This window comes from Schistosoma mansoni, chromosome W (genome assembly GCF_000237925.1).
Source record: "Schistosoma mansoni strain Puerto Rico chromosome W, complete genome".
In the NCBI taxonomy this organism is placed as follows: domain Eukaryota; kingdom Metazoa; phylum Platyhelminthes; class Trematoda; order Strigeidida; family Schistosomatidae; genus Schistosoma; species Schistosoma mansoni.
In genome coordinates this window covers 49,191,798-49,263,129 of record NC_031502.1, presented here as the reverse complement: position 1 = coordinate 49,263,129, position 71,332 = coordinate 49,191,798, and the positions used below count along the sequence as shown (strand labels likewise).

General features: G+C 34.1%; 3 protein-coding genes and 1 non-coding gene across 4 annotated transcripts in view; 2 read left to right on the top strand and 2 right to left on the bottom strand.

Moving 5' to 3' along the window:
- Nucleotides 1-7,872: 7,872 nt before the first annotated feature.
- Smp_129780 (hypothetical protein) lies at nt 7,873-8,298 on the bottom strand (the record flags this gene model as incomplete). Its single annotated transcript, XM_018790000.1, has 1 exon — nt 7,873-8,298. The coding sequence occupies one exon, from the start codon at nt 8,296-8,298 to the stop codon at nt 7,873-7,875; it is 426 nt and encodes a 141-aa protein (XP_018655387.1).
- Nucleotides 8,299-18,772: 10,474 nt separating this feature from the next.
- Nucleotides 18,773-47,297, top strand: Smp_129770 (putative ankyrin repeat domain). The gene is made up of 11 exons (XM_018789999.1): nt 18,773-19,887; nt 21,307-21,908; nt 24,293-24,355; nt 25,629-25,719; nt 29,948-30,097; nt 34,343-34,423; nt 35,056-35,334; nt 37,628-37,717; nt 43,035-43,072; nt 44,052-44,091; nt 46,449-47,297. The coding sequence occupies exons 1-10, from the start codon at nt 19,114-19,116 to the stop codon at nt 44,056-44,058; spliced, it is 2,175 nt and encodes a 724-aa protein (XP_018655386.1). The 5' UTR covers nt 18,773-19,113; the 3' UTR covers nt 44,059-44,091; nt 46,449-47,297.
- A 14,054-nt stretch (nt 47,298-61,351) lies between these two features.
- Nucleotides 61,352-71,332, top strand: part of Smp_014080 (putative lipopolysaccharide-induced transcription factor regulating tumor necrosis factor alpha) — a gene marked incomplete at its 5' end in the record, with an annotated part of 15,783 nt that continues 5,802 nt past the window's right edge. The window contains one exon of the mRNA XM_018789998.1: nt 61,352-61,355. Within this exon, the coding sequence (XP_018655385.1) occupies nt 61,352-61,355 (4 nt within the window). The remainder of the gene's footprint in view (nt 61,356-71,332) is intronic.
- Smp_tRNA_00928_Pseudo_TTG.1.1 lies at nt 67,607-67,677 on the bottom strand. The gene has a single exon. It is a non-coding gene (tRNA).

The following is a 71,332-nucleotide window of genomic DNA, read 5'->3' as shown; positions in this document are numbered from 1 at the left end:
GATAACGCGATGGCGTTTGAAGCGAAGGGTACTGGGTTCGAGTCTCAGAGTGAACATCAACTCCGAGATGCAGGTACATCCAGCTGACGAGTCCCAAATAGGACGAAACGCGCGTCTTGGATTCCACTGCTAGCCACTATCCATCTTTGCTCACCATGTTTGTGAATTAAGGCTATATCGAGGCAATACGCACAGTATGCACATATGCCAAATAGAGACTGACCAGTTGCAGTCCTAACACATCGATGAGAAGATTCAAACAAACAATACTAAATGAATTTAAAAGTTATCACTGTCGAATCATTGCATAAACTTACTTGCCTTACGTAGATTATTTTGAAGTGGTTTAAACCTTACATCAATTTTTAACGGACTGGTTTCCTTTGTTTCAGTATAATAATTAAACCAATCACCGGTCTTACAGATACATTTCCTGTTATAAGAAAAACCAAAAGAAATTGTACAAAACGTCTACTTTGTTTCATTAAAATATTCATTCAATAATCAGTATAACGTAACCTCAAATGCCTTCTAGCAGCCAAACATATTATCGTTGAACTGAATAAATATATTCATAACATTATCTTTATGACTACCTCATTACAAATTAATAATGTTCAATTTATGATATCATATTACACCATCCACTTCAATTGATAAGTAGCCTGATGGAACTAGAATAGTAATCCCAATGTAGCCTTATAATAAAAACTTGTGAAGTTAATAATTGTAAAAGCAGTCATTGAATGAACGGACGATATTACTTACTTAATGAATACTTAAGTTTATCATTATAAATTTTTTTAAATATGTAGTTCAGTTTTATTTGTAATTAAAAAGCTGATATATATCAAATATATGTATCATTACTCAAACTATTCAATATGTTCCGTTTTAGGCAAACCCCAGGTTGGATATTTAATTCATACAACCCTGGTAATGTATATAATAATTCAAAATATTTTAGAAACAACACTGACTTTATTATAGGTGAATAGTATTTTTTAAAAATCTAAACTGAAATTCAAGTTTATATTTCTAAGACTATTCAAATTGTTACCAAAGGAAATAGATCAACTAAACAAAGACAAACATTTCATAAAACTAATCTCTTAAAATTTATAAACAGTTGTTTACGCAAAATACTCAACATTCACTGGCCGAATACTATCAGCAACAGCGTTTTATGGAAGAGGACAAACCAGCTTCAATCTGAAGAGGAAATTAGGAAAAAACGTTGGAAGTGGATCGGATATACACAAAAGAAATCATCAAACCGCATCATGAGGCAGATCCTAACTTGAAATCGTGAAAGGAAGCAGAAAAGAGAAAGGCCAAAGAACACATTACGCCGGGAGATTGAAGCAGATATGGAAAGGATGAATGTTAACTGGAAAGAACTGGAAAGGATTGCTTGGGACAGGGTTGAATGGAGAATGCTGATGGTCGGCCTATGCTCCTTCACGAGGGGTAACAGGCGTAAGTAAGCAAGTAAGTAATCTCTTAAAATACGATTTAGAAAAATATTTTCAAGTCGTTACTTTCATAAACAAACAGACATTTTGAAAACAGAATAATACGATTCCAATTATGAATTAATTAAGAACTATCAAAAGAACACATAAATAACTTATTGTTATGTTATTGAAATCAAGCTTAGTGATCTTGGTAACTTGTGATTTATTGATTTAAAAACTGAGTACTTTCGACATTTTTTATTATTTGTAACAATATTAAGTGATTGCTCAAAGTTAAATTATTCTTAGATCACTTGAGATTTTAGAAATCTTTACTTTGAAATATGTCAAACAACATAGTTTGCTTAAATCTTTACTATCAATATATAAACTGAACTAATTCTCTTGACAATGTGTTAGTTAAAAAGTTTGTAGATAGAAGTAATTACAGTTCATTGATTATAATACCGTTTATATTTAGGATTATGTAATGCTTCACTTCAATTCAGATAATGTAATAACAATAAAGCTGTAATCATAATATCATCGTCAATCAGTACACTTTATTCAGAAATTATGTACTATGAAGTTGTTTGGGAAAAAAATGTTAGCTTTTCAACATTTCACCATTTTATAGGTTTACTAATTCGTCTTAGTAAAATGTATTGTTATTATGGGCCATTCTGACGGTCGATGAATTTTAGATATACATCATCGACTGATTTTGGTTATATAATAACTAAACACTAGAAATCAATAGAAAACTATTTTGTTCCAGGATGTGACCTCTCAATTCCGCATCCACTACTACATCAGGACTCAGACCCAAAACGTTCAAGTCGGGCAAAAAACACTTGTGTTTTAGGATTGGCATCAAATAGCCTACATTTCTAACTTTAGTTAATCTGTGATATTGAGCTGCCACAATTCAGTGATACTGAATAAACCTATCTCAAACTTGAGATGGTTTCACTTGACTTGTCACATTCCCTCGCTAGAACTCCAGGAATAACCTAAGTCAGTTCATGATGTGAAACCTAAAAAAGTGTCCTTACTATTATCCTATGTATACGACTGTTGATGGAATTTTGGTAATACATGATATATTTTCCCTTAAGAGTACATTTTGACCTGGATTTTTATTACTTAACCATTGGAATAGTTCTATTCCCATATTTGCAAGTCACTTCAATTAAACATAAACGTCCTCCTAACAATCTATTATTGTTTTTAACACAGTATCAGTTTATGTATTGATTTTTTGCTATTGGTTTTAATTTGTTACTGGTTCTTATTTGTCATACTGATAATGAGAAAATATAAAAAAACAAAGAATATTGCACGAGATAAGATGTTCTGGAAACTTTAGATGAAACTTCTAAGATATATTTTTCAATTTCTCGATGTTTTCAACTGCAATTTGATGCTTCAGAACTGAAAATTTAAAATTTGTGTTTATTACACGAAGCATCAATTGAATGTTTTAATACACTTTGAATTTAACAAAGCTGCTCTTGTTTTGAGAATGTTCGATGATATGGTTTAGAGCCATTCACAATGGCTGCAATGAACTAATATCGTGGTGAACGAGAAGACAAATAAGTACAATCTAACGTAATTGAACATAGAAGTACAAAAAATCTAATTGAAATTTCAGAACTATATAGTAAATATTTAATTTGCAAAATGTCAATTAGTTGTCCTAAACTTGATTATTCCTTTTGCAAATGTCAATCAATCGTCTCAGACTTCACTGTTCCTTCATTACCATTTGCTTTCTGTTCATATTCTTTCCTTCTCGATCTTCTCAACCTTCTGCTGTCAGACATTTAATTCCTAACTAGCGTTATATACTACTTATATCGATATAAGTAGCACACCACAATATCACTAAACATCATCACCTGTATCCACAAGCGCCGTTTTCAATTTATGAAATAAATTTTCATGTTTATTTCACGTTAATCGATTTTTGGTGGAACGATACAATCTGTTTTAGTTGTGGGAGTCAAATGCATTAAAGTATTGTATTAAGTTACTACTTAATGCTTCAAAAGTACGGAAGAAAAATGATGATATATTGATCGAAATTATTATGGTTTTCCAAAGTCTTTTGATTAACATGTGATCCATTGGATGATTAATTAGTGAAAATCATTCCTTTTATATTTGTGACACATTATTGTATTTTATTAGTGTATCATCTGATGTTATGAGAATATAATGTAACATTCTATTCAGTCATAATAATTAATACTGCATAGTAATATTTTACTGATGTCACGATATGAACTTCGTTAGACAACCAATGAAAAGCAAGAAGTATATGAAACCTGTTTAGTTCTAGTGAGTGACTCCTGTTCTATGGTTATACAGCTGTCCAATACTTACTGGCTTTCATTGATTTCTAACTATGGACACTTCATGTTGTCGAAAAATGATAATCAACTTCACAAAGTCACCATATTGTTAGATATATTTATTGATTGTTATCTCTCTCGTATTTGCATTTCTTTAAATTTATAACGATCCACAGGTTCAACATATATATGAAGATCGTAGATTCTTCAGTTTGTTATGTGTCATCGCCCTTAGCTGAAAATGTCAGAATATGTATTGATGAATTTTCACATTTCTAAACATTTATAACGACTAAATTTTCCGTTTTAGATGGTTTTGAGTGTTAGTAACTGGTATGAAAACGTATAGAAATCACATTCAAAATTTACAAGAATTATCTTTTGATGTACCTTATTTAATGAATAGAAGAGATGATTGATAAAATATGACTGTTAATATTCGTTTCCGAAGGACAGCGTAACTTAATTAAGAAGGTTAAACATTGAAAATGTTTCTAGGCTGAAATTTTTTTCATTCTTAGTAATGCAGAACTCTGTACATAGAAATTTATTAAAATATTCAGCTCCTGCTTATACAATATCAAAAGAAAGACAAAGTACTCAGACAGTTTCGTTGTTGAAAATCACTTAAATATTGTATGTATTTAGAATTCTATATACTATATATTCATGAAGACTGCTATTAACGATAGACGATTGCGTTTGAACAGTCATACGACTGTGTTGCCTTGTTTGATCCGCTAGGCATGTCAACCAACAGGAGTTGAGACAAGATGCAATAGTTGTGCGGCATGGATTTAAAACAAGTTTATCGTTTCCGGTACTGTTGAACTCTACTGGTGACGACTTATCATTAGAATTCCTGGAATTTCCTCTTGAAGCTGGTCACTAGTAGGCACATGATAATCGTAAGTGTATAGTTTTTGAGATTGTTGAATCTCATTGAAATTTTGAACCTTATACTAACAACTAACATGTACTCGCTAATGAATAGCTCTAAGAGGAAATTTCCGGAGTTCTAATGAGCAGCCGTGACCAATCGAGTTCAACCGTGCCGGGAGTAACGCATTTACCTACCGAAGTAATATATCATTTTAGAAAACGTATTATGAATTTTATAAATATATCCTTCAATATCCTCAATTTGCATAAGAGTTCTAAATTTTGACAGAAGGATGTTAAAATATTTACCATATTTATCTCCAGTTTTTAAAATAAAGATAATACACTTAAAGCATCATCTTTATCTATCAAACCAAATTTTAAAGCGTCCTTTAATTGAGGAAACTAGTTTTATATATGGTGTCATAGTAATCAGTTATAGACTGTCATTCAAATTTATTGTTGACTTTGGTATAGCATATGATAAGTTTATTACATCATAACATCGTTGCGAATTAATCATACTGTTGAAAGTCCATTTATGTTATCTGGGAATATTAATTTTCACATTATGAAATCATGGATTGTCAGTTTTGATTGTGATCATTAAATTAATTCATATCCTTTGAATAGTTTAATTTCATTTTATAATCATATTCATTAATACGACACCTAATCAAACATAACTGACAGAATTGAATAGTCGAGTGAGAACATTTTGTTTGATCACCTAAGGATCTGTCATAGCATGGAAACAAAATCATATTTCTACTTGAAACCATACTACAATTTGAAAATTGTTAATATAGTTTCACAGCACAACATAATTCATATAGAACTTAGTGTAAACACATGTTTAGGTATCCTTTGAATATACTAGCAAATAGAAAGAATTTTTTTGATCGTTTCATATGATTCTTTCTGTTATAAATATTTCAATCAAGTTTATAATGTGATTTGAAAAACGTACACTATGATCACAAGAAAATTTAGTCTTGGTATGTGAGTAAATTAAAAAACCTAACCACACCTAGACAGCAGCACCATCGACCAATAGGGAGGATCTGATGTAAATGTTAAGGCGAGGATTAGCAAAGTAAAGATAACATTCCTGCAGTTGAATAACATACAGAACTCAAAACAACTATCTGTCAATCGATATCAAGGTCAGAATCTTCAATACCAATGTCAATATACTTCTGCTCTACAGAGATGAAAAGTAGAGAACTACCACAAGCATCATCAAAAAGGTACAAGTATTTATACGGGAGAGAACAAACCAGCTTCTATCTGAGGAGAAAATTGGGAAAAGATGTTAGAAGTGGATCGGACATACATTAAAGAAATCATCAAACTGCATCACGAGGCAAGTCCTAACTTGGAATGGTGAAGGGAAGCAGAAAAGAAGAAGGCCGAAGAACACATTGTGTCGAGAATAGAAAGCAGACATGAAAAAGATGAATATGAAGTGGGAATAACTGGAAAGGATTGCTCAGGACAGGGTTAAGTGGAGAATGCTGATGGTCATCCTATGCTGGTGTAAATAAGTAAGTACGTATATTGAAAGAACTAACTCATGTAAGTAAGTGATAAAAATAGTAATGTAAATGCCTCAGAATAGCAAAGTGGAATTAGTAAACATTCGAAGATCTTTGTTGTTTATAAATATCAAACTTCTTGTATATTTATCTATTTATTACTATTTGCAAGCGAAATTTATCAACCATTTATTAAGAACAGATATTTTACATAAGTCCTAAATCTAGTTCATTTAATGTGTCATAAAATGTCATTCATATCTTCGAATGTTTTGAATAACTCATTTACAACATTTTTATCTCATAAAAATGAATAGACGTCGATGATTTGCTTTAGTGCTAAAGACAATATTTTAATTGTCTATATAAATCTTTTCTATCAGCAACATTCTACTGTGAGAGAGAACAAGCCAGATTTCAGTGGAGGAAGAAATCAGGAAGTGGATAGGACACACACTGAGGAAATTACCCAACTGCGTCACAAGACAAACCCTTACATGCAGTCCTGAAGGCCAAAGGAGAAGAGGAAGACCAAAGAACACATTACACCGAGAAATGGAGACAGATATGAGAAGAATGAACAAAAATTGGATAGAACTAGAAAGGAAGGCCCAGGATAGAGTGGGTTGGCGATTGCTGGCCGGCGGCCTATGCTTGATTGGAGGTGACAGGCGTAAGTAAGTAAGTAAGTAGGTGAGTAAGTAAATAATAAAAATCTCTGGCTGGATACAAATCAACTATTTTGGTAAATAACAACTTGAGTACTTTACTTCACTTTTTGAACCAATAACAGATTGTTTGAATAACTGTGACCAGACACCTTTATTGTAACACCTTTGACTTCAGTCCTAAATTTAGTGTTTTCAAGATTGTTAGGATCTTGTTATGGTGATCACTTAGTATAACTTAAATTACTTTATAGTTGAAATCATGAGTCAATTGAAACTATACCACCATGGAAAACTTGGATGTACTGGACGGCATGTCTGTCCTATTGTGGGACTCCTCAGGTTTTTCATGGTGGTCTAGCTTCAATTTACTTATGATTTCAACTATAAAATTACTGAAATCTCCACAAAACCCCTTCTGATAATAATTAACTTTACTTCTTAGCATAGATAGTATTTATCACCACATATTGAATAAAAAGCATTTGCAGATACTTAAACATCTTTACACATCTATATTGAACTCGCTAAATATTTCTCTTTAATCATGCAGCTACATTCATCTGTTTGTACGAGACATATATGACATCTATGTTTCACTGAGTAATAATTATCTACGAGTAGTATCTTAAAGTAATTTATAAAAAATAATAAACACAAAAAGCGCTCGCGTGCGAGACTGATAGGTCCTAGGTTCGAATCTCGCGAGGTGGGGTCGTGGGTGCGCATTGCTGAAGAGTCCCACAATGTGACAAAACGACCGTCCAGTGCTTCCATGTTTTCTATAGCGGTCTAGCTTCAATTGACTCATGATTTTAACTATACAAATATTAATTTAGAAATAAATTTCATTTGAACGGTTAATTATTTTTCTTTTAAAAATCAACTCGAAAAAACAACTGTTTAACTAGCCAATTAATATTTTAAAAAAAGTTAATTATATATATGGTAATAAATGATCAAATACTCACGCAATATCCCAACATTCTTTACATAAAATATTGGAATTTGATAATGATGTTTTGTATGCACAATTTTGACAAACATTACGAATACATTTAATACATCGATATGATTCTGTCAATGAATTAAATTGATGTAAACATGTTGGACATAATTTTGAGAATTTAGATGTAAATTTATGTAACTGCAATGTTGCACATGATCGCCGTTTGTGAATATGTTCTAAATATGACATGGTATCCTCATCTTCAATTGGATTTATATCACTAGGCTGAATAACTGTAGTGTAAGTTGAGACAAAGCCACTGCCAGGAACTGCAAGAATTTTGTTACGTAGTTGGTTCATATTACTGAGTAAGACTTCAGGTTGTAGTTTAGAAGGAAAAGATCCAATTAAGTCACTGAAAATAATGAAGACACTGTTTGTCATACTTTCTAAAGAAAATAAATACTTATTGATCCTGTTAAGGCGATTACTTTTGTAAACATTTTGAAAGTTAATTACAACCGTCATCTACATTAAATAATACCTAACTTCTCATAAAATGTAGCCAATATATATGAACTGGAAACTAGTTAGGGATGCATTTTACGCTAACTGATCAGTGAATGGAAACCAATGTTATCTTTGATTAATCTTTACTGCATATTGAATTCCATTGATCGAGTGGCAACTTACACACCGATCTACGTCACTGAACATTTTATGCACAATTTTTGGATATTGCAACTTCCTGTCTGTCCTGTCCAACTATTAAGCAGTTGTCAGAATCATTGAAATTTTGCACTTTATTCCGAAAATAAACTTCGTAAGCTATGTCTACATCGTTTAATATTTTTAGCTAGTAGATGCATGTCGGTGTTTATCATACTTACAAATGTTGTCGACCACAGTTGTTACATTAAAATAATATTCTGTTTAGTTCCAGACTGATCTAGTTAATATATGTGTTCTCTCTAGTCAACCGTGATACGGAATACGTTTTATCAGAACTAAACAGAACAAAACAAGAATATTCATCCTCAATACTACTAAATTTTATCAAACAATACAAGTAGAGTACTTGGTAAAATGATAAATCCTAATAAACCCTAGAATTTTAAACTTTTGCTATGAAAATCAATGGACAAAACTAAACGAAAAGTGACCTGACCTGAGAAAACCATTCAATAATATTACTGAATACTTCAGAACGTTGTTCTCAAATGACAGCAGATGGACGGACAAAATAATAGTAATTAGAGAAAAAGTATTTTTAATTTTAAGTGTGACTCTTATACCAGGTAAAGACTGGATGGGAGAAATATATTGAAAGAGTAGGACCAGGAAATTTAGCTAAGAAGTAGATAGGCTTTTTTTGTTCAACTTTATAATTTATAGACCTCATGGTATTTGGTGTTTACTCTCCGTCGATTGTACAACTTGTTATTATTCTACTCAGGTACGTTTTGATTATCTGTAGTGTCGGTTTCTATCTTAAGATCACATTACATATCCTAGCTTCTAGACAGACCAATTCATTCATTCTTCTAGAGTCATATTTTGACCTTGTTAATTATTCACCTATCAACCCTGACCGTTTTTATATGAGCGTTTGTGTGTGTACATATTATCCTACCCATCACATGTCCATAGCTTATTTTTGAGTAACTATAAATATTGATTAAAGCTTGATTAAATCGAGTTGGCTCACTCATCATCTCCACTAAACGTCATTTCGCTTGGCTCTCTTCTCTTCGCTTCATTCCTCTAATTGTCTGTTAAAACCAATGAGTGTAAAAAATATGCGCATTCAAAAATCTATTCTTGTATTTGACTTATTTAATTCCGTTATTCACTTATGCGAGTTAAGGTGATGATTATATACGAGGATTGGTGATATATATATTTCGACATGTATATCTCAGTAAGAATCAATCATACGATCTAACTGCATTCAGATCCCAGGACACAAAAGTGGTGAGCTCGTCGACAACATCGTCCATTCTCATTGACGTCAAAGTGAAGAGCCCCTTTAAATGTTTGACTAGTACAATTTGTTGTGGTTACATGTGTTTTCCGTTTTAAGAAGGTTAGGAGGACATAGTACTCTTAAAGACTGAAATATTTTGGTCCATTTATTTCACTGAACTAAGTTTTCCTGAAATTTGAATTATTGTGATACTTTTTATGATGCAATCAAATATTAGGGTTTGACGTTTTCAAAATACGTGATAGAAAGTAAATTAAACGATTCCACTTCTGTGGATCTTTGTTTTTGGTGACATTCATCCTGTCTTGGTTGTAGAAAGCTACAAACCCACTCATAGTTGGATGAATATATATATATATATATATATATATATATATATGAATTTACAGTGTTTTGCTTTTATTATTACAGGTTACGTGAAACGATTCCGATACTTTCGAGATGTAATAACTCAACTGTAAGCCTTACATTTTACGGTTCTGTATTTTTCGTTTTAAGTATCTCTTTATGGAGACAGGACTATAAAACATATTTTGTAAACAATCTTTCATAGTTTTTACATGTATTTTGTGTATTTTCATATTCTGTACATTTAGCATTAAACAATTGTACTTGTTGTTTAAGTGTATTACTTTGAGCACTGATTTTTTGACTTCCTTCCGTTTTGAGTACAACATATCGCGACATTGTTACTGCTCCTCAATAAATACACTCTAACTCACATCTGCATCGTTCCGCCGTGTCTGCTAATATGTTAAATGAAATATTAATTGCATACCATCTACTTTTATAGACAATTGTGATATTCTTATTGAATTCTACGCTTGGTAAATCCACTGGATCCATATCGTCCATATTGGGATTACTAATCTTTTATAATTGTAGATTATCGGGACCAAACTTAACTGAACGCTCAATAGCCTGAAGAATTAAGTAACGTCCCTTACTTTTATCTGTGTGCAATTAACTTATTAACTGTTAATTGTTACATAAACTTTAGACGTAATATTTTTCTTGCTATTTTTTGGTTATCATACTTTTTGGTCCACCACATCACCTTTGTAATCTCAGTTTATTTAATATATAAAAGCTTTATGGTCTTTTGATATGAGGGTTATTATATATCAGTTGTCCTAAGAAAATAAACATAGCAGGTAAAACATTATTGTTTTGCAAGGTACGGACACGTTGAGAGCAACCATCGTAGAGTCAATTAATGTGGAAGGATCTCAATGTGTTTGTTTTTCCCTGTGAGTATTAACCTGTTTTAACCTGTTCACTGTATACATGTACATTTTGCATTTCGTTTGGCCTACATGAAATTATCTTTGCACTGTTTATAACTACTGAGATGTGGTCAAATCTTACAGCCTATTGTTTCCACCAACATTCCGAATCCCAGATACTGTCATGTTAAGCGTTTGTCTTTCTGATAGATTGTGTTTTTATTTGATTGACCAAGTGTATTTCTGGAAGAATAGGTGTTTAGTTTCCTAGTGGTTACCAAGGTTTATTGTTTTAAACAGTTAATGGCTCACTTTCAAGCTATTTAATTGATGATGTTTAGGTGTTTTGGGGTTGAGTCAATAATTTCGCGCTGTCATAAATCTCCTTGCTAAGTAATTATTGCACATTCTTTAAGTTTAACAGCTAACCATATCAATCAGATCTTACATGGTTACTGTTGTATCAATGACTTCACCTAACGGAGATTTGTTCATTCAGCAACCCTCACCTACACTGATCTGTGCAGTTTTCATGGTTATTTTACAGAAGACATCGTCCGTTATCGACTCAACTGGGGTGCATCACTGAAACTACTCCAGTTTAAGCCTTTCTCATATCACCGGGAGTTTCGCATTATACAATCATTCACGTCATTCATATTAGCTTCAATAGGTGGCTGTTCACTCCTACAACCTTTCAAATAAGTCAGAATAAATTTTCGTCAGATTTCATTGTTGGGTAACCTCAAATTTTTTTTTCATTTCTTCTACATGGATGATGACTAAGAAATAAATTTTGTGTACTACACAGAAACTTAACGCAAGAATTGAAAAAAGGCCGCTAAGTTACTGTTCTGACCCCCTTACTCGCAACCTTGAATATCTCATTCCTTCAAAGATAATAATAGCCTTTTCACTACATGATCAGCAAATACCAACAATGTGTAGATGGTTTTAATGGCAAGCTAAAGAAAGTGCTTACATCAGAACATTTAGCAACAGCAATCGAGATATCGAGCAGATGACACAGAGAAGAAAGAACAAACACTAACAGAGAAAAACCAATAAAGATTCAAGAAGTGTGCACAGTAAATAGAAGCAGTTGTGTCATCAACCTGTCAAAACAACTAGTTATAAAGAATACCAGTGGGACCACCAGTATTAAGACTGTTTGCAGAAGCTGTGTTGAAGAGACCGGAAGCCTTGATTTTACCAGTAATCAAGTCAAAAAATGTGGATTCGTTATGAACACGGCATATTTGTTGTCGAAGGGGATGAACTGGAATGCAACCACAATGTGGTCAGCAACGTCTTCAGTGATAAGGATTTTGGAATGAAACAGGGCATGAACAACAAATAATCATTTTCGAATGCCTTGATCACCAAAACCGACACAAGAGAAATACAAGATAACCTGTTGGTCGTATGTGGAGAAAGTTGAATACTCCACTTACAATTAGAGTTTGTGCTGAAGCTGTTCGAAGAGCAATGGAAGCTCCACGATCAAATTATTTTGCTCAGGGGACTAAACTACACCATAATCAACCCGTTGAACTATAAATTTTTGCACAATCATATAACCTAGCAATTATGATTGTAGAAATGTTAAAATCAAATAGATATTCAAGCACTTTAGTCCATATGCATTACCTGATTCAGGTTGAATGAGACCTACAATCCTCATAAGACATGTGGCACTATTGTAACTTTCTTATGGTACTATTTAGAAATGTTTAATTATCCGGAGTGAGCTACCATTTGGTTGAGAAAACAGTATGGTTGTAGATTTCTTTATCAGACTTTTCACTGTATGATAAGACCTCTATATTGTGGTGTGGATTACTTATAACCACACAGGTAGTACTTAATTATGGTCGGGACTTGAATGTATTTCAGTAAAAGATCGATAACGAGAGAACGGAAACGAAAAGCAATTGGTGTGAAAATGCATTCACAATAATAGTCTGAGATTATGGACAGATATTTGCAGAAGGAACAGTCAAGATTGAGACAATGTATTGATAGTTGGCAACTTAATTGTTTACTATATTGTTCTCATATTTTACTTTCATATTCTGTAATTTTGTGCTGAAATACATTCGATGTCTCAACTCGTGTTCCTGTACACTACAATATCACTCAGCACTTCATAATTATCCTCACTCACACTCTGAAGCCTAATGAATCATCATCGATGTTTTTAATGGAAGATCAGATAAGTAGATACTTGTGAACTAAGTTGAAACAGCATTTTACTATTTTCTTGGATCACATTTTATATCAACGTGTTTATCATGCTCTGCTACCCCAAAAATACATTTTTATCGAAGAGTATGATAACCGAAGAGTACTGCCAGTAAGAAAAAGACTATACATGTCGTTTGAAGGTTGTAAGCTTTAGTTTAGCTCGGTAGATACATAGGGAGGTGCATTTTGACATCATGCATCGCTAACAATCCTTCATATTTCATTCTTTATTAATGTGTTTTAATGATGAACTACATCTAGAAGTCTGTGCATATATGAAAACGTCGTCGTCTCAATAGTTTCGAAGTAGTTCCTAATAAAGGAGCGCGCCTCATATCGCATCAGGCTATTTTGGTGGTAGGTAGCTCCTCAAAATTCCAATCGTTGTTTTTAATTGTTACTGCATTTAATATTTTTAAATAATTGATTATTGATACGTAAAACAGGAAAAACTGTCATAAAAACTTAACAGTAAGCTTCACGTTAGATTGATGGACTGTATAATAGAATGATTGGATGTTAAAATTTTTATAATACGTTTCAACAGTCACCAATCTAAATAATGTGTAGGGAAACTACTTGAGAACATTTCGTAGACTTAACAACATTTTCATTGTCAAACAACTTTATAAAGGTTACTCGAAACTCACTGGATTCTTTCGCTATCTGCTTTCTTGAGTGCTTGATCCCTTTGCATAACAGATCTCAGGTGATTAACTTCCGTTTCAGACACTGATGGGTTTGTTACGTAGTTATCTATCCACAGGTTCGGGTCCTCATACTTTGAAGTCATTTGAAGCAGCAAAACATCTTTTATTTTATTAGGTTCTGTGATCATGTTTTTCTGTGCTCTAGTACACTTTTGAATGAAGCGCAAAATTGGCGTTTTTGTAGACTAGATAATTTCAAGGTTGCTGTAGTTTGGTTGACATTTTTTAGGGCTAATAATTAAATAGTGTATATCGACAGATACTTCAATACATTATGCTTCAAGCATTATTACGGAAAATTTGTTTTTCTAAGTCAATATGTGTCTGTTATTTAGCTTCTCGTTAGCGGTCACTTGGGATTCTCGGTCGTTGAATATCCAAGGTTAGGTGCTTATTTAGGATGACAATGTGTTTATCTTTACATGGATTTATCACGTTCTCTCTACTCATAAAGACACTAATTACACTGTGTGTCTAGTTACTGTTTTTATTGGTTGGTAAATCAAAAACACTTGTTTTTCAGCAAATCATGATTTTTAATTGTAATTGGTTTAGTTTTTGGCTTTAACCAAAGTTTGTAGATGTGCCTCATACGTCGCAAAACTTTCTTTTTGAGGTTTTAAGTAGTTTCTGTGTTATATGCGAAATTTTTACTTCTCGTACTGTTAACAGTGCTTTGTCCGTCATTGATAGACCTTGTCCTCACACACCACTGTGAAGATATCGTCGACATTCAACACCTTCCCCCACTGGTGAATAGTGACCATGTCGTACTTTCCTTTAAGTTCCGGATACATGGTATAGAATTTGCATCTGCTCCACCCCGTCCTAATATCTGGAGAGCTAATATTCCGGCAATCAGGGACTATGCTATCTCGATTGACTGGTCGGTCGTTGCTGATGGATCGATTGATGATGCATGGAATAGGTTTAAGTCTACGTTCGAATCCGTAACTCAACCGTTTATCCCATGGTCAGCACGTAAGCTATCATATTGCCCTCCATGGGTTAATAAGGAAACCCGGAAGCTGTTGAAGCGTAGGAAACATTTCTGGGACTTATTCTTGTCAACAGGTCAGGCATCATTTAAGTGCGAATATAAAAAAACCCGGAATATATGTAAAAAGACCATAGCTAAATCCCGCATGGCTTACGAACGACAGTTGGCATACGATAGCCGTACCTGTCCGAAGCGACTGTTTTCGTACGTTAAAAGGCGGACGAAACGTAGTGATGGTATCCCCTCATTACTGTTAAGCAAAAATTCAGCTTTATTGGCTGAATCTGATCTAGCGAAAGCGGAGACATTTACTAACTATTTCAGTGAAGTCTACTCTACGTGTAGTGTTACAACTACTTGTCCCGTTGACAATGAGATACCAGCCATAGAACCTTTACACGTGACAGAGGATATTGTTCTTCCTTTGATAACTAACCTAAAACCTTGTAAGATACCGGGCCCCGATGGGTTACACCCACGTTTGCTGTCGTCGCTTGCGGACATTATCTCAAGACCGCTCACGATGCTCTTCAACATGTCCCTTTCACAGACTCAACTACCTAGAGACTGGAAAGACGCCATAATTAGTCCTATATTTAAGGATGGTCAGAGACGGATCGTATCTAATTACCGGCCTGTTAGCCTGACCAGTATAGTAGTTAAGTTACTTGAAAAATTGATTCGGGCTAAGCTACTGAGTCACATAGATTCGTACAATCTATTAACTCCCGAGCAACATGGGTTTTGTAACAAGCATTCATGCTTGACTAACTTACTCATTGCGAGAGAGGATTGGACAGCTGCCCTAGACAACGGCCTGTCTGTCGACGTGATATTCATAGATTTTAGCGAAGCGTTTGATAAGGTTTCACACTTAGGTCTTATGCAAAAGCTCTCGAGCTTTGGAATAACAGGTGCTATACAGGAATGGATAGGAAGCTTCTTATGTGACCGCGGACAGAGAGTAAGGGTCAATGGAACGCTATCCGAATGGAAACCGGTCAAAAGTGGTGTACCCCAAGGCACCATCTTGGGCCCTTTACTTTTCCTTCTGTATATTAATGAACTACCTTTATTACTTAAGTCGTCGGCGTTATTGTTTGCGGATGATGTTAAAATCTGGAGAACAATAAGAAATGAGACTGATCGTTGTTATCTGCAAGCAGATTTAGACGAATTAGTTAGGTGGGCTCATGATTGGGGCCTGGAAGTTAATTCCAGGAAGAGCGTGTTCATGCACATCGGGCACGATATTAGTTACCATTATACCATTAATGGTACATCTCTGCCACGCGTTCAAGAGCACAAAGACTTAGGAGTAATTATAAGTCACGACTTAATAACTACTACGCACTGCAATGCGGTTGCTTCCAAAGGCTATCGCGCGCTATGGTCGCTTCGCAGAGCATTTAAATGCTTCGATGAGGATATGTTTCGAATTTTATATTCCACCTATGTAAGGCCACACTTAGAATACTGTATCCAAACAGCTAGCCCTTGTCTGATAAAGGATACTAAATCGCTTGAGCGTGTCCAGCGTGTAGGGACAAAATTAGTAAAGGGTCTTTCTAAACTCCCTTACGATGAGCGTTTAAAACGTCTAAACCTTTTCCCCTTATCTTATCGTAGGACGCGAGGTGACCTTATACTGGCATTTCGTATCTTTAATTATGATCTGGGTGTTAATATGTCTTATCTTTTTGCTCCCTCCAGCACTAATAATCTCCGAGGTCATAGCAAGAAGGTTCTGAAACCGCGATCTAATAAACTAAAGGTGGGGTCCCGTTTTTCTCATCGAGTGGTCAATGACTAGAACGCCTTACCAGAACAAGTGGTATCAGCACCATCAGTGAACATTTTCAAAAAGAAGCTGGACCTTCACTGGAAGGAAATCTGTCAGGATTAACACAGGTTCATCAACCTACTATCCTTATTACTGAAGACTGAAGACTAAATCTATAGTACGCTATCATGACTGATTTTCGGTGGTTTTCATGTGTTTTCTAGTTTACTTCTGACTTTAACTAGGATCCTGATGGTATTAACGAATCTACATATTGATAGTTTTTTTTCAGTTAAAATTATGGTAATCATAATCACTTATCAACCTTCTATTATATTATCGTGCAGGCGTTTCGCCATGTTCCACAAATAAGGTAATTATATTTCAAAGATATGCCTAGGAGTTTCAGACAGTTCATAAGAATATAATGGTCTTCTGTCGTCCCAGGTGCTTAGTATTTATCAAAAGTTTGTAGATCTAATGGCTTTTAGCTGCCAGACTGTATTCCAACTTTAGGTCCAGAAATATTCGTTTACTTGTTGGTAATTTCAATAGTAGGCTCTGAAATTTGTTTTGAATGCTTATTGGAATAACTAACATGTGATAGCTTTATCATACCAGTGCAGTATGATAATATCGTAATGAGGTGACTTAATTATTTCAACTTCGTTCAACGTCTTTCTAGGCGACTGATATGATAGCTCAACTCGTAAACCCAAATACATAAAGCAATAATGACTATGATGGGCTTAATGAAAGTGTTAAGGAAGGTCCAAAAATTGTTGAATTCAAATGGCAAAGAGATTATGTAACATATGTGCAAGTTAGAACGCCTGTAGGTTGATGTGGGATATAAAAACTGAGAAAAAGGTGACCATAGAATTTAAGATTTTAAACATGAATCATGGCACTAAATTTAGGAACATAATGAAGATGATTTAGGTTTTTCATGTGAAGTTATTGTAGTTAGCTCAGTGACATGTGGCAATAGTAATTAGAACTAAGAAATGTCGGATTAATGTGAAATGTAATATGCTTTGCTTGAAAACAATATACTTTCCTACAGTAGTATGTTGTCATATACATTTATGTAACAAACGGTTTTGGAAGTAATATATATATATATATATATGAATAGTCTCAGCGAAAATATGCACTTGTTAAGAAGCATCGTAAACATAGTAAATCACCCAGCAAAATGCAGTCAAACTGAAATTTGTGGACGACCTTCTAACGAAGCTGAAGTGATTTTAAAAATACCTACTTATTAGGGTCAAAATGGGGTTATAAGTTGGTATGAAGGGCTACGATTAGGATTAAAAGTTAAATTCAGGATTATTAACTGAAGTATTAGTTTTCATCACAAACTCATATAATCTATAGTGCTTAAATGCTATATGACCATTTAGACAAGTGAATCCAGTGCCAAAATCTAAGATTCCTTATCTTCAATCTGATTGGTTCATCCTCAAATTTTAGTCTTGCCTCATTCAGTAGTCATAGTATTCACAACACGTATTATGCATTGGAGCAGTTTTGTTTAGCATTATTTACTATTAATTACAGTTTTTTTCTAACTTTATTGTGAAACTAGATATTGAAAGTTGTTCTCTCTAATGGAAGACCCTGAACGACATTTCGACTGGGATCATGCGTTTCCTGATATATCCCCTATTTCTAACAACACATCTTATGGCTCATTCAGAGTAAATCAATCTCTAGATAAAAACTTGGGCATGTATACTTTACCTGAATTTAATAATGAAGATAAGGACGAATTTTTTATTTATGGGACGTGTATATCAGTACGTGGAGAGCAATCTGAATCCCGACCTGAGTATATTGATGAAATGGTAAATAATTCTCCAGTTCTTCCAGAATATACATCAACAAACGTTGAAGAAAGTTATAAGTCAAAAATTAATGAATTACACAAACAAATAAGAAACTTAGAGGAGGAGGCTAGTCAAGTTCCTATTCTGCAAGACAATTTACGTTATTTGTACGAAGAAAACGTACGCCTTCATGAGAAAGATGAAATTAAAGAGTCTCATCGACTTCAAAATGGTGGGCATATCGATAGCACTGATGAAGAAGTAGAAGAAATTGTTGAAGAGGAAGTCCGGACATATAAAAAGGCTCCTAAAACTGACCCTGTTGCTAATGATCTTCCTAGTCCAAACCACCTTGGTAACTTGAATAACGGGATTGATAAGAGCCAGTTCCCTTCGGAATATTGGTCTAGATTAGAGTCTTACTTCTACAAACGCTTTTTATTGGAACGACCTTTTAGTCATAATATTGTCATGCAATCATCAGAAGGTAATAAACGCACCACAGCTACTATGGCTTGTCCTATTAAATCGTCCGGATTTAGATGCGTTGGTATTAATGTTTGTCCATCCATTCAGGAAGTTGGAGTTCTCTGTTCACGACCAGAAACACGCGAATTCGGCTGCCTTTTTTATGAAACCGAGTCGATGACTAAAGAATGGTTGAATCGTGTCTTCCCAAAAATGGAAGACAAAAATAAGAAAATTGTACACAAAGTTATACGAAGCTTTTATGAAAGTCGTGAAGAATTTGTTAGCACTTTGTTATCAATTATTAAAAAGTCCGTTTGTCATGTGGGTATTCAATCTCAAATAGTCAGCCAGTCTCGTGGTTGTTCACCGATCCTGAAGGAAATAGAAAAAGTGGCTTCGAACCCGAATTTAATCAATCAATCCCCTCAGTCACAGGTCTCTGAGTTTATCCAGGCGATGCCTGTTTTAAACAGTCGGTGTACTATGACAAAACGTCATCTGGGTGTTAATGTTGGATGTCTAACAGAGTCTCCCGTCTTTCGTAGTCAAGGTACCTCCCCAAAAAAGGATTTAAAAAGTTTTACTACATGTGGTGTACAGTATGAAAGCAATGTGGAATTGGTTCATAGGGGTTGTGATCCAATATGCCCTGAACTAAAACGTATCGCATCATCAACGCAAACACAATTTGAGTGCAGCAAAGTGGTCACTGACGCTCCTTTTCATAAAAAAGATAGCATAGTAAAATCCAACCGATCTACAGAATCCTTTGAGGTTAGTCAATGTTCTCAGGCTTGTTAAATACATAATTCGTATGCGTCTTGCACTATTTCTAATTGTTGCATTGTGTTGTTCAAGTATCAGTTTACACTCATGCTCATCTGGCCACCTAAATTTTAATACAGATGCTGAACCTCTTTTTGAAACTTTCCGAATCTGCCCATTTGTGGCGTCAGCGGAATATCCATGTACATATCGAAGGGCAGTTATCCTGGTTAGTTGTTTTGTTTGCCCCATTATTTTGTTCTGAAACTTCTCGTACAGGTGAATAAAATGAGATTGTAAACATCCACGCAGACAGACCTCTGGATGTGAGGCGTATATCGTACACACTAATATGCCTCATACTATGGACAATAAAAATGTATGACGATTGGGATTTAAATATGTTAAGGTTGACCAGATCAAAAATTTCTCAAGCATATGAAATCGTTGACTATTGTTACAAGGTGTGTAGGTAATTGTAAGCTAATAGACAATATCTCAGTGGAACAAATAAATCTTCTTTTCTTCTGCGCCTGGTCCTACGTTGTAGCTGACTGACTGACTCTGAATCTCCAAGTCTTTACTATCCTATAGCATTTCATTTCTGTTCAGTTTACTATTTTTTTAATCCTTTTGTTAAATCTATTGTTACAAAGCGTGGTAACTTTGACCTCTCTACTTTCTTACAATATTCTTTATCGATGCACTTATCTGAATTCCTATATTCTGTAGAGTTTGTTTTAAGTGTGAACTGCCTCCATACATACATTTCCTGCGTCATTAATTTTGTTGAAGAACCTGCATCACCGTTACATACCGCTACATATATATGACGCTAACCCATTTCCAATATTGGGATCTCGTGGCAAGACTGACAGTAACTGAACTTGTGATATGGTTCAAAGTCTAATGCGGTGGCTCGTATCCATTCATTCCTTATCTTCCTCTATATATTAAGTTTTAAGATTGCTTTTTTGCGTTTTCCTTATTTCATTCTTTTCGAACCGTATTTCCTATGTTTAATCTTGTCATCGATGTTGATACTTTTATTCCGATTTGTCCGTCATTCATCTTGTTAATGTCATGTCGCTCTATTGAAATGATTTATTAACTTGGGGTGATGAACATATGTATCAGTTTGCACATTGTTTATGACTGGTTAGTAAACATTGTAATATTATTTTATATATCTCTATACAATGTAAGAATAATTTGATCGACATCGTTATTCACTCGAACATCTCGAGGGTATGTATGTCAATTTCGATCTAAACCATTATTCATTTAAGCTAGAAGTAATTCGATCACTAGACGTAAAAAAAAATACGCTCAGTAACGTTTCCTATTGCTTAAGAGTCAGTCTCTACCAAAAATCCGTCCCATTTTAACTACTTAACTATTTACAGAACTTTTTCGATCTGTTTGCAGAAGACAGAAAAACGTCAAAGTATTCAAGAGACAAATGATTCGAATTCTGTTTGCATTACTAGACCATCGAGATGTGATTCTCCAAGGTTGAGTCAAACAATGATTCCATTATCGAAACAGCCTTCATGTACATCAAGTTATTCTGAGGGTTATACTGTATCTACTGAACGACGTATGGTTGATGAACTTTCACAACGATATATGCTTTTGGATAAAGTAAACCTAGATGAACTAAGTTCTGGTGGACAGACTGCATTCCAAGATGTTATGTCAAAAAGTGTTGATTTAGGAAGTACTCATGTTATAAAAGAATTTCAACCAACCATCGAAGTTTTTCATCATATTGGTGATGAAACTGAAGAAGTTGATCCTTCTACTATACCAGATGAAATGCTATCCCCATTCCGAGTAAATTCACCTCCTGGGTTTCCTCTCTCACCTGATTTTACTAATTTGAAATCTGATCCCAGAGTGCGTCATAGTTCTGGCTTATCTAATCCGCCAACTTCTGATCCTTCTGCTATGCCGCCAGTATTAATACCTATTATTTATGGACAAACTGCAAAACTCCCTGAGCCAGTTTTAAAACCATTATATTCCAAGTAAGTATCTCCATTAAGTCGTCATACTCTTATCTCTTGTTTTTCTTCATTATTAACATATGTTCTATTCGATAAATGCTACCACCATCGTAATGTAAATAGCACTGTGATCAAAACTAGAGTTCTGTTACAAGTGTTTAGGTGGTTATCTATGTCTGTTATGAGTATTTTTTGAGGGATTTCAAGGCAACTGAAATCAGAAGTGAAAGCTTTTTGACCTGATAGAGCAAACCTAAGATATATTGGCTTAAGACACGTTATAACGACGTTTTTGTAAGTACATTTCAATTAACCAACTCGCTAATTCACAGACCTTACCGCTGGGGCTAGAAACTAATAGAGCGATAGGGAGGTAGGGTCTTTTCATGTCAGTATTTACTGTTCCTTCCTATCTGTGGGTAGGCAGTATCTGAACCTAATAATAAGAGACCTGTATGAAACAACAAAATCGCAAGGATTGTGTTTTCAACCAATGCACATCGATTCAGTTGTCACAATAAGCAATAGCAACCATTTCTTCAGTGTAGCGGCTTTAATAAGATATACGGGATGTACAAACAACTAGCGATTAATCAACAAATATCGTCATAAGGACTACTTATTTTACATTTTTCATACTTTATTCACTCAAACGAAACACAAACTTGAAATGTATTTGAACATGTAACGATCCAGGTTTTTAATAATATTTAGGTTAAGGAAACAGGTTAATTGATAAAAAATGTAAACACAACTGTGTCACATTAAACGGTGGTGTCATAAATTTATGAAGTGTAGACTCGGTGGTTTAAGAACCGAACTTTCAACTATTCAGTAGTTAGTTAGTGAGTTTTGTTTTCTGTTTCGACATTCTGATGAACAACTTTATGCTTCTACATTCGTTTCCTGGGGTAATCATTTTAAGTCTGGCTTTTATGCGTTTATTAGCACCTCATCATCCATTGTCATCACCGAATATTGCAGCACTTTATTACGGGAATACACTAAACTTGATGAATAAAGTCGTTAGGCCTTTTTATGCGTCTAGGTGCTATAGTTACGATTATTTCATTTGTGCAAAGAATCGACTTTAAAAGCAGCTGTTTCATGTTTTCTAAGTCATCATTTCAGCGGGATATAGATTGGAATAGAGCACGTCCCATCCACGATTGTGTTGGTGCACGCTGACTGGCTATTTCTTATCCAATCAGCGCTGGTCGATACTTGGAGAAGACTCTAAAATCTCATGTAAAGAATATGAATATGCTAACATTTCCCTTATTGTGCTTTCTATTTTCATTTCCCTTGTTATTTGGAATATAATATCGTTCCTGTTCAACCGTGTTCTAAGCTGGGGACTTGTCGAGTGAATTGATGGCCAAGAATACTAAGCAAATAGGAATATCTGGGCTGTAATAAGTGAAATTATAACACATTATAAAACTAGTGATCTTACATGAAGACTGATGAGTACACTACATGACTTAATATAACTGCACAATAATGTATGCATCATTCGAGCAGCTAACAGCCTTACTGCAATATTCCGCGAGTGTTATTACAATGACAAAAGTAATCTAGTCCACTGAACCTCATCAGCATGTTTTAAGTAGGTCTCTACATGATGGTTTTGTATGTAATAGCATTCATAGCGAATCGCTATTGGTCATTAAACAACATGAATATAGATAATAGTGAGTTGTTATGTCTTGGTTTTAAAGTCCATAGACATTAGATTTCGCAGCTTCACTACTTAGAGGTTCCGTAATCTGACGAAACAAATGTTTGAGTTTTCTTTCTCCATGTTTTCTGGCTAACTATTTGGTTAAATAAAACCCCTCAAACTATATTTTCATGTAAATAATGTAATTGGCTTCTGTTTTCCTACTGGTGATATGTTTTGTGCTAACAGTGCTTCTGTAGTAAGATACCATAGCTCATTCTTACTTCTAACTCTCACTACCGAATGAAATCTTGGAAGGATTTTGTACATAAAAACCAAGGGAGACTATTCCACCATTTGGATTCACTTGTGTACAGAATTATCCGCATTCATTATTGATTAACGTAATTGTTACGCTGAATTAATACAGATAAATATTATACTGAAGGAAGGTCAAACTGAATAAGTGTGAAAATCAATGAACTAAAGGCACATTAATTATTACATGATCTTACACTTGCTTTTTTCCTAACATACTATATTTAAGCATCCAACGTCTGCAGCAACTGAGTACTGAATATTCTGTTTAGAAAAAAATATCAAATTAATTATTGCTACAATTCGTTTGTTCATAAATCGTATGTTGATTCATTTCTTATTAAATCAAATTGATCTTCAGTCCTACCTAACCTTTGCTTTGAAAAATATTTAAACGTCTAAATGTCATTTATTTGTATTTCAGAGTTCATAGTATGGGAACTCCGAAACCTACTGCTGTTTCTTGGATTCCTGTACGTAATTACCGGTAAGGAGATTTTGAGACAACCTAGATCAGTGTTTAAAAGCATAAAATTTCCTTCATAATGATTAAAGAAAATCCCTGCTTATGCAGCAATACTATATAACATCTTAAGTTGTTCGAAGTAGTCGACAGGGATCTCTGGACCTAGGTTTCATGCTGTTTGGGACTCATCAATAAGGCAAACCTGTAATTTTGACGGAACGTACGCTCTCTCGTAAATTCGAACCGCTTTCACTCAATCTGTCCCAATGTGTTGCTTTGCATTTCAAGTTACGTAGAGTGATGGGGCTGCATTGCAACCTGATCGATATGATTTAATCAGCACTAAAGGACTAGAGAAAAGTGATATTGGTCACAACTCAATGATTCAACAATTATAGAACGTTATTTTAATCCCTAATCAATTATCATTTTATCTCGTTCTTTGCTTTTAATAACAGTGGAAGCTGATATATCTAGTTATCTATTTTTAATCTATGCATTAAATATAGATCCAATGAATATCTGTATGTTTTAACTGTCCTACTGTACTGTTTAATTAAGTTCCAGTTCATCCACACCTTTGGATTTTCTTTGTTGGCAAGTTGTTTTCTCATCAATTGAGAATATTTCTTTTAAGAACATCGAGAAACACTAAAATTAAAAAGTATATGGTTGTGGAGACTGTCGAACTTCATTACAATCATGAGCTAACCAATTTTAGATCACAATTGAAAACCTAGAAGATGGCTGCGCTATATCGTAGATTGAAGTTAAGCATTAACACCGTTAGATGCCAGCTCTGTCGTCTAGAGGTCAAGCGTTCGCGCACCAAACCGAAGGTCCTGAGTTCGAGCCCCGCGCGGGATCGTGGATGCGCACCACTGAGGAGACCGATACCAAAATGAAATGGCCGTCCAGTGCTTCCAGATTTTTCATGGTGGTCTAGCTTTAACCGACTTATGAATTCAACTATTGAATTGCTACAGTCTCCACAAACCTCCATTCTGAGAATGCCCTTCTTATAAATTTAGACAAGACGTATGGTCAAGCCACATTGGTTTCAATTATATCTATCAGGTTTCCCCATTATACATACGGTAATACTTATTTATATTTATGAAAAACATGCAACCAACCAAGGATGTTTGATAGTCAAGGACAGACTATGTGGTCTCTTTCATACACTGAACTCCTAGATTTTATTGATGAATAAGACAATCTAATTTTATTCAGTTGTTCTAACAGTCTCACAAAAAGCATTAACCTGTCATTAATTTTTCCGATTTCTTTACAGGTTCATTTTATCAAACGAAGCAAAAAAAGCATGTGAATCTTTAATTGGCTACTATCAAGCTGAACCAACTGTTGGTAGGGCAGAGGAAATGGTATGTTACTGTTCGTCAGCTTTTAACTATCAAAACTAAAAGTTCCTGCAATGAACTGTGCTTATTATGTTTGTAAATGTTTCAATTAATCAGTCAGTCATAAGCAACATAGGACTTAGCACAAAGTGTCCCTCGATCCTAGTTGTCACATTACATCAGGACAGTAAGATGAAATTATCATGACGTTTTCCAGGATGAGAAATGAAGTATGATTTGCGGTTATAGAGGAGATTAGCTACTGTATATGTTTAGGGAACGATTAGTTTACTGAATATAAAGTATGCAATAATTTTGAAACTGAGGAGGTGGGAGTGAATGCACCTGCAGTGTTGTAATTGGTCCTAAGCCTTGTCACCCGATATCTCAAATGATTGGTCACGATAATCGCGCTAACCCCCGATCAAGTAGTGTGCATCTACCACCCTTACTCAGATCAACAGTCAAGGAATTCATGGACTGATGCCACGTTTCGGTTTGGGCACCCCTAACTCTCTTCCAATTTAGTGCTGGCCGAGCATGCGTAATAAATACCCTATTAGCTTACAATTTGGTCATCAACTGTTTTTATATTATTTCAGTGCTACCAAAAGACTCTGTATTTTATCGGCATCTTCACCATACAGGACTATGTCACCTGAGTATTCTAAGTCCATAAGTGGACCTCTTGGTAGGAGATCCATGCCCGAAAATTCAGCCGACGAGAACGTTATTTCCGGCAATAGGTCTTTAATGAACTTAAACAGTAATGGAGATAATGGACAGCCTTGCTGGACACCACTTCAGGTTGCGAAATCAGATGACAGTTCACCGTAAGCTCTGACTCGACTGGTAGTGTTCGAGTAAAGAGCCTTCGCAAGGTTAATGTGCTTCTGACGTACACATTTCAATGACAGACACTACCACAGAACCTCTCGGCCTACAAAGTCAAATGCTGTTTTTAAGTCAAGGAAAATTATCATTGTCTGACGCCGATAAACATGCCTGTGTTCTAAAGCCGGACAAATGGTAAATATGTTGTCGATGCAGCCACGACCAGGTCTGAAGCCTGCCCGATTTTCTCGTGTTTGCGATTTACGAGTCTTTGTTAGGCGCCCAATAATTATTGAGGCTAGTATTTACACGCTTTGTTGGTCAGTTAACCTCTCCATAGTTATCACATAATGTTTTTGCTCCTTTTGTATATATTGGGACAATCAGTGATGGTGACCAGTCACATGGGATTACATCCAATTGCAAAACTTTAGCTGAAATATTGGTCAACCTAACCGCTAAAATTGGACCACCATCCTTAGAGAACTCTGGAATTAATCCATCTGTACCAGCTGCTCTTCCTTGTTTCAGACTAGCTATGGCTTTTTGAAATTCAACTAGAGTTGGGGGTCTACTTCAATGTTCCATTCAGGCTGTTTGGGAATGGTGGGCAGCTGTAGATTGGCTGAAGGCCAGCTGAACTGCTCCTTAATGTGTTCCGTCCGTTGTTCTTAACGTCTAGACTAAGAGCAGATAAGAATGCCGTCTTTTTCTGAGGTTGTCTCACTTACACTGACTTTCTTAATCCAGGTTTCTTTTATTAGTCTGAAAAGCTGTCTTGTGTTACCTTCAGCCGCTGCCTTTTCCATTTCTTCTGCTTTCGTTACCCAACACTGCTCACGGTCGTTCCTCAGACTTTTGGTTAACCTAGATCTGGTTTGTTTCCGTTCTTCATCATGTTCAGAGCCTGATAGGATGAGTTTACGAAAATCTATTAGTGCAATAGACTTAGCAGAAATCTATTGGTTTTTCATAACACTTTGGTTCAAATGCCTAATAGAAGTCGCCGTCGTTTCCACAGCTGTTCGTGTATCTTTCCAAGCATCATCTGGGTTGGCCTCGTTTGCGAAATTACCTAAGTGTGACTTCAACTGTTCTTGGAATTCGCTTTTGGCTCTCTCGTCACTGAGTTCAACTCTAATGGGTCTTCTCAAGGTGGCTCTTCTTCGTCCAGTGAGGCGCAAGCAAGTGCGTGCTCGTATCAGAGCATGATTGGTATCTAAACATGTTTTCCAGAACGGGCCACAGTCTTTTTCCGAGCCTCTCCAACGATGACTGACGGTAATATGATCCACTTGAGGCCATCGTTGGTTTGGTGCAAGGGTCTCCATGTTTGACGATATCTCTCCTTATGCTTGAAATTAGTGCTTGCGAAAAATAAGCTAATTTCTGAACACAGTTGCAGCAGATGATCACCATTATCTGTTCATTGAGACGCAATACCAAAATACCCACGTAGATGTCGTTATGTTTGGTCGAAGCTACTTACTTGAGCATTAAAGTCACCTGCGACCAGTACTATGTTTGAGTGTTGTTGTATCCCGAAGAGAATTACGAATGGTAACTTATGAGGACTATTTATTGGTCAATATAATATGTATATTTCCTATTGTAATTAACCTAGTCATATTCGTTTCCTCTTATCACTAACTTTATTTTGACCTTTGGACTATTATTATACGATCCTTGAGTTATCATCAGTTTATTGATTACTATTCACAGCCACATTCGGCTAAATATTGTACAAATGTTATTATCTATTTTATGGGTCGATATGGTTTGTTTGTTTGGTATATAAACTCAGTATGTTTGAAATACAATGATTCATACCACTGAGGCTGTTATTGGTGTTTTGGACTTAACTAGCTGGGCTAGGCAGATCGCAGGACCGGTTAGCACTCTAGACTGCTCGTACGGTTTCGTGTGTCACTGTTCCAATCGACAATTCGCTGCTCTCTAATTGGCGGTCTCATCAAGTCACACATTAGCAAGGCATCCACTCGGCCACAAGACATAACAAATGTTTAGCTTTTTAAAGAAGTTTAGAAAGCTTTCTGTAAAATTCACCCTTCACTTCATCCGGGTCGCAGTCAGTGGGAGCGTATGCAGAAATGACGAAAGGCAGCGACGTGTGTCCTCTTTCTGAGTTCTTACGGAACCTTTTAACTGAAGAGCACATAGGTGACTGTCGATAGGGATCCATTCTAAAAGTGCTAGTTCTGCCCTGGTACTCATTGCTATGCCTACCCCCGCCAGTCCACGAGAACTAGCCATCGGGTCGCCAGATACACGGAGGGTGTGTTTCGTCGGCTCTCCGTTTTGGCGAGGTGAGGTCAAGTGAATGACCAAACTAGGATCCTGTATGTGTGTTTTGGAGACACATCATACATACAGTGGTACGAGACTCTACAGTCATAGTTAAGGAGGTCTGCTGGCCGATTTGACTTAGGGTACGTACGTTGAAGGTCCCAATGTGTAGTTTGGAGTGAGGTTTCATTGGACCTAGGACAGTACTTCGAGCACTAGAATCGTTGATCATGGCGACACTTTGGGAGGAAGTATAGAGTTGATACATCGGGCAGTAGGAATAATCGGAATTGATTATGAATACAGTGGTCTTAAGTGTTATTCGGGGTATGAAGGTAGTCGTCATTCCCTCATTTCCCACTGCGTGAAAGTGTTCTTCTAGAAGTACTTGAAAGGGAAATTGGGTTAGAATTGATCTTAGTGATCTGAGAGCGTGACCACAGTGTCCAAGAGACAATTGCTTGAGGTTGGTCATACACGACGTTTTTGTGAGTAATTTTCTTGTTAGCTCCAAACTTGTTGGGACCTTACCGCTGGAGACGAAAATTTATGGAATAAAGCGATATGTGCATTTTGGGGGTCGACCTGAACTTTGGTCCTCTGGTTTTGGTCTTACCAACCCGTTTGGTTTGGTAGGACGTTGAGAAACGATTGTTCCAGCCAGTATAAGTTGATTGGTTCATCACGATAGGCAAGCCCGACCACCACATCAAGGTAGCAGCAGCAGTTTAGTAATAAACGAATCACTGAACTTGGCCAACCAGTTCACTTATTGTAGTTTTGTTTCACTGTACTCTTGAAGTGCTACCTTAGTACTTTCTCGGCATCCTTACTTAATGAAACAAAGTCATCAACGTACTCCAAGGTAATCAAAGCATCTTAATAAAATTATCTGTTAATATTGATTTTGAGACCAACAGGTTTCTTTCAGAAAACTTTCCTTATTCATGTGAAATTAAGACTATATTAATAAACGCCTGTACAACAACTTTGTCATCAGCCTGTGCTAAAGTATAATTTATGTCATTAGATTTTCCAACCATTACATTATTTGTTTCCAGGACTGATGTTGCTTGTCATATTTTCCTTGTTTGTATTTCCAACTTTCTAGAAAGATAAACTTCTGACTTTAGTGAAAATTTGGTTTGAACTTGCTGCAACATCACAAATAGACTTACTTAGCATTGAAGATTTCATTGCAATTCTTCACAATTATTCACCATCTCTGTTACGTGATGTAATTCAATCAATCGATGAAAATGTATGTTTCATTCCTCTCTTCAATATTTTGTTTTCATATATGTGTTCACTTATTATAGCAAGAACTAAGAAAAGAACTGGGTGAAGTTTATAATGCTACTTCAACCGATCAACATCTTATGATCTAATCTTTGTTAAATAATAATATTTAAGCTACCTCCGCTGTATTTTGTGTGGTTCTTAAGTAACTCAAATTGATGATTCCTATTCCAATCAGACATCAGCTAAAAATTATTGATAACTACAAGACATTTACGAAAGTTGTTTTATCTTATTTTGGGGCGTCGTAATAGTCAATCCGCTTTTGCTACCTTACAAAATATCAAACCTTTAACCTCGATTTTGTAACGTGTGTGGGAAATTTCGATCACCAGATCGAATTGTAGTGGTCTCAAGGCAGTAGGGTTACGTTATTATTGCATGACCAGGTAGTTGGGACTTATTTAAAAACTCAATAATGTCAATGATAGAAACAAGTCTTTTAATGGGTAAATGGTGTTACTTTAGCCCATAATCACTGACCTTATTTTACATGCATCTTCCCACTTGTACGAATAAGTGAATTGTAGTACAGTACAAAGAGCAAAAGAATTGTTGATTATGAGAAATTACAAAGCCTTTATGTAATACGTATACATAGTCGTCGATCATCCATTTGCATCTTTTGGTTTGTTCTGCAATCCGAACTGTTTTCTCGTCTAGTCGTCAAGTTTTCTGCCTATGCCGTGCTTTCGATGTAATGAAACTCTTCTCTCCTTTTGATAACTGTTACGGTACCTTCCGCTACATACTACTTACAAGCATTCTTGTGAGTAGCATCCACCTCAATATATGGTCGAATGCATATATCAGCTTACGCATCTGTTTGCTTTATTCGTTTATTGATTGCTCAAAAGCTTAGTAACTCATTCGCCTACATATAACATATTCACTCATCCTCCATGTGCTTTCTTGCACCATAGTTCCCTCTGTTCGTTGAAATAAAGTGGTTCACCTACACCATTGAAAAATTACAGTAATAGCGATTGTTCGGTTGATTAATATACGAAGTATAGAAATAATAGCAAACATAACAGCAACGATTTCTTTTTATTCCTAAAATCACTTTGAATTAAGTAAATGCCATATTATAACTAGAAACTTTTACACTCATCAGTTAGTCATAGCAATCGATTCTGAGTGATTAGGTTTTATGTTTATATACTCCCAGTTTTTTTTTTTAAAATCATGATGTTATCTACATATAAATAAGTGAAGACTTTGAAAATGACCACACAATTGCAGAGATTAATTAAAACCAATAATGTCATTCAGTTGTGATATACCCAATTTAGAATAAGATATTTTGCTTTATGAAATATTGAGTTTATTCACGAGAAAGATCATTTAAAGAAATCATACAATAATTGATGTTTGTTACTATGATATATATATATATCTTAAAGAAGATAAATTTTACACATAGTGAGTATATGCACTTATACAGGTATGCAATCAATAAAGTGTACTAAACTTTGTAAAGTACTAATTACCTCCTTATTAGTAAATAAATTATTTAACAAATAATCGATCATCTAAACTCAAATTCCTAACATTCATTATTTAAAAAAATTAAAAAAAAATTATTATTGTTATTCTAATTATTCTTTAGCATCCTACAATTAATTCATTATTATATGGTTAGTAATTACTCATTAAGAATTGTTTTCATAGTTCAATCATTAAGAATACTCTCTCTCTCCCTCTCTTTTGTTTTGTTTTAATCTTAAAACTATGATACAGTCGATAATGTTTATAAAAATTAAAATACGGAATGATTATGCCAATCGAAACTATCTACCTCATATTCGTAAAAAAAAAAGTTATTTTGATTATATTTATTGTGTATTGATTTTAACAATATAGGTAATTCAGCGAAAGATCATTAACGGACTGAATAACTTCAAAAAACCATATGATTTTGTAACTAAAATGTAGGTATTATAGGTTAAAGTGTAATCCATCTGATGTCTTCATAAATAGTAAAGAAAATAGCTGAGAGAAAAAAAATTTATTGTTACAAGAGTTTATACATCTGTAATGAAGACTTCATGGTCCATAGTATATTGGATTCATAATGTGGTGTTATGTAACTCATGTGGTGAACTAAAACACAGGTGAGGACAACCGCTATATATTTAGCACAAAATTACAGAGTTATTTGATAAAATATAAAAAAACACTCCAATACTTCATTTGCAAAATGTCCATTAATTGTTTCAGACCTCATTGTTCCTGCATTTCTATACCCATTTCTTTCTGTTCCCATTCTTCCCTCCTCGATCTTCGCAACCTTCTGCTCTCAGATATTCTATTCCCGACTAGTGCTATATACTACTTGTGTCAACAACAGTAGAGCACACACCACACTCGTCCTTCCTTTTTAATAAACTGTTCTCACAGTTTTTCCGATCTCTGTGCCGCTGTCTTCTTTGGTGCTATTCGTAACTCGCACTCATGGTGCTCTCGAAACTATCTCTGCAGTCGACTGGCATTTACGTGCTTCTGCTTGTCTTCTCTCCGGACTGTGTAAACCGAGCCACGTCTCTCCTTGACAATTTACCGTCCTTCCCACTTCGGGATCAGCTTTCCTGACCCTGATTCCTCTGCTATGTTACCTTTCCGTTCTTTACACTTGACCAGGTTCCCCACCGAAAAAGGCTTCAACGTTCTCCTCTTCTGTGTCGCCTTCTTTGTGTCTGGTTTGTTTCTTTTCCAAGTTCCTTACTGTCCCCCTCTTCTCTTTTCGTAACTTTGTTGCCGTCCACTTCTGTTGTTGTGGCCAGGTCTTATTATTATTACCGGTCTATATCTATTATCTTAAATATGAAACTCCTATTGGTAAACGTTCTAAATTTAATAGTCCTATTTGTTATATCCGAAGAGTAATTTATGAGTAGCTTTTGTAAACTAGTTGTGGACTGTTAATTCATATATTTTCTTGTTTTCTAACTATTGAGTAGCTCGGTTTTATACATTTATCTTTCATTATAAGCTGTTATTTAACTTATTGGCTACTATTATACGATTTACTGTCCTTAAGTTATTAACGGTCTGTCATTTAGTGTCTCTTACACTTAGAATCACTTTTGTTTAACTGTTATTTCACATTTTATGGTGTTATGCGATCTGGTCTGCTTGTATATAAAGAGAGTATGCCTGAAATATGCAATTGTTAAGGTGGAGGCTGATATTTATGTTCTGGACTGAATTGGTTGGATTAGGCGAGAAGCTACTATACAGTGGACCATGAAGGACAAAGAGTTGACTCAATGCTGGTAGTGATGGCTAACGCGTCATTGGTTTATTACGGGGACTAGGTCGTATAAGTTAATGTTCTAATTGGCAATTTTGTCACGCGATATTCGACGGGCTTTAAAACATAACACTCCTTGATTAATTTCATCTCCGAACTCTGCCTTCACTGTGTGTCATTTCCTGACTATAGCTATATAGTATTCTTTTTCTCGATGGTCCAATATTTTGTAGGTGGTCTACAATCATTATCATTCAAATCAGTTTAGTGAGAAGTATCGTCAAAAAACATAACATACGGTAGCAGAATACCCGCTATCCCATTTTAAAAATCGCTCATATATTCATCAATCTCTATCTCATCCTAATTAATCGGTTCTATTTGTCTCAAGGTCGTCAGTTTGGTATATTATTTGCCGTTTGCTTTTTATCATAGTTTTTAATCAATTAATTGCTTTGTCAATACGGGTCATATTAGTTGCCTTCTTCTCTGTGGAGATGATTTCCTTCCTATAAAACTTTGTGATTTTATTTCCTGTTTGCGCATTATTTGTTCACTGCAGACAATGCACCATCGTTCGACCCCAGAAAACACCTATAAGATATTTCACTTAACATTAAAAATATCAAAGTAGTAGTAAGTGGTATGTAAAACTATCCTCTAAAACTTAACTTGAACAAGAAAAAAGAGAAATTTAACTGTTTGAAATTCTTCCTCTCTTCTGTAGAACTACTTTTCAAATTTTATGGTTTTTGTGGCTTTCATCTTTTTGCAGTTTAATTCACTAAATGATCGTAGCTAGGTTTGTGTTAATACTACTATTTCCATACATCCCCCATACTTTCATTTTCACAAATATATATATATATATATATATATATATATCAAAATAATGTCGCCTTAATGCATTCATTCTCCTCTTCCTTTCTAATATAGAACAGTACCTGTCTGTCTGCACTATTCCGTTGGTCATGGTGCTTGGCAAGTTGTCAATCTGATTTTGGATACTGGACATGCTCATCCAGATCACATTAATCGATCTGGATTCTCACCTATTATGATTGCTACGCTTAGTAATGTAGGTTGAAATCTCGTTACCTACTAAGCATTTTATGATCGTAGCAAACAAAATTAAAAATCTTTAAATTTTTTTCTCGGGACATATAGCGCATGAGATCATTTAGAAATATGCATAAAACAGACCAAAAGAAATCATTTACATTTCTCCTTTTTTATCTGTCGCATCAGTAAAACAAATCATTTACATATGTTGGTTTGAATTTTATTAGCCAACTCAGTTGTACAATGGCAGTGGACGTGGAAAGGTTAAATGACTTGTTTCACAATCCTCTATATATTCGCGATTTACGTGTCCTTGTAAATATATGTGGTAAGCGACAACTTAGGTGGAGGAAACCATATATATATATATATATATACGCAGTTCGCATTTATGTTTTAAGCATCAAAGTGTGCATCCTTCTTCTAAATTATTGATCTAGTTATTAGCGGATATTTAATCAAGTAATTGACAATTCGTATTTTTCAATTTCGTTTATTTGCATAATTGAAATACTTATCAGTAAAAGTATAATTATTGTATGTTTTCAATCATTATTTCTCATATTTTGATAATTTTCTTTGCTTTTTTTCTCTGTTTACAGATAACTGACTCTAGTGCTTTAAAAACACTTAGTCGACTATTCAGTATGGGTGATGTTAATCTCTGCACAAATACATCTGCTCGCCAATCTCCACTTATGTTAGCTGCATTACATGGAGGTGTAGATATTTGTTCTTTGCTTATTGCACATGGTGCTAACATAAATGCTCAAGATGCTTCTGGTAATACTGCCTTAATGTATGCAATAGAACACGGTCATGTTGGTGTCGTAAAATGTCTCCTTGGTTGTAGGGATTTAGATTTAACTTTAGTCGATAATGTAAGAATAGATTTGTTTTTTTAATACTTGGGATTCATTTCATTTGAACGATGACTCGTTTAATTATTTAAACAACATAACATGCTTAAAAACTTTTTTTAAAGAACTTTAGTTTGTTTGTTTCATTGACTGACCTTAGTTAGACAATCATTGAAAACTAGGAAGCACTTAATGGCTGTTTTGTTCTGATGTATGACTCATTAGGAATGCGCACTTACTAGGTCACAAGTGGTCGGACGCTAAACCTTTAAGTATTATGCGAGCTCTTAACCTAAGTGGACATGAAATAGTTTACATGTTTAACTTCAATCAGTTCGCTATATTTTGTAACCACTTTCCAATGTCATTAGTGACTAACTACCTTACACTCACTTGCTTGAACTTTACTGATCACAGCATCTCACTAGAACTCCCCACTTATCTCTTAAAGTTAGCTATCCAGCGTTTCCTAATCTTTACTGATTGTTTTAATAAGTTCACTACATGATATAAACCACAAAATTCAATCTCCGAAAATTTCATATTAGTGATAACTATGTTCCCACTAGTAACAGGTAACTTCCAGAGTTCTATTGAGAAGCCGCAACCATTGTAATCCAACCATATCGGTTGTAGGGAAGTTAACCACCACTGGTATTGAAAAATAGCTGCATTATATCGTGGATTGATTGGAATCAGCTAATAAACCATTGTATGCCGAGTTCAAAGGTTAAGGGACCTTATATATTAATAAACGTCTATTAACTTGAGTGTGATTAAAAAAGAAAACCAACAAAATACAATGGATTCATCCTGTTCTACCTGACATTGTTATCCTTACTTTTTTCTAATCTGTCAGCAATCTTTACTATAATTATACTGTTATTTATTACTACCTACTAAAAGTGTATTTTGGCAACCACTTAAAATTGAGTGTATTGTAGTCCGTCTTTAGTATTTCGTTGCTCAACAAACAACTCCAGTTACTAAAATAAAGTACACTTTACAGGTTGCAATCGGTAAAATTCAATTTCTTGATGTTTGACTGATAATAAAATGTAAAAATCAATACTACCTTCTCAATTAGCTCCTTTGATAATTACATATTATGTTTTATTAATCAAAGTTCGTTGACAACTACATAGACTTTGTAGACAGTCACATTAAAAATTTTGACATCTTTACTAACCAGTAATTTTTACATATGAGAGACAGTGAATACAACACCTGAATTAATTTACCACCTGGTAGAATAAAACATTGTCAAATTGTAATGTTTTTTTGGTAATGAGTGAAACCCAAGAATGTATGGTGAAGCCTAACCAAATATCGATAAAATAATGCTCTGGTACTTTAAATTAATTGACAATGATTGGATGATAGGGATATCGATTTTCTTATGAGTTGAATATAACTAGTCTCCAACAGTTGATTTTTTATGGAAATTGTGTGCTTAATCCCTGGATTCTGATGAAGCAACCTATAATCAGGTTCAGTATTTTGGTGTGGTTTTTTTAGATAGGTTTATCCTTTAGTTTGTATTTCATTAGGCGAATGGTCTAACAATTTATACTGACGACAAGTTATTCAACAGGTGAGATGGCTATCTAGAAAAAACATTTGCCTACAAAACTATACATTTGTCATTAAGTCTTGAAATGAGTTGAAGGATAATTCAAAACAATGTTGCTTCCTCTAAACCAACAAAATAATTAGGAGCTCAACTTTTTATCGACCAATTAAAATTCCAAACTGAGTGACATGAATCATACTTGTTATTTGTTGTGATCGTTGTGCCTCAATTACCATTTTAAAATTATATTAGTTTGATTCATTGAGTTGTCAATTTTTTAACCTGTTGAGTAGTTTATTTGTTAGTTTCAGATCCCATTTACATTGTAATAGTTTCAGGCCTATTATTAAGTGTAGATACTCAAGTTGACTACCAAATTTGTTAGAATTATCCAAAGTTCTTCACCCTTTCTCAAAATTTTGTGATTGATGACTCCATTACACATAACTGGTGATATGCTCGATACTCGGAAGTATTTGGTTACTTTTTTAAGATTATATAACAAAGACACGAATACATCTCATTTTCTAATCGACCTAAAATATGCGGCTCTATAAGTGCTTAAATCCAAAACATCGGTACATATCTTCGTATTTGTTATGCTATCATACATGATATCTCTTCTTGTCGATCATAATCACATGCTCTATTTACAAGTCTTATGTTAAAAATGCATTCAATAAAATAATTTAGATGATCATTATTAACTATACATTTTTCTTTATTTGCTTAATTCAATAGAATGGTAAAAATGCTCTTAATGTGGCAAAGTCAAAAAATGATTTAGAAATATTGAATTTAATTCAATCGGCTTATAGTGTTCCTTCAAAGGTAAAGTTTTATTTATGTTATATTATTATAGTCTAAATTAAATGCTATTTTGTTAACTCATAACACAGAATTCAAAAGTTAATATTGATAGAGAGTTTTAGCTAATTAACTGTGTAAAAATCATAATTGTTTTATATCCTTGAGAATGCTTAAAAGCTAAGTCGTAACATCGTTTCACAAAGTGTACTAGATATATGGTCTTTTGGATTATATAGATAACTTAAGAAGGACTTTATCCCAACTGCATTTTGTCTCATTTTATTCTCTTAACATTTTTAGCTTTCCCAGTTTAATGACTAAATGCATAATAAAACTGAATACTTAGATTTCAATGATTAGTTGCTGTAAAAGCTATTTATGACTTCGATATATCACATACTGTTGTACAATTATATGGCTATATAGAGCTGAAGGTCTTATGTGAAACTGGAGGTTCGCCATTGAAATTGTGGATGGTTCGGCATTGCTTTGGAAAGTTTTGCTGACTGCTCATATGATAAGTTGGTTTGCTGGTTAACCGATTTCATTCATACTGGTGGTTGCTTTTCAGTGTTCTCCAGGCCTTTTGTCATTGGAGCATTGTAAGGAATATCGCCATTGCTAACATTAATGAGTTTGACTGTCGTGTAAGCGGAATGAGTCAACTTTGGCCTGTTCATGTTGTGCATGATTGATTTACGCGATCACTGATCGGAATAATTATACATATGTGAATGTGTATATGAATGGTGCGAATGGTTCACCGGAGTGCTTGGTACCTGTATGGTTGCGCCACAGGATTGAGCTGTACTGTTCGGATTGTAGCGTTGAAGCCTATATAGTGTCTGGTTCTCCTATGGGACCGAGCTGTACTGTTTGGATTGCTGCGTGAAAATCTGGATGGTGTCTGGTTCTCCTGAAACTTCCTTACTTACTTACGCCTGTTACCCCTCGTCGAGGAGCATAGGCCGCTCACCAGCATTCTCCATCCAACTCTGTCCTGAGCCTTCCTTTCCAGTTCTTTCCAGTTGCTATTCATCCTTTTCATATCGGCTTCTATTTCCCGGCGTAGTGAGTTCTTTGGCCTTCCTCTTTTCCGCTTCCCTTCCGGATTCCAAGTTAGGGATTGAGTCGTGATACACATTGGTGATTTTCTTAATGTATGTCCGATCCACTTCCAACGTCTTTTCCTAATGTCCTCTTCAGCTGGAACCTGCTGGTTTGTCCTCTCCCATAAAACGCTGTTGCTGATAGTATCCGGCCAACGGATGTTGAGTATTTTGCGTAGACAACTGTTTATAAATACTTGTACCTTCCTGATGATGGTCGTAGTAGTTCTCCACGTTTCAGCTCCATACAGTAGGACTGTCTTGACGTTCGTATTAAAGATTCTGACCTTGAAATTGGTTGAGAGTTGTTTTGAGTTCCATATGTTCTTCAATTGTAGAAATGCTGTCCTTGCTTTGCCAATCCTCGCCTTTACATCTGCATCCGATCCTCCTTGTTTATCAACGATGCTCCCCAGGTACGTGAATGTTTCCACCTCTTCCAGAGTTTCGCCATCAAGTGTGATTGGATTGGTGTTCTCCGTGTTGCATTTGAGAATCTTGCTTTTTCCTTTGTGAATGTGGAGGCCTATCGATGCGGAGGCTGCTGCTACATTTGAGGTCTTCATCTGCATTTGTTCGTGTGTATGAGAGAGGAGGGCTAGGTCATCTGCGAAGTCCAAATCATCTAATTGATTCTGAGATGTCCATTGTATTCCGTATTTCCTTTCAGATGTTGAATTCTTCATAATCCAGTCAATCACTAGAAGGAAGAGGAATGGGGAGAGTAGACAGCCTTGTCTGACTCCGGTCCTTACTGGAAATGCATCTGTCAGCTGTCTTCCATGCATGACTTTGCACTGTAGTCCATCGTATGAGTTTTGGATAATGTTGACAATCTTTTCAGGAACTCCATAGTGTCGAATAAGTTTCCATAATGTTCTCCTGTCCACGCTGTCAAACGCCTTCTCATAGTCGATGAAGTTGACGTATAGTGATGAGTTCCACTCAACTGATTGTTCAACGATGATCCGTAGTGTCGCAATCTGGTCTGTGCACGACCGATCCTTACGGAATCCAGCCTGATGATCCCTAAGTTCGGCGTCTACTGCGTCTTTCATCCGATTCAGCAGCACTCTGTTGAAAACTTTTCCTGGTACTGATAACAAACTGATGCCTCTGTAGTTCTCACATTTGCTCAGATCTCCTTTCTTTGGTATCTTGATGAGATATCCTTCTTTCCAGTCCATTGGCACTTGTTCCTCTTCCCAAATCTTCTTGAATAGAAGGTGAAGCATATTTGCAGTTATTTCAATGTCTGACTTCAGTGCTTCTGCTGGTATATTGTCAGGTCCTGCCACCTTCCCACTTTTGATTTGTCTGATGACCATCTTGACTTCTTCGATCGTTGGTGGAGTGACATCTATTGGAAGGTCAGTGTGAGCTGCTTCGATGTTCGGTGGATTCAATGGGGCTGGTCTATTCAGCAGTTCCTCGAAGTATTCTGCCCATCTTTCTCTCTGTCCTTGAATCTCAGTGATTGTCTTTCCTTCTTTGTCCTTGACTGGTCTCTCTGGTTTGCTATATCTCCCTGCCGATTTCTTCGTTATATCATATAGTTGTTTCATATTTCTTTCTCTTGCAGCTTTTTCCGCCGTCGTTGCTAGTTCTCCCATGTATTTCTGCTTGTCGGCTTTAATGCTTTTCTTCACTTCCCTGTTTGCTTCTGCGTAATCTTCTTGTGCTTTGACTTTCTCTGCTCGTGTTCGGCTGTTGTTAATTGCTAGTTTCTTGTTCTTCCTTTCTTGAATTTTGTCCAAGGTTCCCATAGAGATCCATTCCTTGTGATGATGCTTCTTAGGACCAAGAACCTCCTGGCACGCTGAAGTTAGTGCTTCTTTTATCCCTCTCCAGTTGTCCTCCAAAGTAGTTTCTTGTTCATTCAGTAGATCCTGTAGAGCTTGGAACCTGTTGTTGAGAGTTATCTTGAATTCGTGGAGCTTGTCAATATCTCGAAGGAAGGCTGTATTGAACCTTTGTAGTGCTGTTTGTTCAGTTGTCCAGTGTTTCTTTAGCTTCAGTCTCATCTTGGCCACAACCAGCCAGTGGTGATCTGAAGCTATGTCAGCTCCTCTCCGGGTTCTCACATCTTCCATTGATCTTCGGAATTTTTTGTTGATACAGATGTGATCTATCTGGTTCTCTGTGGTTTGGTCCGGTGAGATCCATGTAGCTTTGTGTATGCGTTTGTGTGGGAATATTGTGCCGCCTATAACCAATTTGTTGAATGCACATAGGTTTGCAAGTCTCTCCCCATTTTCATTTCTCTCTCCTAATCCATGTTTTCCAATTACATCTTCATATCCTGTGTTGTCCAATCCAACTTTAGCATTTAGATCTCCCATCAGGATGGTGAGGTCCTTTCGTGAGCACTTCTCTATAATTGATTGCAGCCTCGAGTAGAACTGATCTTTATCATCGTCGTTGCTATCATTGATGGGTGCATAACATTGGATAACGTTCATTGTGATCCCTTGCTTCTTTGTTCTGAATGATGCTTTGATTATCCTGGGTCCATGAGATTCCCATCCCACAAGTTCATTTCGTGCTTCTTTGGACAGCATTAGAGCAACTCCCTGAGTGTGTGGAGCATTTTCCCCTTCGTGACCGGAGTACAGCAGCATCTCTCCTGTACTCAACCTTTGTTGTCCAGTTTGTGTCCAATGGGTTTCGCTGATTCCGAGTACTGCCAAGTTGTATCTCCTCATTTCCATTGCTAGTTGGCTGGTCTTTCCTGTTTCTCACATTGTCCGGACGTTCCATGTACCTATAAAGAGTGTTGCTCTGGTTGTTAGAAGGTGCATCGGTCTCGTGACTTCCGAAGAATTTCGGCTTTCATCATGAGACATCATAATTATTCCTTCAACTCGGAGGGCAGAGTTTAAATGGTTTGAATTATTTTTTCTGGTTAGCGTTTTTTTAGCCAGTTAGCTTTTCTACGGGATGGGGTCGCTAACCCCATGCCCAACCCTCCTCCTTTACCCGGGCTTGGGACCGGCAGTAACTCTAGAAGAGCTACAGGCGGAGTTGGTTCTCCTGAAAACCAGTGCAAAATTACCCTGGCCCATAAGGGTATATTTTATAACTGTTGTACAATGATTACAAATCGCTGTTTTATTGAAATATAAAAGAGAATTATGATTGGATATGACAAGTATCTGTTTGTTTATTCGGTTGATTCTCAGGTGCTATACTTAAATTTGTTAGAAATATGAAGATAATGGCCTCACCTCTCAACAGCTTATTGTTTAGTCCTACTAGTATAGATAACTAGGCTTCAAAATTCTTAAAGTGGTCACTTATCTTAAATATATTTGCTATGTAGCTCTGGGATGATTATAATATTTTGATGTTGAAAGTGTATCACATGACAACGCCGTTTATTTAGTTGTTTTTAGCCATCATACAGTATAGTTTGCTTTAACACATTGTAATCAGTTCTATTTATTTTTTGGGGGGGAATTTATAAAATGCCGTCATTCGCGTTTAAAATCAAACGTGTGTGGTCAAGTCTTTTTTCCATAAAGTTGATTTCTTATTGATCCCACCAATAAATAAACAGTTTCACCATCAATCTTACTCTGTATTGTTTACATTCATCTTAATTTATTTTTGATGGTTAGGGAAAATTGGCTGAAAGACAGACTTAAGATTCTTGCTAGTTGGATTTCATCAACAAAATGCATTTACAGTATCGAAGGAACTGATAATATCTAAAGTATCCTAACTCCTTTTCATTCAGTTTCTCATCGACTTCTTAACTAAACTATCAAACGTCGCTGATAAAATTCGTTCAGAATCAAAGACTCTTTGAAATAAAGTTGGTTACTACATAGTTGTCAGTTGATTTGAGTTTGATACTGATACAAGTCATCATTAACGTCTCATAATGCAACAGACGTTTCAACTGCACAATTAAGCATTAGTTTCCTGAAGGTTGCACCTTGCTAAAGAGTCCTAGATAGTATGAAATTCAGTTTCTCGACTTCTCTAACATCAAACATTAGTTTACCGCGATGTTGAAGTACTTAAATCAATAGCTAATTGCAATGTGATCGATAGGTGTCTTTCACCACTCCGGTCTAAATGATATTACATCAGCAGTCACACAGTAACCATTCGGTGCATTTGTTATTTTCCTCTCATTTTTCTCACATTTTTAGCCTAAAAGTAATCATTTAATTCAGTTTCTAACTACTTATTTTTATATTTGATTTTTTTTACTTGAAAAGGCAACTTCATCCACTAGCGAAATTTCACCTAGCGACAGGTTAGTACATATTATTTAATCGAATTCTTGACATTTTTTCCCTATAATGCTCATAAAGGTTATGATTCTACTGTGTTTACTGTTGTATATTTGGTTTCTATTGAGATATATTTGGTTTATTCATATGAAAGATGGTTAGTTAAACCAATATATCCACTCTTCTTATCTCACTGACATTTGTATATAAGCGCATATATATCACAGAAATTCAATCTTCGTGAGTAGATATTTGTGAACGAACAGTATTTGCACACAACACCATTGACATGAGTGTATTCACTTAGTTTATTGTTTCTCCTATTGTAGAAAAAAGGTGGAATGTAATTGTTCTACATTTCTGCTTTGTTGACTCCTTTTCGTTTTCTATTTTCTAACATATATATTCAATCAATATAGAAATAGTTTTTCTTTAGGTCAGTGTATGCGTAATAACATATGAGTGTATTTGTGCACCCGCTTTGTTTGCATTACAAATGAACATATTTAATCTGTTATATACGAATACCGTCCAATATTTGAAAAAATCTATCAAGATTATTCATTATTGTTGTGTGAATCTATGTAAATTACACAGATAGTCAATTGTAATCTTGTTTCTATTCGATAATTTATATAGATGTCTCTTTATATTTGTTAAGTCATTGTTAACTTAATAAATTGCTTATTCTATGTATATGAATTCATTGTAAAGTTCATTATACTGTGAATCGATAATAACTGACTGTTGTTATTAGTCTTTTTCATAAACACATCATCTATTGTGTACCATTGAGATATAGAAAGTACTCCATCCTACTTTAGAATTATCACACAGTTGTGTGTATTGTTTCTAAGATTTTCAGATTTTTTTTTGCTACTTTACTACCATTATAGTATTTAGTCAGAAACCTACTATGATTCTATCTAATAGTTATTAGATATACAAATAATTCACAACTTTTCACATATGTATGATAATTGTTATGTCTTTATATTCTAGAATATAAGATACGGGAAAAATAATTCAACTATAATTTCGGGTTAGCTCAAATACTTTTTTTGCCATTGCTGTGAGTATAACTTTCACCTAATCGATATATATTCTACACGGGGTGTACAGAAATTTACACATATCAGTCCTATTAATTCCTCTTGAAAAAATATATACATATATATACAACGTATTGGCTTTTCACGCTTTTTTTATTTGGCTAGTTGTATAAAACAATTTTTATCATTTATTCAAATTTCATTTTTTTTTCACACTCCTTCCCACTTAGTTTTACTATTAAGTTTTTTCGGTGTATTTTTTTTACGTGGGATTCGTTTACTGGTGATACGTGCAATTCACTGTAAAAAACTATTTTATGTGTTAAACCAAAAGCTACACTTTCATTTTACAAGGTTTAATTACAGTAAAACTTCTTATCTGTCATACAGTGCTTTGACCCCAGTTGTCACATCTCACATTAGTTCAGTAGGAAAGCAACTTAGGGAAGATTTATTAACTAAATGAGGATTCAAATTTATAATAGATATTCTAGATCTCATTTACAGTGAACCGTTTCAGCATGAGACTTCATAATCTATGAAGTCAAATCTTACCTACAGTTGTATGAATTTATCCAGGCAAACCTAGGCGTTTTCGGATGTCTGGTCGAAACACTTACCATAAAATCTGAAATTTACTCTGTAAGATTTTCAATTCCTGGCCTTCAGAAATTTTAGTTTCGAACAATTTCTGTGTAGTAATTTCATATAAATTTACATCTTATTTCACACACTCAAGCGAAACTGCTTAAAAATCATTTTATGTAACCGTTATATCGTGATGTAGTCATAGGGTTTTGAATAACCCTTAGCTACCATTTTCTTAAACTGCCAAAACTGACAAGTCAATACCTTCTACTCCTTTTGTTCCATCTAATTCTATAGCCTTTTAAACATCGCTAAGAGCTGTTGCTGTAGTTTTATTGTCGAATTAATACTGTCCCCAGACTATGAGCAAATGTAGAATGACTAAGAATAACTTGTTTTACTACACAATTACCATCTCAGCAATGATATTTTTATGCATCCTCATGATGGTTCTTTCCTAACCGATAATTTTAAATTGTTAACAAATTTTCTAAGCTTCGATAACCCGATATTGGTTGATTAATGCTAATACTTTGCACATTAAACTTATATCTTGAAGCAGTTATTTTGATTTCGCTTACTGATAGGTTTTTCGCTTAAAGTGGCTAAATAATATTCGACTTAATTCACAGGATTTTTTAACAATGTAAATTGGGTAAATAAAAACTTGGCAAAAAGGAATATTTTTCTTTATCATGAAATGAATCGTTATTTTCATGCCATTAAAGCAAATATCCTATCTTTTATTGACAATTATTTATCTTGCCACACAGATGTATAATTTCAATGAAATTATTACATTTTTGATGTAAAGAATACAATGCCCAGTATAAACTAACCGTTTGATTAACGCTTGTAGCACTTCTTGTTGCCTGTGTAGTTTTCCACCCCTAACAGTGAAGTGTGCTAGGAAAGTAACAGATTTCTCATCATGTCTTTCACCTCTATACTACCTTACTTAAAAAAGTCATATTCCTAAGATATTTACATAAAACTTCATTGTTTATACATCGATAGCTATTTCTTAAATTTCCAGCAACATTGTCCCAAATGAGACTGTCTGTACAACTTCCAAATGGCCTCTCAGCGGTAGACTTTAAAAACCTGTTTGCCCTTACAACATACACATCCCAAGTCATCAGATAATCAAATAGTGTAGTAATTCTTTGTATATGGGCGATTATTTTACGCTCTATTTCTTTGACAATGTTTAAAAAGATCACTACAGTCTAATTGAATGCATACTAAATTAAAAATTCTTGTACTTTGTAGTTCTACCTCAGATGTTGAACAATCATACTTTTAAGCTATCTTATAGTATTTTTCTTGCCATTTACTTTCAAATTTTAGTAACTAAGTTCATCGTTCAGATGAGAATTGACACTACTCCTAAACCGTTTATTCAAATGTATTATATTTAGAGCACTAATTGATTAAATAAATACTTCAGTGTGTTATTATAAATTTCTACGATTATTCTTCAACATTAGAACGAAGTTTAACAAAAATTGGGCACCAAGTATAATTTTTTATTATAAATGTTTGGCTACTAGGTCAAGTGATACTGTAAAAACTATTGAAATAGGTCTGTACTAATGTATTAATAAATTATAACCAGAAAAGTTATTACCTATAGCCAATAGATTTTTATTCATTTTACTGGCCCTTCATTCCTATTTAGCTCCAATTTCTTATAATTGATGAAACTTTCCTGAAGTTTATTTTACCCCTTGTTTTTATTGCTTAAATTTCTTTACAGATATACTGTTGAACGAAGAAATACACATAGATTACTGTTAGACCTATGTGATCTACATCATATTCCCGTCCCAAAATCAATTAAATTCTGTTTGTAGTTACTATTTAATATTAATTTACTACTTTTGTTTTAAAGTATTCCTTTATTCTCATATATTATTTATTTAGTATTTTATTTTACTTGGTTGTTTTTAATAACTCTTACAATTTCTGTTTCTTCTATTGGGATCACTCTTTTTTTTCTTCAATTTTCGCAATTACTACACTAGATTTTATGAAGGCTGTGTATCTGTACCCTTTAAAATATTTACATGAAAATATTGCATACTAATTATTAACCAGCTTCTTTAGTAATGTATTCCCATATTTATATTATAAGCTTTATCATGTTATTGTTTTCAGGTATTTTTATATTTACAATTTATTTATACTTATCAGGTCATTACTACAGTTGTCGTATTTTATATTTTATGACAATGTATATTCGTCATCATTGTGTATTTGCTATAATAATATTCGCAACATTTTAATATGATAAATTGTCTGTATACGTTACGCAATACACTACATTTTCTTTATTTTATCCGATTTTCGCGAGATTCCCCGTAGTTTAATCGTATTAATAAAAAAAGGCTTACAATTAGTTGTAGGAAAAAGTACCACACAAACTACCTGCAACAAGCAATACTTCACACCAAAGTTCAACGGCAACAGAAACTACAACAAGATCAGGAAGAAGAGTACACTCCAGATAGGTACGTCACAACAACCATATTTATCTAGCCCAAATCCTGAAATTGTTCTTATAACACAAAAATTCCTTATTTTTATTAGCTGTTCTTTATTGGCCCCATGGATCTTCATCATACTTACTTTTAACTTCATGCAATTCCTTGATGTTAAATCTACATTTGTATACATACATATAAAACGTTTAAACACATACAAGCTGTCATTACAACTTGACGCTTATTCATTACGTCGGGCTCACCAATTCTGTTGCGTGTTCGCACGTCGGGATCATCAATTCTTTAGTGCCGTGCTTTGTTAATCGTTCACCTCGATAACCGTTATAATACAAATCTTAACGGTGCATAAAAACAGAAGGCAAATAGAAGCGGCAACTACAGTTGTATTAACTAATGAAGCAGGGCAGAAAGCTATAAGCACATGAGAAAATATCAGCGAGCAAGTGAAAATAACGCACATTAGAGATGGCGGGTAAGCCAGCTCACTTTAATCAAACGTTAGTCAATATTTATACTCGGATAAGAATACGTTACTGACATGTGATGAATGAGGTAAAAAGTGTAAACTAGCAGCAACAAATAATTGGAAAGAAAGAACACAACTGTGCTGAAATAAGAGTAGCATTGGCTTAACATCAGATTTAGAATTTTCTGTATTCGGATTGGATTTAGACTGACACTAGCAATTGTATCGTATCCAGTACTGCATTAGACAGGTCTAATCTGCATTGACTTGACTACAAGTCTGGAGAGTAGGACAATAAAATGTCTCGTTGCTTTTTATCAATAGTGATACCTGACCTTGTCGGATAACGTGAATCGCTGTTAATAACTCCTCATTTTTGCAAGCGGATGCATCTCGTGATTAATAATAATAAGCTCACCTCTGTATAAACTTGATGTTTCTGATCTAAGAGACTAGTGGAAGTGTATAAATATTGTTGTAACTTCCGGGTGTTACTCGTTGTTCCTCTAACCCCGAAACTAGTGCACAACTGGTCAGATAATATTCATGTCCACCTGACTTTAAATAAATCTAAGAGTTTCAAAATTATAAATGTTTTGATGAATATTTAACAATAAACAGGGTCACAACAAAAGCTGAACTTTAAGTCAATATCTGGTGCCTTTTTCATCATTCATAGCAAGTATCGATTACCTAGCGCTACTTATCAGAATGAATTCAGGCAGTATATATTATCTCATCCAACAACAATATATGGAGATTGCCAATATTTTTTTAATATGAAGTTGCAAGTTCTGCAGTTTCGAAGCATGTCACCAACTAAGCGTTTCATGAGCTTGAGATCTCTTACGCTTCAAAATTCCGCTGTCTTGAAATTTATTAAAACAAAATGCCTGGAACGCCTAAAAGTACTAGTCAGAAGATTCGGAAACGACATAGTAGTTGGATTATTTCGGAACCAGTACTCATCCTAGAATGATGTCTGATTACATGCAGCAAATTGTATGGTTATATATGGCCGATGTCAAAAGGCTTCTCACTTTGAGAGGCTTCAAATATTTGAACTTTTAGTTTCTTCGTAGACAAAATAGGTCTGAATTAATTCACATACAAAATTTCTTGAGATAATGTGTTCCTCAGGATAACAACGGCACTTGGGAAAGTTATATGTATCCCTGCGATCTTTTAGATCTCATAAGCCACATAACAATCTAAAGATGCTACAAGTGTTCGGAATGAGACAAAGTCCTAACTAGTAACACCTTTATAATCGAAGAATGCCGACCCAGTCAAATCAAAAGTCAGGAGCGAAGGAGTTCGAAGATATTTTTTAGAATGCTATCGATATGCCGAAGGAACGTTTCGCCTAAGCTGACTAATAGTTAAAAGGGATGCGTAGCACGGCGTATCCGCTTGTGATCTGGTGCGAATGCGTGACCGAGTGCCTCCAGCTAGGTGAGTCCATTAAAACTAACGCGACCAATATCAAACTTCAGAGACTTCTCATATAATTGCTTGTGAACACATTCAAATCTTATGTCCTAGGTGTGTCTCAACAAAAGTGCACTGATAAAGTTTAATGTGTTGATGGTTAAGTAGAATTTTGACTGAGTTTATTTACAAACACCTTCGCAACCACTGATCCAAGTTGTCGAAATTATTTTGTGATCTTAGTTCGTCAGTGTCAGTTCTAGTACCTGTACCGAAAAATAAACCTTCTCTAAGTCCTCTACGGTCGTACTGACCTAATAAGTTTCACTGAACACACACTAGCTTCAGGCGATTGGTCACCCACCCACACCAGATCATCAATGTGTACGCCGTACTTCGCGTCACTTGCAACTACTCCAAATCATTTCACTTCTGATTTTACTGGGTTGGTATATTTTGGTTATAAAGATGTTACATGCAAAGATGTTGTTAAACTCTGAATATCTCTGGCATCTGTGGTGGTGAGTCCGACTTGATCTGAACTCGAAACAGTAAACTCTATGTTCCCTGTCACTTCACACATCATATTTTAGCTTTAAAGAAAGTTATCTTCGAGTGGTGAGGCCTACCCGACTAACACCGTTTACACCGGCTCATCAGCCACATCAAGTTTCAATAAGGCAAATGATCCTGATTGGTGTTGGTACCACAATAAGTATGATGAGTCTCCTCGAAATTGAGGAAAACCCTTCGATTTCCTGATCTCTTAATCCTCCCCAGTCCGAGCCATCTTTGACAACACTGCAGCTATGGATCAAACAGGCGGAAATATGTAAGTGAACTCTACTATGTGACACATCTCTAGGTAGGGATCGTTCAATACTGCCGAAACATTGTCGGCGCAATGTCTTCAGTAAGTCTCTCAAAATTTTCTATCCGCTTATTCGAGCAGCCATCAACCTCATGACAGAACGATTTTCTTGGCCTAAGTACACTGCCACCCAACTCTTTTACGGTGTGGCACTCCGACCTTCGATCCTTCATCTTCTTCAGGAAATACAGATCTTGAACTTTACGTAAGCTGGCACACAAATGCCAAATCTGTTTCAACTCAACTGCAGTCAACCGATGTGTTCGTTCAACCTCTTTTAAGACTTACTACACAGATTTTTGTACATCGTGTTTCGCTAAAGTGATCCTTGGAAACTGCATATGAAGGACCCTTCAAAGTCCCAAATAATCAAAGTGAAAAATAGATGGAAACATCGAAACTCCATGGTTCTACCATGAGATGCATCACAATATACGAGTGATGTAAACGATGTCAGCACAGAGGGACTAGATAGTGAAATAGTAAGTCTCAGAATAACGTGAAGAGATTGGTGGCTTATACATTAACTAGCATACGTCAATGTGTCGACAAGTCGTCTGATCATTGTCTTATCACTTAAATAGACCTCGTGAAGCAGAATTACCGGTGAACTTTCACAGTTCGTGTTGGACAAAAACCCTGTTTGACTATCAATTTATCAGACTCTCATCTCGAATTAGACGTCCAATATAGCTTCAGCCAATAACGATTATAATTATGTTTAATGGTCTCAAGGAACTCCACTATAACGTATTTGTCAAGTAAGTCAGAATGGTTGATTTGGTGAACTTTAACATAGAGTCCTAGCCCCGGTTTGCTTAGACAAAACAGTTAACAGCCGATCCCAAGCAAGAAAATATTGTACAAATCAGATTAACTCAGAGTTTCTTCAAAAGTTGACTGATATAATTATTCTTTTGTTAAACTTGGCACTGAATATTTTCAGATTTATTTTTACTGTTCCAGAGATGTCGCGGCGGCCAGAGACGGAGGATGAGAGTAAATAGAAGAACATCTGAATGGGACCTGGTTAAAAGTGGTGTTCCTAAGTTATCATTTGATGCACATCAATTTTTCTTCTCTTCTACCTTACCGAGAATGCTTAAGTCATCAACGTTATTGTTTGCGGACGATGTCAAAATCTAAAGCAAAAAAAGTAATGGGGTTATTTCTTATGACCTCCAAGAGGAAGTGGATGATTTAGGTAAATTATCTCAAAACTTAGAGCCTAAATATATATCACGTAAAGAGTGTATTCTGACAACATTTACCAATATAATAACAACTGTACATCGCATCCACGTGGGTGGAAGCAAAGAGACCTGGGAGTTGCAGTAGGTCATGACTCGAAAACAATTGTACGATGCAACGCGGTTTTCACTATGGTCACTTCCTCGAGCACTCAAATGCTTTGATGACGTGCTTGGGACATTATACGTCACCCATGTTAAACCACACCTGTAGTAATGCCTTCAGTCAGCTTATTCATGTCTTACTAAAGATGCTATCGCGCACCGGTGTGTTTGGTTTGTGAGAACTAAGCCATTAATAGGTCATTGCGAACTCCTCTACAATCGACACTTGAAACGCGTGAACCTCTGCCCATTATCGTAAAGCACGCGCTGAATCGGTATTAACATTCCGTACCTTTAATAGCGATTCCAGTGGTAACATGTCTTGCCTTTTTGCTCCCTCGTGAAGTGATCATTCCCAAGGCCATAGGTTTCAAAACGCGATTTATTAAACACGGGGTGAGTTCCGTTTTGCTAATCAAGTGCCCAGATACTGAAAAGTGCTACTCTGAAAAATGGTATCAGCCTCATTATTGATTATTTTAATTGCTCTGTAGCTGTAAATAATTCCCCAAAATCAATGGCTCATTAAGTGTTCGACATTGGATGCTGACCACGTTGTTTAAGTGGACTTGTTTAACTGAAGGCTTTCGGTCATGCATCCGTACCAGATCACGTTTCAACTCGGCGTGGGACACAGCTCCTACGTTTCAATAGTTAGCTAAGAACGAACGCCTCTCGATATATTGGTAACGTGTCAAATATATCTTTCCTACCTCTTCTCGTCTGACTTCTGATTTCTATCGGGCGTAAGAGGGTTTCGAATATAGAAGGTACTACTGGCCGCTAGTTGTAAAACTAGAATACCAGTCGTATCCTCAGCCCTTTAAATCAGCACCTTGTGATTCGCGCTGACCTAGATTTAGTTACATCAGAAGTAGTATTCCTAGTAATTATCGAGACTTGCACAGTGTAGGGCCAGTGAGATGTCACTGAACCCTAGCCAAATCATCCGGCAGTTGGGTCACTGAATATGGAACAGATCATCGAGCTCTGTCAAGGTCAAGGACAGTCAACGCGCATCAGTCGATCATACGCCATGGACTGGCTCATGAGGTAGTGGTTCTACATTCGCTTGTATCTCCTTTAACTAATATATTCCTGTTACATCGTCCTTTGTGTTGTACAGTCTTCAGAGCATCCATGATCCCTTGATACGTCAATGGGGCAATCCACGTAAGGTGCTGGTCGCGAGGTGTGACTTTGAAGTCAGCTTGTTCGTTACACCGTTCCCGTCTTACTCGAGTAGGCCTCCAATCATTCGACATAGACCATCAACGTTGATGATCTACAATACCTTAAAAATAAGCCTTGTATCATCCACTAACCCACAATCTCTTTTTCATAGTTTAGTACACTAATACTTTATTTCTGTGTGAAAAAATATCTCATTCTCTTACAGTACTTTGAAAATCGTTTTCAATAGAAATATTGGATGATGAAAATGTTTCTGATCAACAGTGACTACACGAATTTCTCATAGTCACAATGGACACGTTATTGACGCGTAAGATATCAAAGTATGGCATAACACACCTAACTTAGTGAGGCGAAATATAATGAAAAAAATTAAGAAGTGATGACAGCTAACTATTCACAGGACCTTGGAAGTAATATCCTCATTAGGCCAACCACAGATTTTTTACGGTTTCCGACTAATCGAAATTACCAAACCTTCGTAAATTACTAATAGTACTCAGGGGTCCAAACGTTGTAGAAGTTATACTGTTACAGGATGATGATTTCAAGTACAACACTTTTGCTATTATTTGATAAAATTTCAACGGAATAAAATTAAATCAGATACGAGAATGAAGTTTGATTACGTTTATTTCGTACACTCACTGCTCTGGATAGGCAGTCAGGGGAACGAAGCGAAGGAAGTGAAGGGGAGAGAATGGAGCGAAACGAAATGATGCTCACTGGATAAGGAAAGTGAGCCAATTTCATTTAGCCAAACGTTACTTAATATTTATGGTCAGACTAAAGATAAGTTACTGACACCTAATGAAAAGGGTAGCAACTAACACAAATACAGTCATAAAATAGATAGTCAGGGTTAATAAGCGAATATGAGACAAAGTCAATATGTGGCTCCAGCAGAATGGAATTACGTATGTGAGCTTGACACAGCACCAGCCACTACGAGATGTCCGAGTGAAAAATGTCAATGTTAGACACCGGATCCTAGATTAAATGGCGAAACCACTTCAAAAGTTTTGAATGTTCAACGAAGGTGGTTGGATCACAAACGAGACTACTAATAGCCACTGTATTCGACATCGGCAGATTTGGAGATAGGTTGGAAGTAAGCTTACTACTTATCTAAAACCTTTTATCGCAAATTATCGAAGCGAAGGGAACAAGAAAATCAAGTGAACGATACTTTGAATTCATTCCGTATTTTTTCTATAGTAGGGAGTATAAAGTTACTCCAATATGTACAAATAAATATCGAAGTCCATTTGGACTTATGGAGATGACATCCATTCAAATTACAAAATACAAAACTTAGAAGTATGCGTTGAGCAAATTACATTTAATTAGGAATTACTATGAGATAGTGGTTTTTATAATCATTACGAAGAAATAAGATGATCAACAATCTATTCCATAACATAGAAATAGCCTAATATAAAGAAGTGAATTTTCAGTCTCAGCCTTTAGAGGTTGACCTTTAACTGCACTGCCAGATGGTGAAATTCTTGGCGCGCATTTATACTTTTCAACCAGTTTACATTCATTGATAAAGGTTAGCATTGTTTTTAGAATTTATTTCGTTGTAAACAGGGAAGAAAGCGTTTTTTATAATTTCTTATGCATAAACTGGCACAGCTGATTTTTCGATAACATTTCTTTCTAATATTTAACTTGCAGAGTTTGTTCTTCTTATTATTTAAACGAACGTTATCCTATCATGGAATCAAAAATAAAACCATTAAAACCAAACTTTTATTTTATTTTTGAATACAACATGCGTTAATATTATGTAATGATGGGCCAATGGGACGGTTAATACTGGTTTGTAGTGTCAAATGGACTGTATGGTTCAGTCATTTTTGTTCAAATTTGAAAAAATATTTGTGTATGCCGTAGTCTGAACCATTTCAACGGAAAACGTAGGCGTGACTAACTTGGTTGTCTTCGCTCGAGTTCTACCATAAACTTAAATTCAAGCTTGATCAATACAAGGTTGATAATCTCCAGAATATATCGTTCATAAAACTATAAGCTTTTCAAAATGACGTCGTTTAGCGTAACAAAGTTGGAATCATTTTAGTTCGAGAATTGAAACCGTCAATTTACGTGGACTTATATTTTATTAAATCTATTTGAGTGTGAGACCAGAAGGATTAAACATATACATAGGCACAACCTTAAAATCTGTTACTCACTCTTTTTTTTCAGAACTAGAATATGTCTCAGTATCTTACTTATTTCTAGGCCTAAAATCATGATTCACAGGTAATGAATGCTATTTAAGTGGCTCTGAAACTAACCACAGTTTCATGAACGTATGAGATTATGTCATTTTCAAATGAACCGATCCAATTTACTCACTACATGTGGATGTTAAGCTTTGTGGGATGAATTCTTCAATGAAAAGACATGATAAACTCTATGTCATTTCGTGAGTAATAAAACGACTGGAAGCCTGTCATCTTTTCTAATTAGCGAATGACAAACTATAATGATCATGGAACTTTTTGGGTCAGTAGTAACGTTAATCAAATTATTCATTAACATCGGTCAAAGTATCCATATCAGTGACTAATATTACAAGCTGCAAAACTAATTCATTCAGTGGCTCCTCAAATGTAAGTGTTAGTGACTAAAGAAATCCTGTAACTTATGTAAAGTTTCACCTTGTGTCTAAAGAACTATATCACTTTCTGCATAGAATAGGATTTCTATTGGACTACATAGAGAAAGGGATAATGGGAAGCGATGTACTATGTAACGCATCTTATAAAGACAGAACAGTTTTAGACATTTTAAATATTTGACCGTTGAAACATCACGCAAATGTGATAGAACTTCTGTGTCACCTCTCTGACAGCTCAGTTCTAGTGCTGAATAATGATATGTTTCATCTTTTCATGTCATACGTACAAATCATCTACTAAGATGGGCTCTTTCACACAAATTGAAGCAAGTCACACCAGAAAGATTTCACTACATAGTAAAAATAGTGATTTTGCGATAGCCATAACGCTCTTATACTTCAATCTACGGAATACTAGATAAACTTATTGTTTCATATTGAACGACAATTCACAGGTTTCATATATTTATTTCTCTGCTGCAAAATTAGCTCTACCTCACTTATTTCTAATCGTGTATTACTTGCTGAACCACATACTTACTGTGGTCAAAAATATCTTTAACTGGTTAGTATTGAAATATTACACAGAGTTCATCATTCAGCTTTATTTCTACATTTGCTAAGTAATTTGCAGACCAGTAGTATTTCCCAGTTGAGTTATACTAGCTATGATCCCACCAAAATAAAACCACATTTTAGTTTTCTGTGAATACATCTCTCTAAGATAAAATGTTTATGTTTGATTTCAAAGTTGTGTTTTCTTAGTAACCTGGTATAACAAACTTTTGATGATTTGAGACTCGCGTAGTTAGAAAATGATTGATTTGGACTTTTTTTGCCCTAAAAGTACATTAGTTCAAATATTTCATACATTAGTATCGTTGACATGGTGGAACAATAAACTGAGTGCACAAACTAACTTCGATATACATCACAAAATTATGGCAACAGAAGTTCAACACGTACATAATTAAAATATAATATTGTAGAGGAGTGTTACTACATTCTCTAATTTGGCCTTTTTCTTTATAATTTCATCTCGATTTGCCGTGGTGTGGAAACCTTAACTGATCCACATACTTACCAGGTTCAATGTTGCGTAGGACTGACTGATTCATTCATCTAACTTCATAAGTCTGAGAAACCCTGTTGTACTTGCTATACTTACTCTCACGCTCTACAGATTAGCTTCATTTTCATGTGTTAAAATAATAGTTCATAGATCTCCTTTGACTTATCACCGGAAGCTTATACATATACATAAATAAAGTACTCCTGTAATGTATGATTGTAATGGATATGTCAATATTTGATAATTATTTTTACTTTGGTTGGTGTTTCCCAACTTTTAACATCGATAGGTGTCAAACATTAGGTATTTAAGTGTTTTTGAAAAGGCAGAATAACAAAGACTAACAAAATATTATTATTCTACGATAATACGTCAATACATTAATGGGAGTAGTCACGTCATATCAGAACTAAGACTCACTATCGAGAATAGAGGACCAGAGTACAGACTAGCGTTAGCGTTTTTTAGCGAGTTAGTTTTCTACTGAATGGGGTCGCTAACCCCATATTTAACCATGCACCTTTCTCGGGCTTGAGACCGGAAGTAACTCTAGAAGAGCTACAAGCGTAGTTAGAGTACAGACTAGGTAATGCTATATTCATTCCAATTACAAGCAGTCACTCATAGTAAGACCGGGTTAGAAATCGATGACAGGAAGGTAAATCATATATTTAATTGTCAGTAGGCTAAGTGCCTGTTTGTCCACACTCAGTACTTAATCATATTTTACTTTTAATACCATATATCAAAAACCATAGCGATATATGAGCAATTAAAAGAACTGAAACATGTTAGAGATGAGTGACCGGTTTCAGAATCTCTCGTGATTGCATTTTTACGATTTGTGAGTAAGTATACGTTTGTTCGTCCAACTTATTTGAAGTTTCCGAGATACATTGGTACGTAAAATAGAATTTCGATGATGAAAATTATAATTGATTGTAAAGCTCATTGTGTAACAAGGATTACTAAATTGAGGATCACAATCGTTACTTTTTTAACAGTTTTCACACTCTCTAGTAGTGAATCGGTTGTTTCTAATAAGATAACTGAGATCAGTTTTGAGACATATAGTTGTCAGCACTTTTCACGCATAAAATATCATTATATTACCGTAAAATCCTTAACACAATAATTCAGCTCTATGGTTTTATCAATCTGTCGCGCTTTGCATAATGAATTAACTTTCTGAAGTTTTTACTCGTTTAAACGTTATGGAAATATCTTGAGTAGAATTTTTACATACCTCTTTACTCTTTCCACATCTTTGAGTTGAACTATTTTGGATTTCATACTTATGAACCAAAGATTTGTTTTAAGGAAAATTGGGTCATCTGTGGATGTTTAACGTACATGTAACTTGCAATTTTTAACAATTTTCTGTTAGTGGTTTATCAAGTCACCTATTTATTCGCCATGATAAATAAAGGATTGACAGTTTATAAAAAATATATATTCATTTTAACTACAAAGTATGATACTCAGTTTGTTAAACGTAAACACTAGTGTGAATTGACTTCAATTGCCACACATTACACTAGTACATTAAAAAGAAATCAAAGTAATCAAATAAAGATATCCCCGTTACTGAAAACTAAAAAGACATTTTACGTTGTGAATTCCAATGCAAAAACTGATAAAAAAGGTTCAAGCTTTATGCAGAGATGAGTACTTAATGCATGTGCACTAATGAGATCAAATTGGAGTCACATCATTGAAAGGTTGCGATAATTTCATGAATCCCAACAAAGTTGTTTATATATTGCATATACCTTCGCCCAGCCGTTGATGGCCTTACAGATTGATGTATGCCATTTATACTGAAAGATATAAGTAGAATGTAACACCAATCGGAAGTGGAATGTCTACCAGACGGAAATTGAATTAAGGAGAACAGGAAGGGTAACAGAGAGGAATTGTAGTGACAACAAAATTGGAAGAATCGTGAAGCATGTGAAGGACAACTGAAGGAAGATGTGCAAATAAAGTATTTATTGTATGGTTTTCATATGTTACCAAGACACTATGTCGTTTTTCATGAATTAATAAGTTAGTTTTCCGCACTGGAGTTTCCGTTCACTGAAGTAGGTATTATGTTCGTCCCTCGGACTCCACATATAGATGATAGCTAGTTATATTAATAAACATATTTTGGAACCAATTCATATAGTTAGCTAACATATGCACTCAGCAAAAACATGCACAATGAACGATTAATACGACTTAATGTACGTATTTTGAAGAAACTGTCAAGTATTTCGTAGTAAGCCATATACTCAATTTGATCATTCTTCTGAAGATACATGATTCTAAAAAACATAACTTCAATAACTCGATTATACTTAAAACAATGTTTTGTTATTTTCATTTTCGCTTAGATGAGAATTTGAAAACAATATTTTTTATTTCAATCAAGTTTTTAAAATAGATAAAAGTTACTAACCAATAAAAAAGCAAAACATTAACAAAATATCTACTGCGAAGAGCTCTTTAGTTAGACTGCCAGTTAAATATCAACTTGATGTTGATTTTATTAACACAATTTTGATTTCAGTGGTGTGACAATACAGAAATAAAATAATAAACGTTATGCTTGTTGTTTTGTTAAGAAAATCATGAACTAACTTTTGTTTTGTGATTGTCTCTAATAATATAGACTAGTGAATAAATTTTTAAAGTGAAGTATACTAAGTACACCTCACTGACTATTGACCGATTGTTTGTACTCAAAAGCAATGTAATTCAATGCCGAATTCAAATTTTGAAACTACGTACCATGAATTCTATCAAGGAATAACTCAAGATTACAATATAACAAGCAGTAAGGTAGATACAGACAAATTGATTTTTGTGGCGATAATCGTGTTATTGACTTTAAGATATTTCTTAATAACTGGACACCTGATCACTTACGATTATCAATTCCGAATGTCTGAGTAGCAATATTTCCCCATTAATTTTGATTAGCTAAAATCAATTTAATCGCTAAAAAATTCCCATCATATTAAATTACAGGAAACTGTGTTTTAAATTCAAGTTCTTGGCTTCGTAGATATCTAAAAAGACTTAAGATTCCATTACGCACATATTTTTATGCCATATTTTAACTAAAAATATTGTCACCTACTAAAGGTTTCGGCTGATTTACTTATTAGAATTACATTCGATCACCACGAATTTAACCTCACATTTACTGTCACCTGATCATTGTTAGATATCCAAGTATCTATAGTTTACATTTTATGGAGTATTACTAACTACATTAGGCAACGTACCTTGACTTACCCGAGAAAAATCCGACCCATTCTTTGGCGTGGTGCTCGAGAAATAAGGAAACTGTGTCCTTTAAATGAATATGAGCGGTCGATGGAGATTAGTTTTATCTACTACTCTAACGTAGTTTTGGAATAACTGTTTTTCCACTCGTTCCAAATACACGAACCCATCTATGTTTATCTGTATACTATAAGATAGATAGGTTGGTTAGATCTTTATATTTCATGTATGCGTGCAATATGTACTTGTGTAATGCTTGCTACTTATGTGGACAGATATAAGTAGTATGTAGCAGGAATGGGGAGTGGAATGCTTACCAGTAAAAGATTGAAATAAAGAGAAGAAGAAGAAGAAGGAAAATAGGGAGCAATCTAAGTAACAACAGGATTTGAAGAATGATAGGCTATGTAAAAGACAACTCAAGAAAGATTTACAGATTATGTATTTGATGTAAAATTTTCATATTTTACAAAAGGTACAAACAGAACAGCATATATAAAAATATGAGAGGGGAAAACATATTATCTTTCTAATGACTAACATCTACGTCTACATGTATACCACAAATTACATTGGTCCTGGAAGTGTGTATTTTAGACGAACATGTAATGTGCATTATATAGTATGGAGAGCTGGAAGTTTATCTCACATCTCATTAACGACAAATTTAAAATAAGGGAGTGGAGACCATCTTACTTTCCTAATCATGACATTTATGTTCGTGTGTATAGGAGTCAATGCATAGGTTTATTCGACTTGTGTATTTTGGGTTTATCTGAAATATCTGCTTGCCAAAACAAAAAGCTAGGTGACATCTTACCTACTCAACAGTAGCAAATCATGATAGCTTATCCCTCGGGTTTCATCAATATACAGTTTTTAACTAAAACCATTTGTTCTATCATAGATATGCGCGTATCATCAGCAACTAAAATCTTATTCAGAAGAACTAATCGACTATTCCAGGAATTTTTATCAACATTCATAGTTGGACCGGACTTAAAGGGATATCTTGACTTCCGAATTTAATTATCATTTAGTGATAGCTTTTCTTATTAAAACTATAGCGATATTCATGTATCCTGACCATAGTTATTATCTAAAAACAAACAATTAATTCCTGATATGTACGATTTCTTCAAAGCACATTAATATGAACTGTGAATTCTGTTATCATAATAGTATAGTATTTTATATTTAAAACTGATTTCAGAGTGTATTTATAGGAAGAAATAAAAACAATACATTTTCAACAAATATATATATGTAGCAGGTAATATATCAAAGATTAAACAATTTTCAGCACAGTCAAACTTAATCTCCAAGTAATATTTTTAAAATGCTTAGCAATTATGAAGTGCTTTAATGCATACTGGGAAATGTAGTTACACTTATGATCTATTTTAGTTTAACCCAGTGATGAGTTAATATTTAGCAGTTTCAACTCGAAACGACTATTTACTTACTCATTTTTATTGGACAGTCATTTCGTTTCATCTGATTTTTTGAGATAAACTTGAATTGAGATAAAGATTTTGGTAAATTTATAATCGATAAAGGCAGAAATTATTTATTCACTCAAGCTTATCCAATACGTTAGTTAAGTTTGCACTACATTATAAAAGTTAATCACTTATTACCTATTTTTTTTCCTATTTTCAGATTTATTTTTTGGGCGATTATTTTATTTTCCTAACATTAAAAAAGTTCACTATTCATATTGTCAGACAACTGAATTGCACCTGTCACGTTATTCTGTATACAAGGTGATTGTCAGGTAATTGTGAACTCAGTTCATAATTTAATATTCATAGCGAAAGTTTACATTTATTCATTAATTTGAAGAACTCTTGGTTCACGAATGAGTAAGTTCTAGTGTAATTATATTTAAATTGATTGAATAAATTGTGTAATATTTGACTTTTTATCCGATGATTAGAAAATTGTCTCGAAATCATCTATATCAAATTTCGTAAACATGACAAAAATTAACTTACCAGAATAGTATTTAGTATAAAATCACTCATAGTCACACCGTTTTGAAAATCAACAAAATAATTTTTAGTAACCTTGTTTACCTATAAATCAGTTATATTGTAATTCACGTGAATTTTTTTTCTTATGGACAATTTATCAGTCAATTAGATGATGTGTACTCTGTATACCAGATATTGTGGATTATCATAGTAAAGGCTTATTTTGTGATGTGTTTTTGAATATCTCGTAATAATGGTTAAAAGATCACTTCACAACGTGTTTCTGTAAGTCAATATAATTTGACTGAAGATGATTGATAAACCCTATGAAAAGGCTTATATTCTTACTACTATCTCTCGACAAAAACTCTTTAGAGTACGATAAAAAAAATGATGTCTTCCAGTTAAGAATGAAGTATTCACAAAAATTGTGCATTATCACTCTGAAAGCACTGCTTATAAATTTTCTTTTTGAATATGTAATATTGAAAATGATAAAAAGAGTTTAGTACCCGATGAACTGATAATCTACCCTAAGAAAGATATCATAAATAACAACACAGTCTTTTGCTCCCTACATAAGCATTTCCCAGAAATGCAAGGAGTGAGTAGTTCTTGGTTCATAAAAACAAAACTAAAAAATATAACTAACAAAACTAATTCTGTCTTTGGGAAAATCAGGCCTATGCCTAAATGACTAAAACGTTTGACATTTTATTTAATAACACTCAGTTTCAAAACGCCTATTGTAGTTAATGAGAACACAGCTGATGACAACCGATTATGTATTTAGCACTAATTACAAAGCTGCTTGATAAAATAGAAAAACCATACTCTAATACTTCATTTGGAAAATGTTCATTAATTGTCTCAGGCTTTATGGTTCCTGGACTTCCACACCAATGGCTTTCTGTTGATATCCTTTCTTCCTCGACCTTCTCAACCTTCTGCTGTCAGATATTCCATTCCTGATTCACGATATACATTACTTATGTCTATGTAAGTAGCCCACACCACACTATCATCTAATAAGATTTAGTCAGATTTGAGTAATATTACTATTAATCATCAACCTGCAAAAATTGTGAGTTGAAGATGTGCGCACAAAACTGTAATTAGCAAATAAGTTAATGTGTGTAAAATGCTTACTTAGTCTAAAAATTTCTTCAAATTATATGAAACAAATAATAATACCGTTTTTGAATGACACTTTATTTAATGTTAGTTACTGAAAAATAACATAAATCTAATTATAGTACTAGAAAAAGCACTTTTTGGATTTGATCCTTCAAAAAATTAACAATGTTAACTAACGAAAACAGTAAATACAATCCATTTCAAGGATGAGCTCTATTAGTCTCAGTGAATGGAAACTTTACTAATTAACCATTATGTCTATAATTAATCAAATGAGTTCTATGTCACTTAAATCGATTTTTGCATGAATTATAGAGAAGGAATAATTATCTTACCAGTAAATAGATAGCTTTCTATCTCTATACTCAGTGAAATTAAATTAAATTTTGCATCAAAGAATTAGTTTTTGTAAAACTACATTCTAATGTAAACATCACCTACTGTGATTGTTATTGTTGTCTTCAATTTTGTTTTCTTTAACATAATCAAGTAAATTGTTGGTGTTTCGGGTTGTCGATGTACTTTATTTTAATTAGTTACTTTCTCAGTGTTATCAACTTTGATCTTTACAAAACACATGTGTTGCTAAGGATAAGTTATATATTTTTTATCCAAACGAAAATTCTGTCTCAATTCCGCTGGAATAACCAACAGGATATTTCCGAAAGCAGATGGCTCAAAACTATTAGACAGACGAAGACCATCATTGGTAATTCCAGTTAAATATGTTAGCTTATCGTTGGGATCTGCTTCCAAACTACATAAATCTTTCGTTACTTCACTTTTCCAATCGCATTGAATTAATTTTTTTTAAATTCCTTAATAGAAAATGGGAATTTACCAACTTAATAGAATTAGAATTACGGAATACTTTTACGCTTTATTTAGAGTCTAAGACGTACAAACAGGACAATGTTTCGTTTTATTACTGTGGATACTTATACTCGTTCAAGTTTAACACCATAGTAAACCAGCTATTAGTCAAAATAAACCTTTAAAAAATAATGACGACAAAGATTTGTATCCATTTACAAGATCATTATAACTTATTATTCGGTTATTGTTTTGTTGATTAACTAATCGTTAGAACTACAGTATTATAGTTTAGGATATTTTACTTATATATAACCTGACCCAGAAATAGAACGGAACAAAAGCGGTTAGAATAAGCTTTATCCAATAATGCAATTCATATTTCTGAAATCATCAAAGTCGAACCAACATTCCAAAACTTATCTGTATAGGGTTGTGAAGATTGTTGAGCTTTATTGGAGATCATGAACCGGTTAATTTTAGGACTCCACTGAAAACCTGGAGACACTGGATTACCGTTTCGTCCTTGTATGGGACTCCCCAGTAATACGCATCCATGAAGCTGACTCAGTGGTCTAGAGTTCGAACGCTCGAGCGCGAGACCGAAGGTTCTGGGTTCGAGTCCCATGTACGGGATCGTAGATGTGCACTGGGACAAATCGACTGTCCAGTACTTCCAGGTCTTCAACGAAAGTCTATTATTGATTGTCTCATAATCTCAATTAAAATTCAAAACTTGTTGGGATTTAATTTGCAAATCAGAGTATTGAGGTCACAAATTGTGATTTCTTCATTTTGTGGACGATGTAAACGTTTTGTACTGAGTTTAATTACTTCATATATTCAAATATACTTTACCTACTAATATTTTGTACGAAAAATGCTTGTTGTCTTTGAAACAGTCAATTTTTTTTCTCAGTAAGATGGGATTGGAAATATAAATAAGGACATTTAAAATGTATGCATCTCTTTTGTTGCCCATAGTAAATTAAGTTTTTGATTGGTGATTGATTTCGTGCTATCATGACTCAGAAGACAGCTCTTCTCGTAAATAATCTTCAAAATTCACCCTTAATTTCATCTCTCACAATATGGAGACACTTGTCATTTTACTGCGAAAGATTACGCATGATCAAATTATAGGCCAACAACCAGTGTTCAGCTTCTCAAACCATCACTGTATGATGTTACATAACAGGTCAGTTCTAGTATGATACTATGCATAATACTTTAAGAGTTGTGAATGTAATTATGAAAACCTATTTGAATACACCTGAGGCATTTTTGTAAATTAACTGAGTAAGTTTTTTTCGCAGAAAAATGAAAACAGTTTTACTTCTCTTTGATTTCTATGATGATAATAAATGATAAATGAAGTTATCGGAAAAATATACATATGTTGATGTCTTCTGACAAAACATAATTCTTTATTATCAAATAAGAATAATTAAGTAGTGAAACTCGGTTACGAGATACAATTTCTAGTATTCAACCTTGAACAACATCTTATTTTTGAGGATTAATGGTATGATTAACTACTCAAACTAAAGTAGACAAAGTTTGAATATCGAGTGCTCTTCATCAATCAACACTAACTGAATTTTCAAAATTTTTTCGACGTACTTTTGTGATGTGTGCTATTGATGTCGACAGATATAAGTAGTATGTGTCAGCAATCAAAAGTAGAATGCCAGGCGGCAGAAGATTAATAAGATCGAAGAGAAAAGAACAAAAACAAAGATTGATTGGCGTTCAAACGATGAAACAACAACAAAGTCTGAGACAATCAATAGATATTCTACAATTGAAGTATTACTGTATAGTTCTCAGATTTTAACGAGATATTCTGTAATGTCGTATTAAAATACGCTTGATTGTTACTACTGGTGTCCTCGTTCACTACACTTTGTGAAAAAGTCTATATTAGCTTAATCTTATGTTAATGCAAGCTCTGATCATCAGGAAATTTAAGCCTCCTATGTATTTGAAAAAATAATTCATTCTTGCTTGGAATCTACTCCGGCCATTAATAACAGATTTTGGTGCCGGATAACAACTTCTTATCCTTTCTATATTAAGCTATTTGTTTCTCTCTCCCTAGTATGTCGTTTCGTCAGATTCGTTGACCTTTAATTTATTTGATCGTCTTTAATTTTCTTATAAATTACCTTGAAAAATAAATATGTAATCAAATTTTTCAACATGTTTATTACGCAATTATATCACATATGATTCAGATCAACTATGTCTTAAACTTATAACACTTTTGAAATTTAGAAAATGACCTAATATTTTTTAAAGTATAATTGTGTACTTTTAAAACCAGGTAGAATTAACTGATTGTATAATAAATTAAAAAAAAGAAAAATCAAATTATAATTTCTCCCGGAAACATTTTCAAAGTTCATGAAGACAATATAAATTACCCTTGAAAAAAAATTGATTAGATTACCCCCCTTTTGTATGTGAATTATTTTTTTTAAAAAACCAAAGTGTTAACTAGTCAATACATTTACAATAAAATTTAATATTATTATTATTATTACTATTACAGACAAGCGAATATAAATCATTCATTTATACATACAGGTGTATTCATGATAGTGAACTAATTTTAAAACATGGTCACCTGTTTAAAAAACAAAAAAAAAAAGAAAAGGAAACAAAAATCATTTACAGATATAAACCAATAAATGAAGATTTAAGAACTCACATTTATATTTTATTGACTTATTCATGTGAATTGATCACCTCAAATCATACTTATTCAAGCATATATCTATTTATTATTTACTAAACAAGTTGAAATAATTTGCAAATTACAAGTCATTTTTCTTGTTTATATAATAATAAAATTATAAGAAGGGGGTTTTGTGCTTCTAGGTTTTCTATGGCGATCTAACTTCAATTGACTCATGATTTCAACTATATGATAATAAAATTATAATCATCACAATGATTACTATTGTTGTTATTGTTGTTTATAAGGTCAGTTAACTATTCATAAACATACAGGAAGTTATGTCTATAAATTTTATAGTTTCATTATTGGATCTCTATTTCATTCAATCAATTTGTGAAGATTTTCTCTTGATATTCTGAACAACTTTATCTTACTATCTGGCTAAAGTATTTGCTTCTGACATAAATGATATGAATTTTCATGCAAAATAAAATCTTTCATGTAAAATATTACATACCTGTAATTCTGAATGGATCTAAACAGGTGTATCTAGGATAATCTAAAACAAAGATGGATAAACTCTTCTGTAATAAGCTGGCATGAATCATGAAAACGTCAGGTCGTATACATAAAATATTAGAATTGTGAATTACCCAATTTCAGAAAGGTCGGGTTCTAATACCAAGATCTGATGATATTTGGTTTGATCCCTGTTGAGGTTGTACAGGTTAAAACTCCGAGGAGTATCTCATTAAGACAAAACAGCTGGACATCAGCCCCTAGGTTGCAATGCTTGTCCATAAAAAGTTAATCGTGATATTAGCTACAAAATATTTTGTGATTAAAGCATCAAAGTGCATAATTTAATAGTGGAAGTAAAGTTTAATAATGAAGTCATAAGTGTTAGAAATTTCACCTTATTTATGAAATGGATCCAACAGTTTTGTAGTGACTTGTACTCATGAGTCATTTTGATTGTTCTAATGTTTTATACTAATCCTAGATTTACTTCTTTCGTTTGAGACTTGAATTTTGACTTACTGTAGTTCATACATGAGTACGCTTGTTCATAAATAATAACCAACACAAAAAGTAAACATTTTAAACTCAAAATTCGTAAGATCTATTCTGTGTCAATGACGAATAGAATTTAATTCGATGCTTCATGTCAAATTGTTAATTCAGGCAGATATCATCGTGAAAGCCTGTAATTTTCATTTTAAAATCACGACTAGCTAACTCATTGACAAATGAAAATGAAGCAGACAGAACATTAAACTGTAATTTGAATACTTTCAGTGATAATAATGTTTCACAGACTTAAAATCTAATTAGTATTCTTTTATATAATTACTTTTCTAAATAGTATCACTGAAATAAAAATTTAAAATCTAATTTTCAAGTATTACATAAGCAAAGTTGGACATTGGCTAGCAGTGGGATCCAGGACGCGCATTTCGTCCTATTTGGGATTCGTCAGCTGGATGTACCTGCATCTCAGAGTTGATGTTCACTCTGGGACTCGAACCCAGTACGTTTCGCTTCAAACGTCATCGCGTTATCCACTCAGCTACTGAGCCCTGATAGCCACTTGCTTGTGCAATGGGGTGAAGTTTGAATTCACTTGGTAATGCTTGTTTGAATCTTCCATCTCATCTTTGCTTATAATGCCTGTGAATTAAGACTATATCGAGGCGATACGCACAGTATGCACATATGCCAATTAGAGACTGATCAATTGCAGTCCTAAAAGTCAATGGGAAGATTCAAACAATTAATGCCAATATTACATTAGTAGTTCCCATTAAATTATCGATGTAACCAAAATTCTAGAGACCTTTTTAGTTTTTTTCTATCTTTTCATTTTATATCACTAACCTCGTCATATTGTATCTATATTTTAAAGGCTTATCAGTAAACATAACTATGCAAATCCAGTTTGAGTTGTTGACATGGTAAATTAAAACTTTGAAACCTATGAACTTTATTTCATTTTCATTTGAACAGGAAAAGCATAAAAGTCCCAAAAAATCCTAAAACGTAATCATCTTTCAACCAGGGAAATTAAAGAAACTGAATGACCATTATTTCTTTATCGTCATATGTGTATTTTAATCAAAATTATTAGTTAACGTTTTTGATTATTTTCCTATTGAATTGTGTAGACAGTTCTTTTACTTTAGTGAATATGATTATTATCACATTAAATTGTCATTAGCATTTCTTACTTTTTTGAGTCTACGATAACTATGGTTCCCTTCCGTAAGTTATACAGTTTTATATGTGATAAGTCTTGCTGATTGAACGCTATATTCGGATCCTAAGCTAGTCTTGTAACTCGCAAGCTAGTACTACACAGAGACTTGAACACGAGAGAAAAGGCGCAAAGTATGCGAAAAGCACTTTACTGCAAAAGTTCATTTATGTACAGAAAATATAGGGTTTGTTATAGTATTTTAGAAGTCCTTGGGTTTTCATGAAAATTCTAGAATACTACTAAACATAGTAGCAGTGCAGTTATGAGCTAATCAGAACGTCTACATTTTCACGATATTTCTAGCAAAACTTCTAATCAAACGCTGATTCAATAAAATGCTTCCTAATGTTTCCTGAGCTTGTCATGTCTATTGCGAGAAATTTTCAGGATCATCCCAACAATATGATCATCGAAATCAATATTGTTATTTCACAAAACATGCCAAAAATAATCACAAACGAAATAAAATTGTGATTTTCAAATCAATGTTACACTATTTCTTCAACTTAAAATAGTTTTCACAATATCATGTCAATTTTTTTTCAAAGAAAAAAAAACTATTATAACTTGAAATAATCTTTTTTTTTGTTTCGAAATTCGATACACTAATAGGGTAGTTTTAACAGTCAAAAATAAAAAGGTAAATTTTGAAAACAACGAAGATTTATAGTACAGTTGAGTACCTTATAAATTTTATATTTCAAATTATTGTAATTAACATGTATTTAGGATTCTATTTTTGATTAACCAATATTATTGTAATAAATGAGAACAGCAGTGGATACAATCAAATGTATTTGAATACGAAATTACAGAATTTCTCAGTAAAATCTGAGTATCATATAGTAATACTTCAATTGTAGAATATTCATTAATTGTCTCAGACTTTGTTTTTGTTTTTCCGTTTTCACACCAATCAATCTCTATTCTTGTTACTTTCTCTTCGATCGATGATATATGCTACTTATATCTATCTACATCAGTAGCACACACCACATTATCAGTGACTTATTAATTTATTAGAGAAAAAACACCTAATTTCTCACGTTAAAAGTCATAAATTTCATTTAACATCTATCAACATCTGTTAACTTTGATTTACATTAGACTGTATGACTGATTAATCATACTCTTTTACAAGCTTTAAAAATTGGATAACTGAACTAATTACTTTCTCATACTTAGAGTTTATCCACGTTTAACCTGTATTTAACCTATGTAATGAAATAAAACAAAAATAATAATCGTCAACTGAATTTCAAAATTCTTTAACAGTATAACCAATTGATGCACGTTTGTCTGCTTTGTATTTTACTAAATCTACAACAAGAATACAATACAAAAGTTTACAATATATGATGTTTAGTTTAGTATTTTCTACTTTGATACATTGTTTGTATAAAGCGCAAAGTACTTAGATTTTGATATAAACCAGTAAAGTAATTGATTATTTGTTTGTATTATGTGAGTAGGTGAAAAATTCCTCTTTTCTTCTTGAGTAGATCATTTTCACTTATGGTGAGAGATAATAGTCACTGCTACGCAAAAATATTGCAGGCGCTGAAGTCGTATTTACTCTTGTTCCAATATACTTGATTATTAATTTCACATTGCGTTCTTTCTAACCATTACCAAATATGATTGTTTTTCCATCGAATTAATATAAAATATGGCGTATTCGATCAAATTTTATTTCATTATGACGAACTCTATTGCAACTTTCTTTTAAATATCATTGGTGTTAACTAACTTACAAATGTTGAAATGCATCGAACATATTATTCACTGTATTAAAAGTTAAAATTAAATATGATAATTTACGCCTTAAGGTTTTACATACAAAGAGTATATAGGGCGAACGGTCGTTTTTGATAAATTCTTCGTCAGGCTCTACAGTTACAAATCTAAAATTACCATTTATATGTTACATCACCTTGGTCAAAACTTAATTTCTTTTTACTCTTTATCTATAATTTTTTTCATCACTAACAATGACGTTGTTTTATTAGTAATCTGTAGTATTTGAATTTTAATGCTTCGTCTATTGCAACACAATAATAATAATAATTTCGCTTTCATAACTGTAGAGACTGATCAAGAAGTAATCGAAAATGACCTTTCGGCATAATCCTCTTTGATTTTGAATATTCTATGTAAAATTTTAAATTATCTTCAGAATTATGAAGTTATTAATAAACTAACCAATAGATGAATTGTTATGTTTGTGTAAACAACCAGTGTACTATTCTAAAGACTAAAATGTATGTAAATTAAATAAAACTGACTTCTTTTTTCTGAATAACGAGTTTCAAATTATCTAAAGGTTTATTTACCGCTGCATATTTGGTCCGTTTACTGAATTTTTGTGATGGTCATCGTTAAAATGGTTATTGTCATTCTGATAAACATTGATAATGTTTCATTCTTTACTAGAAGGAAGAAGTTACTTAGGTGTAAAGTTACGGATGCCGCAAACATTATTTACTCAGTGTTAATTTAAAAAAATATATAATACTTATAAGCCTAAAATACTTAATTTAGCTTTACAGAGTGATATAATTTGGTCTTATTCCTTATAATTATTTTGTCGCAACTGCCCTCGTACTCAGTTCTACGGATATAAAATTAACGTAGTTCCTTTCATTCAATTTAAAAACTATTATATCTAATAAATATTAGGTAGCCCTGTGTTTTTATTATTTAATTAATGAATGTGCTGATTCTTTTGAAAACCAGTGGCAAGTGATTTATCAAAAAATTACAAAGAACCTGAAGAAGGGTGGAAGCACTAAGGCATATAACACCCTTGTTGTAAAATATTTATTGTAATTTACGATTTAAATTCATACAGTGAAGAATTTTTGTTTTCCAGAAGAAATTTTCTATTTGCACATAAATTTAAACAAAGTTATATGTATGAACATTCTTTAAGTTTTAAATAAACTAATATATTTGTAATATCCCAATGAGTAGAAA

Coding starts and splice junctions, on each gene's coding strand:
- Smp_129770 (XM_018789999.1), top strand. CDS start 19,114: ATGCAATCATCAGAAGGTAATAAACGCACCACAGCTACTATGGCTTGT. Junction 19,888..21,306: donor GATCTACAGAATCCTTTGAG/GTTAGTCAATGT, acceptor ATCTGTTTGCAG/AAGACAGAAAAACGTCAAAG. Junction 30,098..34,342: donor TTCAATCAATCGATGAAAAT/GTATGTTTCATT, acceptor AGTACCTGTCTG/TCTGCACTATTCCGTTGGTC.